The sequence below is a fragment of the Phocoena sinus genome, chromosome 5 (assembly GCF_008692025.1).
Source record: "Phocoena sinus isolate mPhoSin1 chromosome 5, mPhoSin1.pri, whole genome shotgun sequence".
NCBI lineage: Eukaryota > Metazoa > Chordata > Mammalia > Artiodactyla > Phocoenidae > Phocoena > Phocoena sinus.
Window position 1 is genome coordinate 139,467,642 of NC_045767.1, and position 60,948 is coordinate 139,528,589.

General features: G+C 42.5%; 1 protein-coding gene across 2 annotated transcripts; it reads right to left on the reverse strand.

Moving 5' to 3' along the window:
• Positions 1–8,095: 8,095 nt before the first annotated feature.
• Positions 8,096–55,852, reverse strand: GUCY1B1 (guanylate cyclase 1 soluble subunit beta 1). Of its 2 annotated transcripts, XM_032633562.1 has the most exons (14): positions 55,782–55,852; positions 55,147–55,220; positions 42,126–42,226; positions 40,476–40,594; positions 27,059–27,256; positions 23,904–24,134; positions 22,538–22,654; positions 21,439–21,572; positions 16,651–16,848; positions 13,412–13,649; positions 12,295–12,435; positions 10,748–10,902; positions 10,323–10,449; positions 8,096–9,364 (listed from the first exon to the last, which is right to left on the reverse strand). In XM_032633562.1, exons 1-14 carry the CDS (start codon positions 55,782–55,784, stop codon positions 9,341–9,343), a joined length of 1,860 nt encoding a protein of 619 aa, XP_032489453.1. In that variant the 5' UTR covers positions 55,785–55,852; the 3' UTR covers positions 8,096–9,340. The 2 variants fall into 2 exon arrangements, with proteins under 2 accessions (XP_032489453.1, XP_032489454.1); XM_032633563.1 differs by lacking the exons at positions 40,476–40,594; positions 55,782–55,852 and having other exon boundaries at positions 55,147–55,219.
• Between the last annotated feature and the right edge of the window lie 5,096 nt (positions 55,853–60,948).

The following is a 60,948-nucleotide window of genomic DNA, read 5'->3' on the forward strand; positions in this document are numbered from 1 at the left end:
AAGCACGGGCTCTGGATCTGGTTACCGTGTATAATTACTGGTTCTTCACTCACTCTTGTCTGACCTTAGGTGAGGAACCCAAACTTTCTGTGCCCCAGTTTCCTTCTAAGTAAAATGGAGGTGATAATAAGGATATTGACTCAATGGCTTGCTACAAGGATTCAACACACACAAGATGTTCCAAACAATGTTGGGGACAAGGGCATTCTGTAGTGACTGTAGTATTGCCCCCTGATTGCCACCTGGTGGTGTAGGCTTTGTCCTAAGCTTCAGGGACAGCAGGGGATCTGATCACCCCTTAGCTTGTTCTTGTCTTCGAAGTTCAATTAGTAGTTTCAATACAGACAACACTTAAAGAAATGCACATTTTAAAAAGGAGTTTGTAACTTTTATTATAGTGTTAACACTATTTTTACAAGAACTCTTTTTAAAAGGGATTTACCTGTTAAGGAATGCAAAGAGCTGTATTTAAAGAGTTATGAATCTCAAAAATACATATATCAGGAGCAACTTTTTGGTAAAATCACATAGAAGAGACTGTGGTCAGTGTGGTAGGGACATTTGCTCCCACTAAAGTCTGAAGAGTCCCTAAAGTTCTGGGACATTTTGTTGAGCACAAGCAAAGTAAAAACTGTTCGTGCATATACATGTGCAAAACTTCTAGCAGCTGCCTTTTGCATGATTAATTTTTAGTTAATACCTGGGTAATATTCCTGTCAAGTGCAAAAATAGCAGGTTGGGTCGACAGGGAAAGAACAATCTTTAACAGGAATACAAATGAACAAGACAATGGAGTGTGGGTGGTACCTGAGTGATGAACTAAATCTTTATAAAGAGTCTTAGCTTTGTCAAAAGATAACAGTGCTTCATAATTGCTTCTTATGCAAAAACATTGCAAAAGAATCGTCACGTGAAAATGGAAGGTCCTTTATCATCTGAAAACGCTAAGTTGCTAAACGTCAGCAACTTATAAAAAGGTCCAATTTCTTTTTCCTTAAATATTTTTCTAAAAATCTCAGATAGAACTCATTTTTCTTTATTACACTTCTTATCACCATTTCTACTGTGTCATAGTACCTAGAGTGTTTACGTTCAAAAGAAATGCTCTATTCAAAACTGCATATGATAAATGAAAAAGTACAAACATGCATATACTTTTTTCTTTACTTAATGACCACTTTCAACTATTCATCTACTTTTCTTGTTTTGTTTTTATAAATAACAAGGTATGACTCAATGTACTGACAAGGAGCAAACAATCAAGTATCTAAAAGGATTATTTGCTTTTCATAGAAGATCTGAGCACATGCAACAACACCCTGTGGATCTGAGCTGAGCTGTTCAGTGATGACCACCAGCTTCACATGATCTGTGAGCACTTGAATAGTGGCTGGGTTAAATTAATTAACAGGAGGCTGTTAGACAGAGGTGGCTCTAACGCCCTGGCGGCGGACATGAACAATCCAAAACCCGAGCCTGTAAGTGTAACAAGGTTATAAAATTGAAACCTAAGAGCAACTAGTCAGTCAGTCAACAAAGCTTTAAACTATAGCAAATCAGGAATTCCATTACTCTGCTCCTGCCTTTTCTCCATGAAAGTGAAACCAAGAAGGACCCTGTGAGGCCCTCCCAGGTATAGGCCCTTTCCATGTTCCCTGTTTCCTGTTTGTTGGAAATAGGGTTTCTAAGCCTCCTGGACCTTCCCTGAGTACCAAACAGTTGCTAATCAGGGAAGTGAGGGAATGCAGAAACAAGGGAGGAGCAGTTAAGAAACAATGGTGCATTCATAGCAGCACTATTTACAATGGCCAAGACATGGAAACAACCTAACTGTCCATTGACAGGTGAATGGGTAAAGAAGATGTGGTACATATATACAATGGAATACTACTCAGCCATAAACAAGAATGAAATAATACCATTTGCAGCAACACAGATGGACCTAGAGATTATGATACTAAGTGAAGTAAGTCAGACAGAGAAAGACAAATACCACATGATATAATATATGTGGAATCTAAAAAATGTTACAAATGAACCTATCTATGAAACAAAATCAAGGACATAGAGAATAGACTGGTGGTTGCCAAGGGGGAGGAAGATGGGGGAGGGATGGATTGGGAGTTTGGGATTAGCAGATGCAGACTAGTATATATAGAATGGATAAACAACAAGGCCCTACTACATAGCACAGGGAACTATATTCAACATCCTGTGATAAACCATTATGGAAAGAAATTTGAAAAAGAATGTGTATATATATATATATATATATATATATATATATATGTATAACTGAGTCACCTTGCTGTACAGCAGAGATTAACACAACATGGCAATTTAACTATACTTCAGTAAAAAATAAATTTAAAAAAAGAAACAATGGTGCAACCTTGGGGCAGGGTCCTGGTCCCTCCTGAAGAGATACACATAACAGTAACTTTGAGCTCTTCTGCAGGAACTGAGGCCCCCACCCAGGTGGAGGGTGGTGATTTCAGGCTGAGCACAGATTCCTGGAGCCCCGCCCTGTTACCTGACTACCAAGCACTCAGAAGAAATTCACACACCCTGCAGCCCTCACCCCAGAAGTTGCCTTTAAAAATTCTTCCCTGAAAGCCATCAGGGAGTTTGGGTGTTTTGAGCACGAGCCACCTGTTCTCCTCGCTGGGCCCTGCAATAAACCCTTCTCTGCTCCAAACTCCAACATTTCGGTTTGTTTGGCCTCACCGTGCATCAAGCACACGAACGTGCATTCAGTAACAAAAGTCTCTCCCAGCATCTCTAGTGGAGCTCTCCTAGCCAATTCCACTATAGTGCTGCCTGACCGGATGGGGTTTTGCTCAGATAAACCTTAACATTTCCAGTATGCCTCGGTTTATCTTTCAACGCTGGTCTGCACTGAGATGTGCACCCAGGGTTACAAAGTCTTAGGAGGAAACAAGGAATGTAAAATGTTTCAGTAATAATTTCTGGTATGGACTACGTGCTGAAATGATAATATTTTGGATATATTGGGTTAAATAAAACATATTATTAAGATCAATTTCACCTGTTTCTATTTTTTAAAGTGTGGCTACTAGACACTTCTGAATTTAACACTTCACATCGGATGTGACTCGCATTACGACTGACATTATATCCCTATCCGACCCTGCTGAGAGAGAGCGCCCTTGTCGTTTCCTAATCAGACGTAAAAAATATTGTGCTTTGGAGGAAAAAAATATCTATATTAATACACAAGGAACAGCCACCCCATTATTTAAATCTTCTTCTACACTTCAAATTGAGGCTATAAAACCATTAAACAGATGTGTTCCAAAAACATCATTGCACAGGAACTGGGCACCTGCAAAGGCCTCGGGCTCAGACACCTTTCACTCCCAGATCTGTCCTGCCTCTAACCCTCCAAGCCGCTGGCTTCTTCAAACAGGCTGCTAGACTTTCTTGGCAGATCCTAAATTTGAGTTCTGCATACTTCAGGACAGTGATGTTTTCCTCAGGCCCTGCCTCCACCGTGTCTGATTCCAGGACACAAACCCCTCACTCCTACGGGCCAGCCCGCCCACCCCCATCCGAGTGCCAATTGCCCAAGAGCAGAGGACCCAGCTGGCCCAGCCTGTGGCTTCACCATGATGATTTTTACACAAAAATAACTGAAATCCCTTTGGGGATGTTATTTGTACTAATACATTAAAAGCCATGTGTAATCACTATGCCAGGTTTCGGTGCTGTGGTTGCCCAGAGCTTTACGATTTTATTGTAACCATGGGTATATAAAAATTATGTGGAAGTGTATTCATGTCATGCAGAAAACCACAAAAAGGAAAGTATTTATGGATTTTTATTTATTTTTTGCAGTACGCGGGCCTCTCACTGTTGTGGCCTCTCCCGTTGCGGAGCACAGGCTCCGGACGCGCAGGCTCAGCGGCCATGGCTCACGGGCCCAGCCACTCCGCGACATGTGGGATTTTCCCGGACCGGGGCACGACCCTGCGTCCCCTGCATCGGCAGGTGGACTCTCAACCACTGCACCACCAGTGAAGCCCCTAAATTTATTTTTTAAGTTGGTAAAACCATTTTTTCTCAGCTTTACTGAGGTATCAATGACATAAAAACTGCATATGTTTAAGGTGTACCTTGTGATGTTTTGATATTTGTATACATTGTGAAATGATCACCACGATCAAGCTAATTAACATAATACATAGTCACCGTGTGTGTGTGTGTGTGTGTGTGTGTGTGTGTGTGTGTGTATGTGTGGTGAGAACACTTCAGATCTACCCTCTTAGCAAATTTCTCGTGTACAAATGATAGGAATCAAATAGGAGAGTTACACAGGGAGTTTTAGAAATCCCACCAGGGGATTATAGAGAGGGAAATTTGGGAGACCACTGTGAGTCCATGACCGCTCAGGAAAGCTATCAGAACATTGTGGAAGGAAGCAGGCTTGCTTAACTATAAATTCATAAATAAAAGCACGAGATATGCCCCAGGCCACTGAGCGAAAAAATGAGGCCTGCATCCTGCTGGTCGAGTCCAGCAAGATAATGATCCTTAGGACCAAGGATAGGAATATAAGGGAAAGGTGACATTCCGAAGTAGGAGACCCTCATTAGACGAAACCTGAGATGACTTGACATGTTTCAGTCTCTGTCACCACCCTTCTGCTGGTTTGAATGAGCACTATGTCTGTCCTAGTTTGACCTCATAGGGTCAACCGGTCTCCCGCCCAATACGAAGGAGGATCTAGTGATGGCAACTCCAGGAACAAGAAAGAAGACGGTCTTTTCCCCTCCCCACTTCCCTTTGCTTATAAGAATGTAGCCCGCTTGATTCTCAGGGCAGAGCCCCCTCGCCTGCCCGCTTGTATCCCTCACAAGCATCCTCTTGCCTATCTCTTTGCCTCTCGCTGAATTCCTCCTGCACTGAGACACAAAGAACCCGAGGCTCAGGAAGTCCTGACACCAGGAGAGTGATCCTCATTAAAAGCCCGTGGGTTCGAGTCCCAACCTGGGGCGCACGGTGTCACAATGCGTCACGAGCCAGAGGCACCCTGCTGTCCACTAGGTCTCCAGAGCTTAGTCATCTCGAAACTGAAAGCTTGTACACATGGACCAACAATCCCCACTTCTTCCAACTCCCATCCCCTGGAACCACCCTTCTAGTCTGCTTCTATGAGTTCGCCCTCCTTAGATTCCACACATAAGCGAGATCATGCCGTATTTCTCTTTCTGTGTCTGGCTTGATCTCACTTAACATAATGTCCTCAAGGTTCATCCATGTTGTTGCAAACGGCAGGATTTCCTTCTTTTTAAAAACTGGACAATATTCTACCGTATATATGGACCACATTTTCTTTATCCATGTACCCACTGATGGATATTTAAGTGGTTTCCACCTCTGGGCTACAGATTTCTTTTTTCAACAGGAAATATTTTGCAAGTTAATACAAAATGGGCAATACATTTTATTGGTAATAAGTTTTTAAAAAAACTATATGTACCACTCACTGACACTTCCTGTCTTTAATTTTTAAGAGGTTATCTTCTACTCAAAAAGATTACTGCTTGAAACGGAGGTACATTTTCTCCCCTTATTTTTAGAGAATCAAAAGCCCAGCTCTTTACTAAAGAATTTGAACTTAACATCATTAGGGAAATATTATAGGGCCAGTTTTTAATGCTTTATTTAATACTTGTATACACTAATATGACCTAGTCATTCTGATTTTTAGCTTGGAGTCAAAAGTCTTCAGCAGGTGTTTGCCGGAGAGTTGTTTATTTCTTAGAAATTAGCTTTAAAATCACCCAGTGCATCTGCTCATCGTTACTTGACTTAAAAAGAGTTAAGACTGGATTGTCTTTCTAAGAATTCCCCAGAGGGCCAGGCCAAAGTCACAGCATCCCTGCCCTGAAATTTTCACCACAGAAACGTTGGAATTTTGGAGCAAGAATTAACTGTAGACACCATCTTGTCCAGCTCCTTTCACAGATTAGGAATCTAAGATGCCAAGACCACAGGGTTGGCCTTGCCAGAACTGGACTCAGGTTCTTGACTCTCCGGACTGTGGTTTTTGCTTTTGTTTGGTTTTTTACATCTACCCTATACTATTTCCTCTCTCCAATATGGTAGAAGCAAGAGAGAATCATTTAAATGCATTTGTTAACGCAAAATAAGGGGTTTTCCAATTTTCTCCTTGTCAATAAACAATACTTTTATTTGTATTTGATAGATTTTAACATGGGCTACATGCAACTCAGCTTGCCTATAATGATTCTGGACGAAATTATAGCTTCTAGTACAAATGGCCTGTTGACACGTTTACACACCTTCCTACAGAATCAGCAGGAAAAATGTGGGTGAAATTTCTGAACATGGTGCATGGGAGTAGATTGCCCGCTACACAAACGGTCAGAATGGTGTAAAAATAATTACTTTCATGACGTTCCTTTGACCGTAGGGGACAGTGGGAGGGATAAACTCCAGATTGCACGCAGGGAGCGGCCTTCGGTCCGGAGCCGAGACACGCCAGCGGCGCTTCCTACTACGAGAGCCCCGTGTCCTTCTCCTCCCCGCTCCGCCCGCACCCCCTTCGATTCTGCACTGCCCCCTCTCCTGCCCCCTAGCGGTCCTAACAGCCGGCAGCGAGGCTGCAAAGAGAAACCTACTTAATGGTGAGCAGAGACGTGACTCTTCTTCCCCTGTAAGAATATGCACCCATTTACAGTGTGGGGTGTTTTCCCCACCACAGAGCAACTCTCAGGACTCCGGCCGGGTGTCCTCCAATGCAGCTCAGTTCTGACACCATCTACGCCAATATCGCCTCTGATTCCTCAAGTTCAGGGCTCAGCCCTACAATACGCACCCACTTGGAGACCAAAGCAAGGCCAGGTGGTCACCCGCGCTTGCGACCAACCGGCTGCAGACCCAAGGTTCCCTGCTAGAAACACAAACCGAGGGACCCATTTTACTTACTAGCTGCCTTGTAATTACTAGAGGATGTGACTCAGAACAGCCAGATGTGAGACACGCAGAGCTTCAGGCCCACCCCTGCCTCGCCCCGTGTCCACCAACCCGGAAGCTCTTCGACCTTTGGGCTTTTCTGGAGGCGTCATCACACAGGCCCACTTGATGAGATCACTGGCTGCTGGCAAGCATTTAACCTCCAAGCCCTCTCCCTTCCCAGGAGACGCGGGTCAGGGTGGGACTAAAAGTTCCCACCCTCTGAACTCCAGGTCGGTTCACCTGGCAACAAGCTCCCCGCAACCCAGTGCAGGCCCCGAGTCACGTCACTAACATGATGAAAGACACCTTTGTCATTTTCATCACTTAGGAAATTCCTGGAGTTGTAGGAGCTCCGAGCCAGAAGGGGACGGGGGCTAAGACCAAACGTATACACCTCTTATCACAAACCACAACGTCACACCTTCCATGACGAAGAGGCAGAACATGTCATCTGGTGAGTCAATCAAGATTTAAGTAAAATGAGATAACGAACTGGTTCTGAAATATATTTGTGCATGGGTATAAACTGCTATTCTTCTGTGAAATTTAAAAACATGTACGTATTACCCTCAAATCAAGCTGAGAAACTCTTACCTTTCCGTAACATTCGGTTCTATTGGTGCTACCCAGAAGGGCTGAACAGATGGGACCCAGAGGCACTGAGAGCAGGCTTCTCCAAGGGGCGCATTAATTTACCTTCAGACAAAACCATCACAAAACCCAGCTGGTCTCCCGCCGCCTTCTTCCCACCCCACTTCCGTCCTCTTGTTTCTCACGCTCTGAGTATTCTTTCTGTGTCTTGAACATGTTTCATTGCTACGAATATCAGACGGTTTGGCTATTTGTACATGTCTTTCACCCCTAAAATGCCGGGAGCTCGTCAGTGTCACTTCACACATATCTGTGCATATATCCCCCCGACCCCTGCCAAGGCTGGTCTTGCCACTGTCATTGGAGAAAAATACCATCTGGGAATGGGCCTGATGAAGAGGGACCATTCAGCTTTATCCTAACAGCAGGGAATCAAAATGAAAGCCTGTAACAGGCAAAGTGACAAGATGTATTCCAAAAATGGCACTAGTCAATCAAATGACCGACAAGACTATTCATTTCATTTTTATTGAATTAAAAACTGTCTAGAGACAAGTGGAAAAAATAACTTATTGCAGGATCTCTTACACATGAACACGGAACATTTTACACAAATATCAATGTGCTGATAGGAAATGCTAAATTTAAAGACAAACATTTTTACACAAAACTAACTGTACTATATTTTATAAAGATAGATGTTAATAAATTATCAGAGATACTGAAGGATGACAGGCTAACGAGTCCAACAGGAATGCGTTCTATGTTGGAATTAAAGTAGGTCTTCTGAACACGATGCCCTGGGTATAGTGACATTCTTGTAAGCTAAGAAAAAGGAGCTAATTTCTGGGAATAAAGGGCCAGCAGGGGCTCTGACGAACAGGAACACCCCAGCCATGCTTCCAGCTTTTTCCTTGGATGTGGTCAGAGCCCCTAATGTTTACCCCAAACTAACGCAATAGCTCATTGTGAAACAGTGCCGCTTTAACAGCTGCATGGGAGTAGTGAGACTTACAATTACACAAGGGGCACAACGCAAACGACAGCATTTTAGAGGAATTATAATTGCCACGTGATCTGAATGAATAACCCAATAGTTTAATGACAGAAATGTGCGTTCTCTATTTCTGAAGGAAAGTTAGCATAATTCAAAACGGTGAGTATTTTCTTAGCACGATATATTAATTCTTATTTGGGGAGTCTAAAAGTAAATTGCATTTTTTCCCTAAAATTCTGAATTCACTCCTTTAGAAAATGATTTCTATAATGATATACACCAACATGACAAAACTTTTTTATATGTTATAGTCATTAAAATATACATATACATATAGAGAGAGAGAGCACTGAACAGATTTGGAAAACCATGGGGTGTGTGTGTATATAGATAGAGATATAGATATAGACACATGGCCAGATACTGTTCTGTTTCATTTAATTAAATTCAACAAATATTTATTGGGTGTCTACTACTTGCAAGTCACCATGTTAGGTGATGCTTGTAGTAGATTTTAAGACATGTGAAGCTCACATCACCCACACGAAGCCAAACTTCAGATAATATACTAAACCTTGAAAATACTCACAAGCAGAGCTAAAGCTGAATAATGAATAAGGAAAGAGATAACCAGGAGAAAGGCTTGGGGAAATGGAAAAGGACCAAGGGAATGACTGCTCCCAGGCTTGGCAGGAGTCAGGGGAAGACTGGACCTCACCCCATCCTCTTCACCTCAAGGTCCAAGATTCAGTTGTCATCCTGTTTTGTTTCCTTTACAAAGTGGAAAAAATAGGGTATTAATTTTCAGTGATAATAAAGCTTGTAGGACTCCCAAAAGATTTTCGTCCTCTTTTGAAATAAAATTTGATCTGCATTCGTATCTACAGTTTTTCTCAGTCATTCCCAGCATCACGCTGGATGAGACAGAAGCACCCAAGTCAAATGAGCGATGCTGGCGGGAAGCTAATTTATCAGAACATCGGGAAGCAAGCTAGCACCAGAGATGAAAACAGTGAAGAGAAGATGAAGAGAAGTATTTTAGAACGTGGCATTCCATTCCTTTTAGAACTTCTACTCTAAACGTATTTATAACGAATGTGTACATCCAGGAAAAGACATATAGTCAAGGAGTCTCCCCCCGCCTAAAGAACCAGCGCATCAGCGGGGAACAAAGCATCAGACTTGTTCCTGATGCAACCCACTGGGAGGGGGCAAGGCTGGCAGGACCTCGGTGTCACGAGCCACCCTGGGTCACAGGACCACCGAGCGAACCCCAGAGTTCTGAGGCCCCCGAGGTGACAGCGTGGCCCTTACAAGGAGCCAGAGCGTCATGGTTAGGAAACCTCCCGTGAAGGCGGCCCTGTCTTGGCCCTGGTGGTGCCCTCACAACAGCTGAGGGCGCTGGGGAGGGCCCGGGGGCGCCCCTCACCGCCCACTCCCCAGCTGGGTCTGAGCCAGATTGTGGAGGAACAACCAAAACCAGGTCTCCTCCGTCTACTGCTTCAGTTTTAATCTCATTAGAGGACAACATCAGCCACCGTAAAGTCCCCGTTAAGAAGTCTGTATTGCTCTAACCGGCTCACTAACGGTTCAGTATCTCTGCTGCTCCACTGAAGAGTTCACGTAAGCAAGAATTCTTTGCAAATGAAACGTGTTTTCAGTGATTATGATTTAGCTCCCATGTTTATAGTCTGTCTTAAAAAAGGAATTACACTCTGATGAGTCATACCTCTGTTCCCGTAATTTTTCTGGATAGAAACCAAACTTGCATTGGCTCTTTTTTGCCCTTCATGGACACTGGGCCTCTGTGCTCCAAATGGAATTGTGGGTCTGAATTTTCTGGTGTCATGAGACATCTGAAGGGGACAGGGAACAGGGAGAGAAGCGTGGAGTACGGCTGCACAGAGAAAATGACACACACCAAAGCTATTTAAAGGTACCTTGAGGTTTTAGTAACAATGATCATGGGAGAAACTCCCAAGATGGTGAAGAATCACTTAAATTGGAAATAATGACACCATCTTCTCAAATAAATAATAAATAATCTTAAGAGCAGAGGTGATAAATGTTAAAGGTAATAAAAGCACCCAGGGAATTAAAACACATGCAAAGAGACATTTTTCAAATCAGTAAATACCTAGATGTGTCTCTTACCTGTATGTATATTCAGACACATTTATTTTTCCTTTTTGTCCAGTGGTTTCTGTTCGGCTTGTGAGGTTGACAGTATTTCCAAAAAGACAATAGCGAGGCATCCTCTGTCCTATGACACCGGTGACTACCTCCCCTGTGTGAACCCCTATTGTTATCTGCAGAAATCAAAGCTCTGCCTTAATAAATTCAATACTATGAATGATTGCTTACTCTATATTAAAGAATAATGCAGTCATCATATAAAAATCGTAAGAATTCTCTAGAACTCCAAGCATATTACAGACAAAAACCCTCACAGAAATCTTTCAAGAGAAACATTCTTTTTGTCAAGTTTGAAGCTTTCAAAGATGTGAATCTGGCAACTTACATGAGACACAGGAAAAAGATTTTAAAAAATAAACCCGAAGGGACAGGGGTTTTTAATTCATCCTCATGACTTTCAGTACATGGAATAAAGAAGATTTCACACAGGTGGACAGGTTTCCCATTTCTATGGAAGAATGTAATACAATGGGTTCAATACAATATGAGTCTTTGTTTATACAGATGGCCAAAAGGCACAAGAAAAGATGCTCAACATCGCTAATTACTAGAGAAATGCAACTCAAGATTGCAACGAGGTATCACCTCACTCCAGTCAGAACAGCCATCATTAAAAAGTCTACAAATAACAAATGCTGGAGAGGGTGTGAAGAAAAGGGAACCCTCCTGCACTGGTGGTGGGAATGTAAACGGGTGCAGCCACCATGGAGAACAGTACGGAGGTTCCTTAAAAAAACTAAAAGTAGAGCTGTCATATCCAGCAACCCCACTCCTGGGCATATACCTGGAGAAAACTATAATTTGAAAAGATACATGCACCCCAGTGTTCACTGCAGCACTATTCACAATAGCCAAGACATGGAAGCAACCTAAGTGTCCACTGAAGGATGGATAAAGAAGATATGGTGCATATATGCAATGGAATATTACTCAGCCATAAAAAAGAATGAAATAATACCATCTGCAGCAACATGGATGAACCCAGACATTATCATACTCAGTGAAGGAAGTCAGACAAAGACAGATATCGTGATATCACCTATATGTGGAATCTAAAATACGACACAGATGAACATATGTACAAAACACAAACAGATTCACAGACACAGAGAACAGATATATGGTTACCAAAGAGAAAAGGGAGAGGGAGGATAAATCAGGAGGAGTTTGGGATTAACATACACACACAACTCTATATAAAATAAATAACCAACAAGGATCTATAGTATGGCACAGGGAACTATATTCAATATCCTGTATTAAACCATAATGGAAAAGAACATGAAAAAGAATACACGTTATATATGTGTAACTGAACCACTTTTCTGTACAGTAGAAACACAACATTGTAAATTATACTTCAATTAAAAACACATTAAAAATCTTAGTCTTTGTTGTCAGGATGTTATTCCTTGTACATAATTAATGATTAGCTGGTCAAGAATATGAATCGGTTGTCCAAAAGGTCTATTACTACCATTATAATATCTGTTTTATCTACTCACCTGAACAGATTCGCCATCTACCTGGACCTGGCCAGCAATTTCCATCATGTCCAAAGCCAGGTGGCAAATGGAACGTGCATGGTGGATGCAGGGCTCTGGTAAGCCACTCACCGTCATGTACTTATCGCCGACCGTTTCCACCTGGCAGGGCACAGATGGGTCAGTACAAACACGACTGTTTCACTTGCTACCCTTACACAAAACATGTTCTTCCAATTGCTATCAATAACTTTCAACTTTCCTCCCCTGAATCTCTTAAAATTCTGATACCTTCAACTCCAACGAGAAGGAACATCATTATTTGAAATGTACACATCTGGCACTTGGAGTCTGATTACAGGCATTATTTTTCCTCTAGTTAAGTCCCGGTTTCTCAGCTCAGATATGCTTACTACCCAGTAGAACAATTTACTACCCTGTTTCCCCTTAAAACGCTGATGGTTGGATGGGCCAAAGCTCCACTGCCCCCAGTTCAGTGATTTACCCTGGTCATTAACCACTGATTTTTATGATGTGCTCACCAAGTGTTACACTGTTCCTCGGAAAAAGACTAAAAAATAAATAGTCCTTGTGGCACTTCTATGACTCCAGATGCCTGGGGGTGGTTTAGTTCACATTCTTGCCCTTACGAAGCAATATTCCACTGACTTCATTTTTCCAATATTATATTTGTTACTAACTGAAACCAAGGGCAGAAATGCCTTATAAACCTTTCCCTTCAAGCTGATGTTATCTAGAAGCAGGTCTGAGTCCCCTTCTATGCTCCATGGCTTCTTTACTGTGCAAATCACTTTTACCTTTCAGTAAAAATGTCGCTTGCAGACCAATGACACGAATGCCATGTTTATATTACGTGTGATAAACCACCTGCACGGATTTAACATTTTATTTTAACTAGGGAATCGTCTGTTCCATTCATTTGGGTTACAAGGAAGAGAATGTTTTAGAACGAGAGGTAATTATTTAAGAAAATGGTAAATAATGAAGGCATGAGAGCTGCCCGCACCAAGCGTGCAGGGCTACAGTCAGGGAATGGTGACTGCAGTGCCTCTGGAAGCCACGGCTTGAAAATTCAGAATCATGAATGGCACTGCATTAGGACAGGACCTGGACTTGCCTTATAAACAAATGGATTTTTCCGGGAATCTGTCAGAGTGTCGAATCTGGTATACAGGTCGTTGAGGAGGTTGACAATCTTCATGGCCCCTTCCCCAGACGCATGCTTGCTGCAGAAGGCGTTGAAGCCCACGATGCCGCTGAAGAGGATGGTCACGTTGTCGTACCTCTTCGCGGGCACCGGACGCTTGTGCCTCAGCTCGTTGGCCACGGACGGAGGAAGGACAGAGTACAGCAACCTGCCCAGAGGGGTGAGGACAAAGCCACAGTGAGAGATGCTGAGAGCAGCTTCAGTGCCTCTCCGGCCCACTTCGTAGACTTCAATGCCATGTGCGCTGTGCAGGCTTGGGTTCTGACAGGACACCCGCTATTAGCCATCTTTGTAAGTCAAGTCGAGAAAATATAAATAATTGGTTTGTTTTAATCCCATAGAACATCCCCAAATCCAACCCAATTCAAAGCAAATCAAAATAAGCCAAACAAAACAGACAGACAAAACAGAGGACTGACACCGGGAAGTCGAAGTTGTCTTGCGTGGTCTTGTGTGTCGACGCTCCTGCTGGGATAGTCACAGGATGAAAGAAGCCATTCAAGCACTCAGCACTGTTTGGATCCCACAAAACCAGGGATACGTTCACCTCTCAGGGATAAGCCATCTGCCTCAACGTTTGTCATCTGACGTGAAAAGCAGATTTCCCCAACAAGGACCTACTGTACAGCTCAGGGAACTCTACTCAATATCCTGTAAAAACCTCTAACAAAAAAGAATCTGAAAAAGAATATGTATATATAACGGATTCACTTTGCTGTGCACCTGAAACTAACACAACATTATAAATCAACTATACTTCAATGAAAGAAAGAAAGGAAGGAAGGAAGAAAGGGCAGATTTTTCTGTTTCATTCCTGCCTCACTCCTTCATGGAAGAAACGGATAAAGCAGGTAGAAATTGGCCTAGGCAAGAAAAGATCCTACTTCCGTTGACAATTCTGAGACCACGCCGACGGGACCAGGGGCCCTGGGGAGCAAGGAGAGTGGTGAGCACACGGGAGGGGGGAGAGCTGAGCAGAGAGGCGGAAGCACGAAGACCTGCGGTTCCTTGACGTGACGGCGCACGGGAGGAGCCACCACCTCCGAGCCGCTTCCTCCCCAAGCCAGACGGCACCGGGGCCAAGGTTAAGGCGCAGAGGTGTCATTTTTTCGCTGCCTTTAGTGGAATTTATTCAGTGTTTCACTTTTCACTTTCAAACAGAGAACATTTTATACAACATTTTAAAGCTGTATTTGAATATTAAATGTGACCAGTACAACTACTTCATTTCAACAAAAATTCCTAGTAAATGTTTATAATTAAATCACCTTGAAAACCAAACACCAACGAAGATGGAAACCTTGGTGGTTTTCTAATATAACAGCCAGAGCAGGGTCCGAGTAACTCAGACTTACAAAGGCAGGTGACTGTGAGCCTTGGTGCTAAGTGCTATCTCACAAGCTCCATAAAATGTGTTACCTTTCATGGTGGAAGCTGTACCACAGATGATAAATACACATTTTGAGTTGTTTCTCGAGCAGCAGGAGGAATTTGACTGGCCCACCTCATCCCACATACTTTCGGAAATTTGCCAAATACCTGGAACGCTTAAGGGGTTCCCCTCAGGGCCGTGAGGAAAGTAAAGTGGTGTCGAAGAAACTAGTTTTCAGCTTCATTATACAAAGTAGGAGAAGGGCAGGAAGAAGCTAGGGATGACGACAGACATTTACGTGGATTCTCTGTCCATCTAAGCTGCCAATAAACAGTTAATTGATGTGTTTACCTGTGGGCACAGCATCCAACCATAGGCAACACACACACACATCAATGCAAGAAAAGGACAGGAAGTGGTGCTGTTACCAACCCTATGGTGTCAAGTAGAGTGACACAGTTCTTACACGAAGGAAGATGAGGTCAATTCTCCAAGACAGCTTCCTATTATACAAACGTTAAAAATGAACACGCAAGACCACCGGAAAAATTATCTTACGAAAGTCAGTGATTGCATGCTTTGGATTGATTTTAATTAATATACTCAAGCAAGGCCAAGCAGTATGCACGATGTGTATTTGTTTAAATGAATTACTTGAAAACAAAATATTATCTTAAATGTTACTTGCCCAGTAGTTCATAATTTAATCCACCATTCGTAGAAAAATAACAGTTTTGTGTTTTGATACCTTTGTTCATGTATCAAATTACAGATGCAACTGCTGTCATCACAGATGACACTACAGTCTGTCAGACTCACACCTGCCGAACTCAAAAATAATTTGGAGTCCAAGAACAGAAGGCTTTTAAAATATAATGGCCAAATCTAAGTTCAGTGTTCTGTGTCCCCCAGCACCTGGGCAGCCCTGGCACCTAGAGGAGGCTCGGTACACCTCTTGTGTGAAGAAGCGGATGAACGGGTAGCTGGACTTGAAATATGCACTTGAATTCTTCTTCTAATGATTTCCAGAGACGTGCTTTAGCGTACATTTTTCCAGCGCGGTTTGTAAAATCACTATCAGGACTGACTGATTTCTGTGTGCATAACTTCTGTTGAAGTGATGTGTTAGAGTTTTACCTAGGACTCCAGACCTACGGCAGGTCCCACGCCTCGGAGTCTTGTTATAGGGAAGAACCTCTGTGTTCTATGACAAGCTAATCGCTAACGGCGTGTTGCTTATCAGATTAAATTGTACACGATGGCCCATCTCTGGGAACCCTGCTCCCCAGGTCATGAGCCTTAAGCTAAATACCTTTGTTTAGCTCCCAGGAAACAGCCTAACCAGCTTCACCAGGGAGCGGCCGCAGGAAGGAAGACATTCACACCTCCCAGCCCCAGACGCCGCCAGGAACCAGGAAGTGCTTAGCTTTAGCCCCGCCCCTTTGGCGGCTCCCACCCGCCTTTGGCTTTAGCCCCGCCCCTTTGGCTGGTCCCACCCCCTTCGGCTGGTCCTGCCCCTTTTAGTACAAAAGGAGCGCGCGAATTCTAACTAAGGCCAGATGGTCGTTTGGGACACGAGCCCGCCATCTTCTGGGTCTGCCGTCTTTCCGACTACGATCGCTGTTCGTTGCCCCAGCAACCTGTGTCTGGATTTACGGGCCTGCTGCGCAGCGAGCAGCCTGACGGTCAGTCTTAACTACGGCAGGGCCACCGGCTACCACGCAGGCCAGCCCTGCCAGCCCTGCCCGCCCTCTTTAAGCACAGGGCACGTGCTTACGTGTCTGTCTTCTTCTTTTCATCCTCCAGGGCACGCAGTGTGAGCTGCAGCCTGTCCGTGAGGATTTCCAGCTCCTGGGTCAGCTTGTACTCCTCTCGGAACTGCTCCCCCAGCAGCACGAGGTCCCGCGTGGCGTCGTGCAGGGGGATGTCGCTCAGGTACAGCCCTCGCCGGGTCAGGTCGTCCAGGTTCATGACACTGTCACAGGGAGAAGGAGGCACTGTCAGTCCCCAGGGTCCCCATGGTAACACTGCCCTGGCTCCTGTCCAGGAGTCTAATCCCGCCGCCTGCCATTCAGCAGGTCAGGCGGAAGAAAATTTGGAGAAATGCGAGAGGAATGTGCTTCATTCTTCTCAATACTTAAACATCTATCAAAAGAGCAGTGAACTTGACATGCAGTTTTGCCAAATGGCACTTTCTAACGCCATCAGCCTAAATTAAAAGATAATGTGAAAAACTGCCCTACGAAACCCGCTCAGGTTTTGAACACAAGTCTGTTACTTATTATTGCCACAGTTTTCCCTCACTATGAAGAGATGAAGAAAAAGTTATCTTTCCTCTCTTTAACAAGGATAACAGTGTTTCTTCTGAGAAGCTAGTTCATTGTTGCCTTAGGGGTTCTATGACGTAACCAGGTATCTTCTCTTTCACAGACAATGATGAAAGGTTTACAACCTGATTTATGACCCATCTTCAACATGACTTCTCTGTACTCTTGACTTTCTAACATGCACTTTCTATTCTACTCTTACTTCTGGCACTAATTTCTTCTACTATTATTTTCTTTGACAAATTTTCTCATTTATTTGAAACAGTATTTGCTCTTGCTGAATTTGATGCATCTTCGTAACTTAAGTCATTCTTAGAACAACGTGATATTTACTGATTCGGTGAAGATCTACCAGTAAAAAGTTGACTTTTAAAAAAATTTAGTATTTGGTTAAAATGTCTGAAGGTTACATTCTTGGTTTGAATTCTTTAAATGCAAAGTAATTATTTCTAGTTGTGCATAATAATTTCTCTAAAATGACATAACTGTGTTGAGACTTTACTAAAGAAATTGGGATTAATAAAATGTTTCCCTGTGATATATTCTCAGCAGAAATGTCCATAAATCAAAGCAAAAATTAGCATGCTAATAAAGAAAAATAAAATGATCAGTTTACTATTGACACACACCCTTCAGGAAAGAGGCCAGATCATCCACCAAATGGTTTACAAGACCTGCCAGTGAGCAGAGGAAATATGACTATAACTGTAAAATGAAAATGAAGGGTTAAAATGCTCATACTGAGTGAGAAAACTTAATTTATGTCTCATTGTTCTCAAAACATATTTATTATTATTTTAATGAGCTATTTTTTTTCCTGTTTTTTTCTTAACATCTTTATGGGAATATAATTGTTTTACAATGGTGTGTTAGTTTCTGCTGTATAACAAAGGGAATCAGTTATATGTATACTTATATCCCCATATCCCCTCCCTCTTACATCTCCCTCCCACCCTCTCTACCCCACCCCTCTATGTAGACCTCTAGGTGGTCACAAAGCACCGAGCTGATCTCCCTGTGCTATGTGGCTGCTTCCCACTAGCTATCTATTTTACATTTGGTAGTGTATGTATGCCCATGCCACTCTCTCACTTCGTCCCAGCTTACCTTCCCCCTCCCTGTGTCCTCAAGTCCATTCTCTACATCTGCGTCTTTATTCCTGTCCTGCCCCTGGGTTCTTCAGAACCATTTTGTTTTTTTTTTAGATTCCATATATATGTGTTTTCATACGGTATTTGTTTTTCTCTTTCTGACTTACTTCACTCTGTATGACAGACTCTAGGTCCATCCACCTCACTACAAATAACTCAATTTCATTTCTTTTTATGGCTGAGTAATATTCCATTGTATGTACGTGCCACATCTTCTTTATCCATCTGTTTGTTGATGGACATTTAAGTTGCTTCCATGTCCTGGCTATTGTAAATAGAGCTGCAATGAACACTGTTGTACATGACTCTTGGAATTATGGTTTTCTCAGGGTATATGCCCAGCAGTGGAATTGCTGGGTCATATGGTAGTTCTATTTTTAGTTTCTTAAGGAACCTCAATACTGTTCTCCATAGTGGCTGTATCAATTTACACTCCCACTAACAGTGCAGGAGGGTTCCCTTTTCTCCATACCCTCTCCAGCATTTGTTTGTACATTTTTTGATGATGGCCGTTCTGACTGGTGTGAGGTTATATACCTCACTGTAGTTTTGATTTGCATTTCTCTAATGATTAGTGATGTTGAGCATCCTCTCATGTGTTTGTTGGCGATCTGTATCTTCTTTGGAGAAATGTCTATTTAGGTCTCTGCCCATTTTTGGATCGGGTTGTTTGTTTTTTTGATATTGAGCTGCATGAGCTGCTTGTAAATTTTGGAGGTTAATCCCTTGTCAGTTGCTTCGTTTGCAAATATTTTCTCCCATTCTGAGGGGCTGTCTTCTAGTCTTGTTTATGGTTTCCTTTGCTATGCAAATGCTTTTAAGTTTCATTAGGTCCCATTTGTTTATTTTTGTCTCCATTTCCATTTCTCTAGGATCAAAAAGGATCTTGCTGTGATTTATGTCATAGAGTGTTCTGCATATGTTTTCCTCTCAGAGTTTTATACTGTCTGGTCCTACATTTAGGTCTCTAATCCATTTGGAGTTTACTTTTGTGTATGGTGTTAGGAAGTGTTCTCATTTCATTCTTTTACATGTAGCTGTCCAGGTTTCCCAGCACCACTTATTGAAGAGGCTATTTTTTCTCCACTGTATACTCCTGCCCCCTTTATCAATGATAAGGTGACCATATGTGCGTGGGTTTATCTCTGGGCTTTCTATCTTGTTCCATTGATCTATATTTCTGTTTTTGTGCCAGTAACTGTTTTCCTCTTGGGGTTATTTATTTTGTAAGTAAAACTGCTTTCAGTTGATCTCATTTCGTGTGAGTACTGGTTTCTCTATACACATGAGCAGGTCCCATATGACAACGGGTGAGTGTGTCACTATGTAGCCAATTTCTACATATGGTGATTAGCAAGTAGACTCTAAATTTCCTGCTTCTATTTCCAAAGAAACCTTTCTCTCCATGAGTAGAAACTGTCCTTATTGAGAAGCTGTCATTCTACTGATGCTCAACTTGGAAAGAGGCAGAAGGAAGAACACTTATTTATAGCAGTTGAAGATATATAGTTAGATCAATGGAGTTTATTAATAAAAAATATAAAGAGTTTATATTCCCTAATTTTGTCTCTTTTATTTTCGTAATATATATTCTCAGGGGAAAAACCTATCATTAGTCTTATAGAGTCTTTAATACCATATTAATAATTTCCAAGGAAGGTGTTACAAAATTCATTTGATTTTTCAGAAATTTTAAGACAGTATCTTTAAATGAAAAGTGATCAACTGGACTTTAAACTCAATTTTTAATCAACAGCCCACCAAAACATCCTTTCTTTTTTTTTTTTTTTTTTTTTGCAGTATGCGGGCCTCTCACTGTTGTGGCCTCTCCCGTTGCGGAGCACAGGCTCCGGACACGCAGGCCCAGCAGCCATGGCTCACGGTCCTAGCCGCTCCGCGGCATGTGGGATCTTCCTGGAACGGGGCACGAACCCATGTCCCCTGCATCGGCAGGCGGACTCTCAACCACTGCACCACCAGGGAAGCCCAAAACATCCTTTCTTGAGTGTTACTAAATAATGTGCATACATTTTGCCTGCACAAAGTTATAAATACACAAAATATCACCTAACAACAAGTTCTATAGTTATCTATGTCTCCTGCTCTCAAGTAAATTTATATATGTGTTTCTTATTCTGAATTCCCACGCATCTTCTAGTAGAATGCTTGTCGCGATGGGAAAATACCAACCTACAGTTTTACTTCCCTCTAATGTTTATTATATCTATTTATTAAATTAATTAATTAATTGTTTTTGGCTGCGTTGGGTCTTCGTTGCTGTGCGTGGGCTTTCTCTAGTTGTGGCGAGCAGGGGCTGCTCTTCGTTGCAGTGCGCGGGCTTCTCATTGCGGTGGCTTCTCTTGTTGTGGAGCATGGGCTCTAGGCGCGTGGACTTCAGTAGTTGTGGCACGTGGGCTCAGTAGCTGTGGCTCACAGGCTCTAGAGCACAGGCTCAGCAGTAGTGGCTCACGTGCTTAGCTGCTCTGCAGCATGTGGGATCTTCCCGGACCAGGGCTCGAACCCATGTCCCCTGCATTGGCAGGCAGATTCTTAACCACTGCGCCACCAGGGAAGTCCTGATGTTTATTATAAATAACGTTATTTACATAAATGTCAACTTAAAACTATATTTTGAATAGTATATCTCAGTTAAAGTAGTGAAATAGTTTTAATATAAAATAGCTTACATCCAGAAATCATTAGAAAAGTAATTTCTTGGTGCCAAATATAACCATGTATTTCTGCCATCGCATTACATGCTTTATAGGTTTGCTTATGGACATATGATGTGTCTTTGGAAGGTACAAAGCTACAGAGTTAGCTACCTTCAGATTAGGTATCCCCTGATCTAATGGCATAAACACTCAGCAAATTGACTAAGATACGGCAAACAAAACAGAAGACATGACTTCTTCCGAGTTTATTGCAAATGTTCAATGAAGTTATCCTTGTTATAGAGAGGCGTATAAGAAGAGTTGTGAAGTCTAAGCATACTTTGTAGAAACAACTGAATAGAAAGATATTGGACTCCTTCATTAGCGTCAGATGGGTACTTCTATCTATTATAATTCACCTCGAAGTGATTACCTTGGTGAGCACAGGAAAAGTATGCTGTCTGCTTCAGGTAAGTAGATCATCTGGCCCTTGAGCCGTAAGCAGCTGATCTCAGTGCCCGTCAGTTCATCCTCACACTCTGATTTCTCTACATCCAACAACCCTTCCTGGAAAAGGCAAGACACAACCGTCCACTCATGCCTTTGTCTCTACCTAACGACTCAGCCGAGAAGGACACGGAGACCTCATTCCCACCAAACCGTAAGGGAGAACATCGGCCCAGGTAGAACAGGAGAGGCGTTTCACCAGAGTCCGCCAGGTAACAAGCAGACAGCCTTACATCACTGCAGAAAAGCCAACTGACTGTTTCCTTCGAACCCAGAAAGACAGTAGCTGTGCTACTTTCACATCTTTATGGAAAGCTGCAGTGAGTCTTGTTTCTGATTTTCCACCATGGCCACAGCACGTAATCCCAGGCTCTAGCAAAGACCAGACCCAGTGTCCCCGTGCCCACCCCTACATGCACAGAGCAGCTGGAAGCAGCTGCTTCCAAATACAGGATGTAGGTGCGGGGAAGACCTCTGTAGGTGGAGGGTGGAAGGGAGGATGAGCTTTGTCCTCTGGAACACTCTGGCTACACCAGCCCCAAGAACAGAAACTACGAGATCTGGGTACCACTAACTATGAACTGGATGAAAATGTTATCACTTGTATTTCCCCACAAAAATGCCCTGAAGAATAACAGACAATTCAGGGAACAACAAACCAGCGGCTTTGGGTGAAGTTTAAAAAATCTTTATTAGTTCCTCAGATTTCTAAAATAGGAGTCTGTAGCTGTATATTGAGTAAAAGGTGTTGGTTTCATGGTGTGCACCCGGGCAGCCTGGGCGAGGCCTTCTCCAAACTCTCACGCGTTTATTCTAACCAGAGGAGAGGGTCCCACTTCCCTACGGGCAACCCCCATATCAGCACCGTTGCCTTTGAAATGGGACTCCCTTTGGGCTCTGGTGTTTCTCTCTCTACACCTTCTGCATCTCACAGAATCTTTTTGCAGCTAATTATCCCTGTGGAACACTTCTAATCTGTAACAGACCTTACTTCCTCACATGTACTGAAATAATATCTCAATTACCTTGCTTCTCAATACGAAGACCGTATTGATGTGTGAGAGGATCCCATGGAAACTGATGTCAATATGAGGACGGACCAGGGAGAAGACAGACAGGAGGCTGCAGGTCCCAGGCTGGAGCTAAAATGCAGATGAAAAGAAAAGGATACTTAGTCAATAATTCTTATGACCTGATAGTAGTTATTAGATCAGACCAGCTCAACAGCACTTAAACATAGAAAATCGTAATTATTTTGTAGGAAAGTGACCTCAACTGTGGACTCACACCATCATCTAAGCAGCTTGGCAACTAAAGGAACATCCAGTAGTTGCCTGAACGTGAAACCTAACGTGCAATCAGGGGACGAATATTCAAATATAAGCTAATCTAAACAAGAGGAGAATTTTTGAAGAAAAAAGAATGGAACTTAGCTTTTAAATTGTAGCATGAGGTGTTAGATGTCCGCGGCCTAAAATGAAATTTAAATAGCAAAACCACCCACGACACTCATAGTTTATCGGGAGACGGCTAATTACCAATAAAAGGGAAAGTGGGTGACTGCTTACACTAAGTGTAGCCTCACAGTACAACAAGGGGAAAGCAGGCCAAGTGGGACGTGACACGGTCAAGGTCATCAATGGAGGAGAGGCAGAGGCAGCGTAACAGCCCGGTCCACACATGGTTCTGCCTCCAGATTTACGGGTTCATGCCAGATCCCATGGGAGTTCATCCTGAATTAAGAGTCCTTAATTACAGGCAAAAAGTATCTCCAGACACATGTCATGTGCAATTCCAAAAGTCAGAAACGGAGAGAAAAGAAAAAGTAGGAAGAGAGGACTTGACAACAGGTCTGAATAAGAAGATAATATAACAATAATAATAATACAAGTCAAACGTACATTCCTGGCATCACCCAACTGCTGTCCTTTGATGCTTTTTCTACTAAACCCCACGGTAACCTCTATCGCTTTCCTCTTTGGTGTATTTTAAATTCCTTCCTTTTCCCTGCAAATGTCAGTGGTTGATTTTGAAAGTTATTTTCAGACAGTAGATATTCAGTGACTGTTTGCTCCATGTTGAATAAATTAAGTGAAAACTGATTGTTACTGGAAAGTTACTCACTTCCTCATTAAAACAAGTACACTATTCCCACAGAATTCTCCCACTGCCCTTGTGATTAAAACCGAAAAAAATAAGTAGCTGTCCCAGGCAAAGCTGCAGTATGCTGAAACATACTTAGTGTGTAGTTACGGAACTTCTGTGACGTACAGTGTGCTCCACGTTACCTGATACATAAGCAAAGGGTTAAAGGTACAAATGGTCACCTGTAACGATAGTGTCTTTGTGGCCTTTTGTCTCAGGCCCCAAGGGAGTGTGATGTACTCTTACCTGGGGAAGGACTCTGTAGATGGCATTGCCACACTGAGTGACCACGAGATCCCGGTTGAATATGATGTGAAAGGGAAAAGCTTTGCAGAAGGTATATGGGCTGATGCGTGATTCCTGGGTACCATTTTCTTCAAATCTGTCAAGATCTTCATAAAAATCCTCTTCTTTTGACTCTTTTTCTTCAATCAAAAATTGAGTATGATCACATTCTTCGTTTCTTTGCTGAATAACCTGGATGCCAAAAGGGGAAATGGTGTTAATTGTCTGCATTTAGTTACAATACCTAAATACCTAAGAAACTGGTGATGAGAACTTCACTTAGCAGGCTAATTTTAAAAATTCAATATATGCAAACACTATACACGCCTAACATAGAAAACTACTGCTGGACATTGATTTATGAAATCTGAAGACTAAGTAAATTCACAGAAAGATAGCACATCTGGTACGAGTACCCTAGTGGTCCATGCAGCCTCTTTGGTAGAATTTGGGGGAAAGCACCCCCTTGTCCTGGTGGGCTCAGCACCCCTCAGCCAGGCACACGTACAGCAGACGCCCTACACATCATACAGAGTGGTATGTTTAATATGATCAAAAATGACACACACAAACAGGGAAATGAAACGACAGAAATATGTATTTAATATGCCATGTCATTTTTTTATCCATCAATCGGCAAGTATATAAAAATTACAGTACCAAATGAGGTAGGATACAGAAGAAGAGTCATTTCACATGCCACTAATGGGGGTATTTTGACTAATCTTTCTGAAGAACAGATCGACAAAATGCATAAAAATCCCCCCTCCCCAAATTACCTTTTTTGATTTAATTCCAAATCTAGGACTTTATTCTATGGGAGTAATCATGATCACGAGCGAAGCTCTCTAAAGAATAACTACGTTTCTAAATATTATTCACAGGCAAACAAATGATTAAGCTTTAAAAAAGATTTTTCCTTTCGAGTTTAAGAAACTTCAACCAACACATCCTCTTATAAAGGGAAAAAACCATATCTCAAATTGCGGCCAGATCAAAATGGGAAACAGCTGAATGAATATTTCTTCAGTTGCAGCTAAATGAAGGCAAAACATTGCTCTTTTTCACTTTCTTCCTTAGTTCACTGCAGCCAACTCTGACACTTAAGAACAAATCTCAATTAATATGGACGTTATTGTGTATGTTTTCCCAAATGTAGTTTCACGGTGAAATCAGGATATTACTACTAAAACTGTCACACTAACCTACTACACTGCTGAAAGATTAGCATTCTTATTTATGATTGGAAAATTCTGCCCCATGAAGATTAATTTCCCTAAAGTCTCATAAAGAAAACAAAACAATCTTAAAATTTGGATGTTCTGCTGTGTTTCCATTTCAGCTAGAAGAACTGACTTATATGCAACCTAAATTTACTAATGAATTCCTCAATTATACCCTTTTGCCTTGGTTAAATCAGCGAAATGAACAGCTTTTCTGATCATGTTTTTAACCTCTCCTTCGTATATCACCTTCATGACATGGTCTAATATTCCTGAAGTAGTTAAATTGTCTGGTAGCTCTGGACCTATTAAACTTAGGGATTCAACATAAGAATACCTCAGGAAATTAAAACAGTACCTTTGAAAAACATTAAATATACCAAATATAATTACCAAATGCAAATATTTCAGACATCTATATTGGAATACTTGAATAACTGAAGGTCACAAGACAACCCACACTGTGTAAGTGGGATGTATAAAGTGAACCCCATAATTATACAGAGCGCTACTGCTGTCAACCTCCCATACCAAAGGCTCTAATAACCATGGCAACTGCAGTTTCCAAGGGTGCCCAGTTTATGCTGCTTTCCTGACGTTTCTATGCCCTTACTTCTTGCTCAGCTTGGCTACGTAATGAACAAACCAAGAGCAGACCCAGTGTTTACAACCCCCGTGATACAGGCTCAGGTACTATAAGTGAAGTGTTAGTTCGGTGTCGGGATCCAGAGCTGGAAATGAAAGGCGTATACAATTTTAATTGAATTCCAGTGAGATTCCTAATCACGGGTGAATTTCAATCCTTGACCCAAGTTTTTAAATGTCTCTGGATCTGATAATGTTACGCTATCCATACTCCCACTTTCTAGTTGTAGAGAAACTAAGGATGCACCTGGGGATCACGTAAAAAATGACACCAACTCTTGAAAGTAAAAACACCCGTGAAATCTCATGTGACATTACTAGATTAAATATACGGCATACTTTTCTAAATTAATCAATTTAAATGTTACAATTTCTATTTGTGTAATACTGTGGGCTTCCCATACATGTTAGAATGTAACTATAGATCTAAGAAAGCACTGCCTATTAGATTTTCCATAAAGAAAGCAAACCGAAATAGGGTACCCTCGGCCCACTTTTCTCAAACCTAGGGCCACTGAAGAATGTCTCCTGGGGCTGAGCACACAAAACACAGCTCCCTGGGAGCGACTCTCTGAATTAGACATAAGGAAAAATGATGGCTCCCTGGGAGCGACTCTGGAATAGAAATAAGGAAAAATGATGGCTCCCTTCATTGCACAGCTATTGTATCAATACCTTGAAATTATCACTCAAAACTGAGAGTGTGAATTCTCAACAGCAACACATTTTTTAAAGTCTGAGACCAGTTTCTTTTACCAAGTGATCTAATTTAAAAAAAAAAAAAAAAAAGCAAAGGTTTTAGCCCACAAAAATGAAATATTCAAACCACATTTCAGGGACAGACCAAAAAATCCACACACACACACAAACCCAGTAAAATAATACTTCATCTCATATTATTTTAGAACGTGTCCATGTTACAGGGTTTTTTTTTTGTATTCTGAAGGCCACAGCTCAGCCAGACAAAGGTCCTCCTGCTTCCCAGCTAGTGTGAGCTCACAGGAAATGCAAATTAAATTTCCCGTTGCCTTGAGCAATATATATAATTAGAAAGAAAAATCTGTTCCCACAAGGAAAAACTACCCTGTGTATGCATTCCAAGCCAAATATAGAAGACTGCCAGTGTTACGGCTGGTACTACCCCTGCTGAGCGCCAGTAGCAGCGCTGACCAGGGGCACGTTCGGAGCACCTTTCTAACACCCCGCATGTCACGTGTGCCCAGAAGAGCCCCAGGTACTGACCATTACCTTCATGTCTATTTCAGTGTCGTGGATCTGCTGAGCTACCGTCTTAATGATCCCGATGACAATGTCCTGCAGGCCTTCCCTCTCTGAGTAGTAGTGCAGGATAAGCCCTTTGCCCTTCTCTGCATCGGTGCACCTAAAGGAAGGTGCCCGCATACCCGGGTAGATGGTAGCAAGGTGGTCGTGCAGGGCATCGAGGTTCTGCAAGGAAGAGGACAGAGTGATGAGTAGGTCCTGCTCCCATGCGGCAGCTGCCCTCGGGAGAGAAGGCTGAGGAAGCAGACTCAGGTCTGAGCTCAGGTGCCCACGGGCCATGCGAACTTGCACAGGGCACAGCCTTCCCTGCTGCATCCAGATGTCGGTAAGGCAAGAACCACGGAGAACTTGAAACTAAGGTGATGAAATTAAGAACATCTGTGTGAATGGATAAAGAAGATGTGGTGTACACACACACACACACACACACACACACACACACACACACGTCACCTATATATATATGATGGAATACTACTCAGACATAAAAGAGCATGAAATAATGCCATTTGCAGCAACATGGATGGACCTAGAGATGATCACACAAAATGAAGTACATCAAAGACAAATACCATATGACATCACTTATATGTGGAATTTAAAATATGACACAAAAGAACATATCTATGAAAGAGAAACAGGCTTACAGACATAAAGAACAGACTTGTGGTTGCCAAGGCGGGGCAGGGGGGAATGCACTGGGAGTTCGGGGTCAGCAGATGCAAACTACTGTGTATAGGACAGATAAACAACAAGGTCCTACTGTAGAGCACAGGGAACTGTATTCAATATCCTGTAATAAACCATAGTGGAAAAGAATATGAGGACTTCCCTGGTGGCGCAGTGGTTAAGAATCCGCCTGCCACTGCAGGGGACACGGGTTGGAGCCCTGGTCCAGGAAGATCCCACATGCCGTGGAGCAACTAAGCCCGTGTGCCACAACTACTAAAGCCTGCGTGCCTAGAGCCCGTGCTCTGCAACAAGAGAAGCCACCGCAATGAGAAGCCCGTGCACCGCAACGAAGAGCAGCCCCCGCTCGCCGCAACCAGAGAAAGCCCGCATGCAGCAATGAAGACCCAACGCAGCCAAAAATAAACAAAATTTAAATAAATAAACCTTTGCATTAAAAAAAGAATATGAAAAAGAATGTGTATATATATGATAACTGAATCACTTTGCTGTACAGCAGAAATTTAATTTCCATAAATTAAATTTAAATTTAATTTAAATTTAATTTATTTCCATAAATTAAAAAAAAAGAAAAACATCTGTGACTGCTACCAGTGGAAATATTTTAAAGAAGGTAAACAAACAAGGGGGTGTAAAACGGATACCTGAAGCAGAAAAAAGAAACACAGTTATGAGCTAAGACAAAGGTATGCATATTTACAAGAGTCTGGGGCAGTTGTATATTTGTTATGATAACCAGCATGGAATGCCCGAAGTGATCACGTGTTACACTTTGTTTCCACTACAATCCTAAAACTTGACTATTAATTCAAAAACTACATCAGAGTTGTAAGCATATGAAAATATAAGCATACTCTTTGTGAAATAATATTTTAGTAATTAAAATTATTTTAGAAATTATATCAGTATAATTTCTTCATGTTCATTTATAGTCTCTAAGCAAGGTAGAGCCTCATAGCTAACCTGTGAAATTGAACCTTTTGGAACTGAAGTCTTGGAAAACTAATAAATTTGCGAATAAATATTTTCTGTTCTGATAGCCTTGTGATTAATTTTTTTTGATTCATTTAGAATGTACCAAATTCCCCACTTTCTTGTATTACTCTCTAATATTAAAAAAAAAAGTTTGTTTAAAGATCACCAGAAGAAATGGTACAAACGATACTCCTGACTGGGTGCAACATGGCTTTCCAACACTTAATTCATAATGCGTGTTGTGTGTGTGTGTGTGTGTGTGTTGCACAAATATAAGAACGCACACACATAGCAGAGCATGGTACAGGAGTTAAGAGCAAGGTGGCTTTAGAAGGAATAAAGACAGAGACGTAGAGAAGGGACTTGAAGACACGGCGGGTATGGGGAAGCTTGGACCAAGTGAGAGAGTGGCATGGACATATATACACTACCAAATGTAAACTAGAAGCTAGGGGGAAGCAGCCTTACAGCACAGGGAGATCAGCTCGGTGCTTTGTGACCACTAGAGGGGTGGGATTGGGAGGGTGGGAGGGAGGGAGACGCAAGAGGGAGGAGATATGGGAACATATGTATATGTATAACTGATTCACTTTGTTATAAAACAGAAACTAACACACCATTGTAAAGCAGTTATACTCCAATAAAGATGTTTTTAAAAAACCCAAATATAAAATTAATCACTTATTATAAAAAAAAATCAAGCTGACTTTGGGAATTTGCTGGTGGTCCAGTGGTTAGTGGTTAGGACTCTGTGCTTTCACTGCTGAGGGTCCAGGTTAGATCCCTGGTTGGGGAACTAAGATCCCGCAAGCTGAATGGTGTGGCCAAAAAAAAAGAAAAATGAAAAAAAATTCAACTATTTAAAAAATAACTAAATAATAATAATAAAAATAATCAAGCAGACTTGGATTTAAATCATGACACTGTCATTTCATGATAATGTAGCCAACCTACCCAACCTTTCTAAGGCTTGATTTCTTCTGATAAAATGGAAATAACTAAAGTGATGTATACAAAGCATGAGCCCGCCCCAGATGTAGTAGGCAAAATAATGGTGTCCCCAAGATCCCAGACCTCGTCCCTTTGAACACGTTACCTCACGTGGCAAGAGAGATTTTGCAAATGGCACTAAGGTTATGGACCTTGCTTGGGAAGATTATGGTTGGGCCCCAGCCTAACCCCATGAGCGACTGAGTCCTTAGGTGCCAAGAACCTTTCCTGGTTGCAGGGAGGGATGTGGGAACTGAGGAGGAAACAGGGTCTGAGGAACAGGACACCGTATGCAGGGCCTGGGGAGAAAGCCCCCCCCCCACCGCCCCCTTATGGCCGGTAAGGAAACTGGTCCACAGCCCTACGTCTGGCCCCGGGGGCTGAATTCTGCCTACACCCGAACGAGCGAGGAAATCTTCCCCATCCCCCATCCCCATCCGCAGCCCTGCTGGCCCCTGACCATGGTCCAGGGAGACCCCTATGGCCTCCCAACCTACGCAAATGCAGGATAATAATGTGTGTTGTTTTAAGCACTTAGGTTGTGGGCATTTGTCATGGTAGCAGTAAAACAGCTAATTCACCAAATAGGAACCTGTCAATAACTGGTGATTATTACTAAAGAGATTGGGAAAAGCAAAACGATCTCGGGATGCCCTGAGCCTCAAGGAGCACATCTGAAAAGGAGGTGTGGAAAGGGGCCAAAACGGAAGGACGGTCCTCGTTCCAGATGTCTCAGAGAGGCCAGTTTAGGGAAACAAGGATCCAGTAAGACGTCAGTTAGGACGCGGCACGAGTATGGCAGGAGGTGGCTCCCTGAGGGCACGTGCGGCCCTGCGTCGCCAAACACTGATCCGTGCGCTGTCTGTGCAGCGTATAAAGCATGTGCGCTGCGCGTGAGTCACGCAGGTTGTGCGCTGCAGCTGGGGGCGGGGGGCAGGGCCGGCCCAGGTCTGCACCACACGGGCCCGGACTGTAAGCGGTTCATGGTTTAGATCACAAACCAATGTGCAGAGTGGCTTTGGGTGCCTACGAGGGTTAGGGTTAGACTAAAGGACGGGGTCCAAGGACGCAGAGTGCAGGTAAGAGCTGAGGTCACGAAGGCTGACATTCTGATTGGGATACATGGCTCAAGTCCCCTCAACGGGTGGAGCTGGCTTCTTTTTGAAATGCCTTCAGGCCTAGGGCTAAAATTTGGTTTTCTGCCCCCCAGTTCCACCTGTTATAATCAAGTCAGGCCAGTTCTTAACTCAAATACCAATTGGTCCTGATTGCTCCACAGGCTGCCGTTGCCAGGTAAAAGGAACCCAACACGGCAGATGCTAAGGGCGGACAGTCTACAGAAACCTCGAGCAGCGGAAGGCCTGAGACGACTTCACTTGCTAAGTAACACGGAGGGTTTTCCTATGACGAGGTCTTCCCACGGGAATCCTTTCCTGGGAAGGGAGACACGAAAACTGCCCCTCATAACCCTGCCAGACCCCTTACACGTCTGCTGATGCTGCAAAAACGCTGTCACAGAAAAGCTGGTGAGAAAAAAGGCCATCAAGAGAGTTTCGTATGTGTTTCCCGCAAAGTCAAAATTCAGCCTGTTGCTGCTAACTTAAATTTCTGTCCTTGTTCCTAAAATAATTTCCTAACGTAGTCAGGCCCGGGTACTGTGCTGCGGCTCATTTTCAGGAAAATATTTAAAAATGAGCCAAACGGTAACTTGAAATATGTAGTTTATTTTTTTTCAATTTCTTTTCTATAAAATGTTCACATACAGTACATCTTAAGTCAATATGCCTAGATTACTTTCACACTCACCTGTTTTCATCTTGTGTCACATTATATGAGCACATTTCTACACGCAGGTAAGCAGATGGCAGGAGGCGGTACCGATGGTACCATTCACCTTCTCTGCATCACTGATGCTAAAGAAAGCGAGAGATGGGCCAGGAGTCACACAGGGACATGCACTGCTCCCTAAATGTGGGGACATTTTAATTTAAGTAATTCAATTAAATAATGCCATTTTAATTTAATATTTGCCTTAAAGGTATTGTTAATGCTAAAGTATTAATAATAAAATGTTGCTTAAATTTATCAATTCAAAGCAAGTGGGAAATCAAGACACGAGGTCATGTCAATCTTTTAATAAGTCTCTGTGGTAACCAACTCTCCAGGGATTGACTGTTTTGTCGAGTTTGCTATTAATTAGACAACTAAAGTGCTTTCCTGGAGCATAAAAGATTTAACACTACTTAATGTAATATTGATTTTCTTTAGGTAGTATCTAACCATAAAAAGTACTCCTGGGATTTCTTTAGTTACAGTTTCCCTTACTGGGTCTTACTCTCTCAAAATTGAAGTGATTACCACTGCCTATTATGAGAAATGGAATTCATGATTATATATTAAATTATTTTCAACTGAGTACATCTGTACTGCTAAAAATGTACTTTCTTCACAGACTATAATTGTTTGCAGGAACCTCAAAGGCCACAACGAAGATACTCAAAATAGCCAAGAGAAAAACCTTGTCTGTCTACATTTTATAACACCATCTATACAAAGCTAATTATTCGTCCACATGGTTGTAGCAATATATTTTGGAAAATGAGTTTCAATTAAAACTGGTTTTGTTTTATTTCTAAATATACCCATGGAGGTGGCTACACAAAGAAAAGAGCTGAATGGCTAGTTACAAAGAAGTACACAAATAAGAGAAAGAAAAAAATATAAATGCATGTATTTCAGCACAAGTAGATTCCCAGGAAACAGTAAAGCAAACCTCAAATACGCTTTCATGTCATTCTCCTTAGCTTTATGATGCTAGGAAACAGGAAAGGAACAGAGAGCAGGTTCATTCATCTACTTTGCCTCAAGATGCAAAAGGTTGGTCTGAGGTTTCCATTTCATTTCTCTGAATGTCCTGGTATCATTTTACTGCTTTTTCTACAAGCAAGATGAATGTACTGTTTCTCAGGAATTCTGCTACTGCTAAGTCCTCCAGCCTTTATCATTTACAGAAGAAAAAACTAGTGCTGGCGTCCTGGGATTTAGTACACCCCACAGATTTAGGACCAAGAGAATTTATTAATCCTCTGAGAAATATTACTTTGAAGTTCCATATTTTTAAAGATCTTGGAATGCTTCAAATTAAATGCAAAATTTCTCTTTGTAATATGCATGGCACAAATAAAGCTTATACATACTTACAGAGGCAAAGTTTTCCGGGAATTAACTACCTCATTCCCCTGTTTCCAGGGCATCTAATTAAAAATTCCTAAATGATGCACATAAATGGGTGTAGTAAGACCCTGCCTTGAAAGTGTTGAGAGAGAGAGAGAGAGATTTTTCAGCATTCAAGAATCCTTATTCTAGGGAGGTCCCTGGCGGCCTGGTAGTTAGGATTCCGGGCTTTCACTGCCGTGGCCTGGGTTCAATCCGTGGTCGGGGAGCTGAGACCCCGCAAACACAGAGCCAGAGTAGCATGGCCAAAAAAATCAATTGACTAATTAAAAGAAAAAAAGAGTCCTTATTCTAGGGGATGGGGAGAAGGGAGCTGTCTGTGTTACTTGAGAGCATTACTGCAGTCTAGAGCTGGAAAGAATCTTAAAACTCAGTCACTGCAAACCTCCCTGTTTTTAAGGAAAGAGGATGAGGGACAGCATTTCCTTTCTTTCTATTCCTCACACTTCTGAAAAGCAAGACCAATATTTACTTGTGAGAGTCGTGCAATTTGAAAAGCATTTTAAGTTTCAGAAGAAAGATGTTATGTTAGAATCTGAATGTGAAAAACGGAAACGTGCAAGACGCAGATGAAGTGGGAAAGTCCTACATACCGGGAAGCGGTAGGTCCGGAAGTGGAAAAGTCACCCCTACATACCGGGAAGCGGCAGGTCCGGGCGTGAGTAGCGTAAAAGTCACCCCTACATACCAGGAAGCGGTAAGTCCGGACGTGAGTAGCAGAAAAGTCACCCCTACATACCGGGAAGCGGCAGGTCCGGGCGTGAGTAGCACGAGCTCACAGCAAGTAAGGGTCAACGTTTAATGATACTTTTGTGCCTTTTCTACTTAAAGCTGCTCCTTGAGAAACAGCCTTCCAACCGAAAAGCTACAGGGAGTCTTTTTTAAAAGAAATAATGTAAGGCCTTATTTAAAAAGAAATTGTACCAGAGTCACTAAAAATATTTAAATGGTGATATTTTTAAAACTTATAGTTATCATTACCATCCTCTCAAGAGAAAATTTAATTTAAAAAAAAAAGGCAAAGTCATAGAATTACGTGTGTAAGCTATTTCACTTATTATAATACTGCCTTTAAATTCATGTTTAAAAAAATCTCGTTCATATACAACTTCTGACAATCAATACCTTGTAAAATTGTGAAAATATATACGAGTTATTCAAAGAAAAAATTCTTAGAATTCTAAAATATTATCTTCCTTCAAGAGTTCTAGCATGTCAACTTTAAAACTGCAGATGCCAACTAAGGGATGTCACTCCTCGCCTGGTTCTACAAGAATTTAGTCGTTGAGCCCCTGCAGTTGCTGACCTTCAATACACCCAGGAAAGAATTCAGAGTGAAGATCAGGGATGAAAAAAATGTCAGAACAGGCTCTCAGGTAGTTAGGAAATTCTGAGGAGCCTGGATTCTTGCATCTTCCACCACTCAGAAGAGCACTAAAGCCATTAACTAAGATCCCTGCTCCTGGTGGCCAGCAGACGCCTGGTACCGAGACGTGCGCCTGACTACACATACCCCTTCACCAACACCACATACACACTGACCTGCCCCTTCCATCTGTGCCACGGTTTCTCAGAGTCACCCGAGAGGCTGTGTCCCTGGCTACAGTCCTCAGCAAGACACCAAATCAACTCAACTCATGGCTCTTACATTGTGCGTTTTTTTTTTTTTTTTTTTCAGGTAGACACAGGTTATAGAAATTGGTGTTTGGGACTTTGAGAAAAGCTCTTCTTGAAATTCAAAAGTTAAAAATAAAATGAACGGTGCATTTTTTTCTAAGAAACATTATAAATAATTTAGGGAAATATTAGAATTTCACAGCTGTTCAGGAAAAATCCCATTTCCCGAAATAACACTTTGCACAAACATGTAAGACTTTCAGATCAGCCATCAACCCCAGATGGCTCCTGGCGGGCTGGCCAAATTACAGTGTAGTCTTTTAGAAGCCAAACCCTGGAGCCGACACAGATTGAAGAAGATCCCGTTGCAGGCTGAACAAAGGCCCTGGCAGAAGACTCTTAGGTCTATGAACCGGGAAAGTAAGTGAAAACGCCACCAAACCCAAAGTAGTGGAAGAAGCCAGCGTTTCCAGTGAACAATGACAGAATATTTGTTTGCTTATTCCACTGAGATTCCTATGCATATTTAAGCAGGCTCATAATTTAAATCCTGACTGGTCTCTAAGACTGCAAATTGCTCCTTTATTTTTCAATAGTCAGCTTCCCACGCTCATTTAGGTTTCATTTTACCTCTGTAAAATTACTGGGGAAGTAAAAAATATATAACATAATAAATAACAAGACACCACCGGAAATGAATCAGTAGCCCTGCTGTGTGGACTGACTTGGGTTACAGACCCAGAGGTCGTATACCATCTCATCTCTTCAAACATGGACAACTCAAAGCTCTATTCATCCATCCGTAAATACAGGTACACATGTACACACACACTAACAGACACAAAACATAAAAGGAAAAACAACACACAGAGTGCTGTCCCAATTATCCACCGCTGCGTATCAAAGCACCCCAAACTTATTGGCTTAACACGCTAATAATATTTCTCATGGTTTTGTGGGCTGTCTGGACTCAGGTGGGAAGTCCTCGGGTTGGAGTGAGACAGAGGCTGGGACGGACTCATCGTAACAGCTGAGAGCGCAGCCAGCAGCGCTGTCCGAGGGCCTGCACAGGCCCCTCCTGTGGCTTGGGCGTCTCGTGTCACGGGCTGGGTTCCTACAGGGAACCTTCCAAGAGCAAATGCTCCCAGATACTCAGATGGGAGCTTCAAGAGTTCTTATGAACTAGCCTAGGAAGTAAGTATCAGAATGTTACTTCTGCCATATTCTACTGGCCAAATAATCACTAAAGCCAACCCAGACCCATGGGAAGGGGACTCCACCCTCTCATGGGGGAGAGGCACAACCACACTGCAGGAGAGGATGTGAGATGGGAGACAGTAGTGTGGCTAGTTGGGGAAGAGACAATCTGCAGCAACGCAACAGGGCATCAGAAAGTAAAGGGGAGCGTGGCTCAGGCTGGGAATACCATCGGACTGGACATTCCTTACCAGCTGTGTGTTTCATGGAGCTTTCAAATCCCATCTGTTCTCTGCATTCTTTTAATCAATACACTAGAAGCTTCCGATAGAAATTTACTACAGCAGCAGCATGAAACCACACTTTATTCCTAAGTTGAGAATAAGGAAGTGGCAGAATAGAGAAAAGGTTCTTGCTGAAATATAGTCTTGCCTTTAAGACAATAAATCCAGATAAAATGTGTAAAATCCAAAAATCTAAATCAAAATGTCTTCCTATTCTTGTTTATCTTTTTTTCTTCTCTACTTATTATTTTATTTTATTTTATTGGCCACACCACATGTGGGATCTTAGTTCCCTGACCAGGGATCGAACCCCCTGTACCCCCGGCATTGGGAGCACAAAGTCTTAACCACTGGACCGCCAGGGAAGTCCCTTGTTTAACTGTTTTTGATAAATCATGTTTTCGGTTGCTAAATCAGCAAAAGGATAATAATTAATTGCAAGGGCTATCTACTTTTATCAATAGTCCACAAACTGATGGTTTCATAGGACATTTAACAAAAATCAATTCCAAATTGTGTGATAAAAGTTTCCTCTAAAACCTGTATTTTATTACATTATCCATTTAAGATGTGTAGCTCTTTCTGTGAAAGTCTTGAGGTAGACTAAAAATAGGCATGATGTAAAAATTCTTAAAATGACTTTGAAAATGCAAGGGAGAGTGTGTAAGCAGAGCCGGGAATTTGCTATTGGCAGCCAAGCCTTTCAAAGGAGAACGGCCCATTATTCAAGCTGGTAAATTGTTAAAGTTCACTAATCAAAGGAAATGACAAAATCCATGAGAGAAACAAACATTTTTCCGGAACTAAACTACAGATACTATCTATACAGCATCTCCTTGAGTATAAAATGTGCATAAAGGAACAGAGGTATTATCTGGACAATACAGCCTGGGCCAAATAAAAAGTATACACAAAGAACTCAGAATTAACTAATTCTACCATTTGAAGACTCTTTATTGATTGCCTGTTATATGCTGTGCCTGGTACTCAGAAAACTTAAAAATTATTTCAAGAAAAGCAAAAATATGTATATTTAATAGGGAGTTGCTGTTAATAATGTATCCCACTGAGAGGCCGGGAGAGACACCCCCCAAGGAAGCCCTCCTCAGAAGGATGGGAGTGGATGAAGGAACCCAGCCTGACGCATGGCCAGTGGTCTACCGTGGTACAATCTCAGTAGCTAGTTTCTTGTTGCCTGAGAGCCTCAGATGGAAATGTTAGGACAAACATTTTAAAAGTTTCAATAGATACAAGTAATGTCACTTGTATGTTAATGAATAAACAGTAATATGCCACGCCCGCATGAAGAAGAAATCGGTCTAGACTATATTTCAATCTATAATCGATCTCTAAACAAAGTTATATAGCCTCACTCAAAATGGATTTTTATTATTCTTAATAAAAAATTAATCTTGAGCTATTGGGGTATTTGCTTCCTATTTTTGTATAAACATCAAATATTCATTTTAAAAAATGCTCTTTCATTCCCAGATAAAGTCTGTGATGATACCATCATTAAGAGACTACACATGACCTCTGGCCTCATGGCATTTACATTCCAGCCCCAAACAGGAAATGATCTACGGTGCGAGACCTCCTATGGGTGAGGAAATAGATGTACTGTGAAAACGTGAGAAATGTCAGTTCCCTGATTCAAACAGGGTAGAGCCAGGAGAGAGGAGGGGAGCCTTCCTGGAAGAAGTAATTTGACCAGCAGGATGAAGAGGACAGGTCCAGCTGAAAAGGAGCAGGAACAGTGTTGCAGACAAAGGGAAGAGCAAGTGCAAACGCGCAGAGGACAGAGAGAGCAAGTTTAAAAAAAAAACAAAAAAACAAAAAACGTTCTGGAAGAAGTCCTGTTTGGCTGGGCTGGGGGAGCGTAAGAGGAGAGATAGACGGGGATGTGAGTAGTTTCAATTATTTTAGTTGCTTTTTACACTTCCAGTGAGCAATTGGGAATCACTGAAGGGTTTAAGCAAGTAACTGATGGGAGGAGGTTTATGTGCATTTCAGAAAAGTCACTAGTTACAGAATGGAGAGGAGCTGGAGGGGTCATGCAGAGAGATGGGGAAACCGATCCGTCACTGTAGATAATGGCAGACTGTCCCACGGAAGGGTAGGGAAATGAAGAAAAGTGGTAGGATTCTGAAAATTCAGTACTTACGACGTAGAGTCTAAGGATTTAGTGACTGTGTAAAGTCAGGTGGTGAAGGACAAAAATAATCTTTTAACGATCCTTAGAATAAGGCCCAGTTTATCTAACTCTTTAAAGTCTACCATGAAGAACGTTTTATTATTTTATGTAATGAAAAACGTCAATTTTTAAATGCAAGCTAGGATCTTAAAACAATTTAAGAAAATCAGTTGCTTTATTTCATAGTCAGTCTTACAGAAAAATGGTCCATTTAATTTGTTTGTAATTAACCTACTCATAACACAAATATCTACTTTTAAGGAAAGCAGTATGTTAATGTAGCCAATTTGCCATTAAGATATTAATTTCAAAACCAGGAAAAAAAAACAATTCAATCAAAAATAGATAATACTGATGAAAACTTTACAGTACTCTAACTTTCCAGTTTCCTCATTGTTCACACTGGCACTGAAAGAAAAAAATAAAATAAAATCGTGTGTAGTTTAAAGGTATATTAACTAAAATGCCTATTGACTTTGAGGAAAACAGACTCAGGACTATTTAAAATAATGCTGCCCAGGGAAAGTAAAAGGCATTAACAGCCATTAAGGCAAGTCACAAATATTAGTCTTCAGGTCATGTTAAATTTTCTAGTGGCCATGTTTAAAAAAGGAAAAAGAGCTGCGTGAAATAAACGTCAATGATACATTTTTATATAACTCAGCATTTCCAGTATTTTACCATTTCACCATGTAATCAACATCAACTAGGTAGGAGCTATTTGCATTCTTTTCGAAGCCTGGTGTGTGTTTTACCCAGAGCATGTTTCACAGGCTGAGCGTTCACGTGGAGACCATCCTGCCGGGCAGGGCAGCTCTAGAACAGGAGAAACCTCCGGAGCTGCCCATCCTCTGCTGTCCCACTACACACCTAGCAGTCGGTCACAATGAGTAAAGGGTAAAAAAAAAAAAAAAAAAAAGTAAACCATTTGTTGACACAGATGTGGCCACTGACAATGTTAAAATTAAGGGAGAGGAACTGCAACTGAAACTTAGCTGAGGTGACGGCAGTCAACAGAAGTATTAAAAATGGAAATGTATTCAAAACCCCCAAATGCCAAAATACTTGTACATCTCAAACTTTAATCCATGTAAAGTAATCCATTTAGATACAACCTGTTAAAGGTTCATTTAAGTATCTCCTGGCAGCTACTTCCTTTGGAAGTGGCAGCTTTTTCGGACACCAGTAGTTTCGTAAATCCATGGCAGGGACCACAAACCAGTTTCCATCTTGATTTAAGGCTGTTTTTAGTTTATAAGAAAAATGTCACTATGTAAACCACCAACATTTTGATTAAACACTACAGTTCTTATTTTGGCTGTTAAATCAATAATGCAGCTGGACTGCAAGTGGTTTACATTCCCCCAAGACTGGGCTCCGGTTCAGCTAGTATTGCACTGACATCATTTTCCAGCAAGACCTGGCTGCTTTCAGCGGCCAGTTTAGAAATACCCTTTACAAACAACCACATAACATTCAATGTTAACACATTTCAAGAAGAGGGTCTCACAAATGCCTGCGCTTAAAATAGGACAGTCAGTCCCAAAATAGTCTCCCACCTAATGTGTCATTTGCTAGTATAATAATAAAAAAAAAAATAAGGTAATTTTAACCAGAAGACAAAGGCCTTTGACGTCATTATTTACCTTTGACTTCACCTGAGACTGCCTTTGGACAGTTTCCTATTTTCCTCTCCAGAGGAGATTCACTAATATGTAACCGGCAGCAATGATTCTCAAATCTGTTTTGGCGGCAGGTGCATTCTCCGAAGCAGCGAGCTTCAGGTAGAACATCACAGATACTGATACACTCTTTAATTACGCTATGCAAACTCGGAGTGCCTTGCAAGTAGAAAGTAAGCCCACGTTATGTACATAAAACCACAGCTCCTAGCACAAAGAACTCTTTTTAAAGAGGCAGCTGCAAAGATCACAACATGTTGAGTCTTTCAGAGACCACTACTTTACAACTTGAGTATTCAGCATCAGTACCAAAAATTAAAGAAAAAATATGAAGGAAAGATGCTAAAATGTATTCAAGACCATCCAATAATTATTATTTTACGGGAATTAGGGAAAATGTCACTATGATTCCATTTCAGCAGTTAGACACTCATCCAGCTGGCTGAATAAAAGGATTCTAGAGACTACATTGGAAAATCAAAACCTCAGAACTTTTAGCTCCAGGACCTCAAACTGCTCACCTGCAGAAATTCTCTGACATTAGATCCCAGCACACGCAGGATTGTGTCATAACCAGATTCTTGACAAAAGACGAAAAACATCTTCCCAAACATTTGGAGGATTTCTCCAGCATTGAGATCTAGTTTGTAGATTTGAGAGGCAACAGAAAGAAAATATATTAGAGATGGAAAATTGTTAGTGGGAGGAATGAAGACAAGTGCATAATAAAAAATGTTAAATATCCTCAATTTCTGTGCAGAGTGAACAGATCACAGGAAAAACATCTGGCCAGGAAAATACAATGAAATCTGAGAAGACGGCGTATTGACGTGTTAACAGGGTAAGTTTGTACTTAAAGCAAAGCAGTTTCTCAGCTTGCGTGACAAAATTTTGAGCTTTTTTAAACTTATACTTAAGGTATAACCTACTTTTTTCCAAAAACTACAGAAGGATCTTGAAAATCATCAAGAATGCACATGATAATATCGTGGTGCAAAATTATTTTTCTTTATATAAATATCCATATTTAATAACTCGGTTGCATACAGTATGTACCCTAAGACCCTGTGTTTTTCTTAATATCCAATTATTAATATTTCCTAAAATTTAAAATTTTTTCTTAATATCAATTTTAGTCACTATTTTATCCAACACAGATATGCAACAATTTATTTCACCAATGCCTGCTTGTTCAAAATGTAGGCTTTTCCAATTTTTGATAATGTAAGTAACTCTGAAATGAAAACACCCATAAATCTTAATGTTAATAAATCTAATCATTTCTTTAAGAAAAATTGCTAAAGGATTTGAACGTTTTTTAAAAGATTTTGACTGATGATGCAAAATTATTCTCGGAAAAAACTCTTATCTTACCAACAGATTTTAAATGTGCACCATTTCCTCTTTAACTCTACCCTTGACTACACTAGATATTTTTTTTAATTGCTGAATTTGTATAAAAACGATTTCACATTTGTGTCAATTTTGATTACCAATAAGGCAAGGTATTTTTCTTATTATTATTAACAATTTACCATACTTTTTTTTTTGGTAATTCTTGTATCCTGCAAAAGGTATAGCACTTGCTCTTCTAGCTGTATTTGACAAAGCCAAAACCCATCCATCTAGTCTATCCAACCTGTAGCCTAGCTGTAAATTAAGTGCCATGAGAATGCGAGACACTACTCTGAGAACATTTTTCCCATGAAGTTTTTTTTTTTGGACTTTGCCTTCCTTGCATGAGTTTTGCCTGATGCAGACCTCAGTTTCTTGTTTCTTTTACCAATACCTAACAAAACCTGTGATTACAAAAGAGATCTGGAGATAATATTTTCTTTATTCTACACTTTTGAAATTACTGTGCTGTTGACATGGCAACATTAAATTATTATCATGTTATTAACTTATTACATTAAGTATCAATACTTTTTTTCCTTCCTCAACACATGGCTTTTTGTGGGGAGGGGCAGAGAGCTCCTCTCTTCTCTAAAGAGTCTGTAAAAAGAGCAGTGGGACTCAGTGTGGCCTGAGGCTAACATTACACGTGACTGTGCCCCAGCGGGGCTGGGCAGCACGCGTCCTGCGCAGCTCACACCGCGACCTTGGGCCACGCATGCCTTTGGACGTCTATGGTGGCTTTAGCCAAAGAAGGAGAGTCACATGTAACTTACTGAGGACTTTGCTTGCGGCAGCAACCAGATCATATGTTTTAGAATCTTCGTATATTATTCGGACAAGAAACTGCCCTTCTTCATCTAACTGTGCCTCTCTTCTAGAAAACAAAAAGAAGACAGACAAATAAAAGAACAGCTACAATGATCATATAAGAAATGGCTGCATATCTGGAACAGAATTTACTTTTGGCAAATTTGGTTAAATCAGTGAGAGGTACCTAAAAGTCTCGTGATTGCAAAGATCTTACTTCACATCCCCCTCCCCAAATTAAAAATGATATATTTAAGTATGTTTTAACAAGGTTAACATTTGTACAGTACTCTAATGCCCAATACCATACCTGATATTAAATATGCTCACGAAATAACTTTTGGTGAAATTAATAGGCAACAAATATGTGTTGAGTCCCTCTATGTGCCAGGCACAGTTAGAGGCACTAGGGATACAGCCTTTAGTAGGAGAGAGTACCAACCTCTTGAAACAAATGTATTCTAGGAGGGGAGACAGAAGGGCATAAAACTAAGATAGAACTAAGATATACATACACACATACACACACACACACACACACACACACACACACACACACACACACATAATAATGGCAAGTAGTTTGGAGAAAAGTAAAGCTGGGCAAGGGGGTAAGGGACTCAAGTACGACAGCCGGAAGCATCACTGAGAAGCTGGCAATGGAGTCAAATGCGAAGCATCTCTGCAGGGAGCCCTGAGCAGCCTGGGAGCCCCGGACAGGGGAAGAGTAGGTGAGAGCGCTGGCAGGGGCAGCCCAGGGCCTTGGAGGAGGAGCAGAAGCTTCAGTGAGGGGACGGATCCTGGGGCTGCACTGAGCATGGATGGAAGGCATATAGGATGGAGCAAGGTCACAGCAAGGTGACAGCAAGGTCAGAGCAAGGACAAAGACAGAAAGGTCATAGCAAGGTCACAGCAAGGACAGAGCAACATCAGAGCAAGGACAAGGAGAGGACACAGCAAAGGCATAGCAAGGTCATAGCAATGCCACAGCAAGGACAAAGAGAGGACACAGCAGGGACAGAGCAATGTCACAGCAAGGTCAGAGCAAAGACAGAGCAAGGCCACAGCAAAGCAAGGCCACAGCAAGGAGACCAGGTTAGAGGCCACTGGGACATTCAGGCGAGAAAGGCCCGTGACCTGAGTCGGGGTGAAAGCAGTGGAGGGAGGGAAGTGGCCCAGATCCCGGTGTACAAGAAGGTTCCACGTGGCTCGCTGATGAAACGGACGCAGGACGTGAGAGAAGGGAAGGACACAAGGATGACACTGAAGTTTTGGCCGGAGCAGCCGTAAGGATGTTGCCACCAGAGGCTCAACTGGGACAGACGGCTGGCCGTGGACCAAGGGGTAAGGCCCGGAGCTCTGTATTAAACACGTGAAGTTTGAGGTGCCCAGTGGACAGGTAGCATCGTCCACCACATCCTCAGCGTGTTAAGTGCAGTAACTCAAAATACATGCAGGATTAGTGACAGGAAATCACAGTTGCCAGTTAAATAGTGGTCATGGTTATATATTCATTTTGATGGGATTTAGCTTGTTTTTCTCAAACTAGTGTCTAAACGGGAGGAGAAATCCATCGTTCAAAACACTGCCTGCCCTGGAAGAGCACAGCCGAGGTCCCAGACACCCTGTCCACATGAGATGCACAAAAACGGGCGGCTCGGGGAGAACGTAACTGGGTGACGTTTCACCACATCGCGGCGGGGGGGGGGGTCCTCCGCACCGCCTGGCAGCCTCCCGCCTTCTGCCCCTCAAAAGTGGGGCTGCCACAGCGGCCACCCGTGGCTGTGACACCAGTGTCTTCTCCAAATGGTAGCACAGCTTGGGTCCAGGGAGGACGGACATTTCTTCAAACACCCCGCGTTCTTCCGAGCAGTCCAATTATTTGCCTGCGGTTACGCGCAACAGTGCACGTGGGGGGGAAGCATGATTTTGGTGGGCACGAAGACGTGAATTTCAGAGCCCAGGATTTCCTAGTCGAATGAACCTGGACAAATCACATAAAGCATGTGAGCATTAAAACCCCTCTCTCGGCGGAAAGAAGGATTGAGAGTTTGGGGTTAGCAGATGTAAACTATTATATAGAGAATGAATAAACAACAAGGTCCTGCTGTAGAGCACAGGGAACTATACTCAATATCCTGTGATCAACCGTAATGGAAAATAATAGGAAAAAGAATGTATGTATGTGTATAACTGAATCTCTGCTGTACAGCAGAAATTAACATTGTAAATCAACTATATATACTTCAATAATTTTTTTTTCTAAAACCCTCTCTTCTACAATGGGAGCAATAATATAACCCACCTTCCACAGCTGTAGTGAGATGAAGAGTGCAAAAGCGTGTTAAGCCACTGAAGCATTTTATGTATATAACTGATATACATAACTGATGACCGCAGTGCTTGCCATGTCTAAAATCAAAGAGCTACATACAAGCTGTGAAACTCTCCCTTTGGCTGAACATACGCTGCTGTTAAGTGAAAGGAACACATCTTCAAAACTGCAAGTCTTTTTAATACCAAAAGTCAGTGAAACATCCCCAAATTATGAAAATAGAATGTAAAAACACTTATCTTTTGATAAATGCTATTGTGTAACTTACACATTCTGGTTTCTAACTGTATAAAAATATAAAGTATATGAAATGAAAAACTTAGAACAATCCTCCACTACCCTGAGACAACCATCGCTGGTATTACATTCAGGTTGCTTACGCTTGAAAATAATTGCGTATATAACACACACCAGATCATAATGCTTTAAAACCTCCTTTAGTGACTTAACTGTTTGATGGACGTCTTTTCATGACAATACATATACCTTTCTATACCTTAACTACATAAAATTGCATTGCTTAGACACATTGAGGTTTTAGTAGATATTAAATTCCTTTTATTTTTTCACAAGTCCAAACAAAATGTTGTGATGAATATCTTTGTAGCATTATTTATACTTGTATGTAAAAATTCTAGATGTAGAATTAAATTAAATTCTAATTTATTCTAGAATAAATTCCTAGAAAAGAAATTACTGATTTGCAGGATATGGAGAGTCTAATTTTTCTCATTTTGTCACTAACATTTTATTATGAAACAGCATTGGTCTACAGATTGGAATTTTGAAGCCTCTGATTTAGGGCATTCTAATAAAATATAAATAAATTTTAATTAAATATGTAATAAAGGGCTTCCCTGGTGGCGCAGTGGTTGAGAGTCCGCCTGCCGATGCGGGGGACACGGGTTCGTGCCCCGGTCTGGGAAGATCCCACATGCCGCGGAGCGGCTGGGCCCGTGAGCCATGGCCGCTGAGCCTGCGCGTCCGGAGCCTGTCCTCCGCAACGGGAGAGGCCACAACAGTGAGAGGCCCGCGTAACGCATAAAAAAAAAAAAAAAAAAAAAAAAAAAAAAAAAAAATATGTAATAAAGGACAAATTAACTCATGCTCTCACTATGCCCTATTCTTTTTCTTCCAACTGAGATAAATCAGATGACATAAGTTTTTGTAATGAACTCAGTTTCTCAGAAACAGTCACCAGTTCATAACCGTTAAACAGAATACAAAGTTCTTCTGCACAAAATAGAGAAATGGCCATTTCCCTAGAAATCCCCTAACCATGAGTCAATGCATTCCCTCTTTTCTTTCTCTTGCTTTAATAAAACAAGCGCCCGTATCTTTTAAGCTTTACTTCCTGGAATAATCAGCCCAACATGCTCCCAGGAGGGAGGCTGAGATATAAATTAAACAGCAGTACATGAAAGGAAATAATCGTCTTCTCAAAAATCTCACACTGAATTCCAATAAATTATTCAAAATGATTAGAATTCCTTATTTACATTTGTCTTAGAAATCTTTGGGAACTCTGGGTCGCCCTTTGGGTCCTTTTCCCCCTGGGGGACGAGTCTTGCCACAAATAACTGAGCACCTATTATGCTCCAAGCCCTTTCTGAGCACTTTTAATATATGAATGAACGAAACAGATGAAGATTCCTTGCCTTCAAAGAGCTTTACATTTCAGCAGATGGAAACAAACAACAAGCATGTATCATTATATTCATGTATTATCATATTTATATATTATGTTTACATAATATATATGCACATTTTATAATTTATTACGAGGTGATAAATGCTACAAAAGAAAGGAGATCAGGATAAACGGGTGAGGGGAGGGCAGCGGAGGAGGGGCAGTATGCAAGGTTAAGCAGTGACAAGAGGCTTCCTGAAGCTACCTCTCAGCAAAGGGTCCAGAGGCAACACTTTTACCTCTGGGACCTTGTCTCTCTGGACCCAACGCACGTCTTTCTGCAGCCCATTCTTCAGATTCTTCCCTTTTCGGGGTAAAAGCTAATTGGAGATACTGCAAACACTTACGGACAACTGGTCTGCTCCATTACGCTGAACAGGAGAATTTACAGAGCCAAAGCTGCCATACCCCAAGAATTAATTTCTGGCAATATGGCCATTGAAGCCAGTAGACATTCTGAGTGAGTGTCTCTCAATTCTCAGCACTGCTTTTCTTCTAACTTTGAGGTAAACTTAGGTTCGTTCAGACTCTTTGTTGTCAAATGTTTCGGCCTCCAGAGAGCACAGTCGTGATAACAATAATCTCTCGGTTGTACCTGTTCTTTGAGGGAAGAAAATGTTTTTTCACCAGCTACCTGAAATCACAGAGGGTGACCAACAAATGAAAGAAAGGTTGGGAAGTAAGCTACTATTCAGATTACACAAACACCGTACGTAATTCAGGTAACATCACCTTATACTTCTCTATCCCTCATTTTGTCATCCCATAACTTTCAAGTTTTTTTTTTCCTCCTTAAAAGCAAAGTAAAGGATGACTCAAATATACGCATACAACATTTCTAACAATATTTGATTTATTTTATTGATATGTAGAATTCCTTTTGTGCTTAAATTATCCAAATTCAGCCATGCACACTGACCAAATTCTCTAGACTCATTCATTACTCAGAGTATATTTTTGGGGTAGCAATTTTGTTTAGAATGTTGCATTACACAAGACAATTATATCATTCCCCGTTCTTTAAATTACATGCGGTTTACATGTGAGGAAAACACAGGCTTCTCTGAGAAACATGATTGAAAATTTTCCCCAAAATGAAACACTTTGGACATGTTTTTTTTTTTTCCCCAATAATTTTTAGCTGACAAAAAAGACCATAAGCAAGCCATAGGCAAACTGGATTAAAATGTATTCAACGCTGTTCGTCTATCAAATGGCAACCGATGAAACACTATCACCAAATATCTTGCTGTGTGTGTGATTACACTCTGTTGTTTCCCATTATGACTGTAACAATCCCCCGGATAAACCCAGGCGACCACAGCCTCCCACTGTTTCCAAATAGCGTGACTGACCGTAGTCTGTGTTATCTTTCCCTGGACACTGAATAACCGTGTTTGGTGGTTAAGCATTAGATCTTTCTACTTGGCGCATCACCCCCTGAAAGAGGTCAGCAGACAATAATAAATATTTAGAGAAGGCTTAGTTTTAAGCTTGCCTAGGTGAGGTGGGGTGAGGTAAAAAGGCGCTTTCTTTGACCACCAAGTAAACCCAGATGGAAAGAAGCTCAAGTGCTTTCAACCCAGGTCACAGTCTCGCCTTGCACACGCCGGAGAGGAAGGACCCCACACGCATCGCCCCGAGGATGGGCGCGCTCGCCTCTCACAGGCAGAACCGCGCCACCTGGGGCCATGCTGGTGGCAGAAGAATCTAGGGAGAAGGCCTCCCACATTCAATGTCCCGAACATCTAACTGACGGCAGTCAGCAGCTGAAGACGACGAAGGCGGGAGGACGAGGAAACGGCGAGTGGAAGAAGCGGGGACAGCGCGGGGAGAGGTTTCCACTCAGCATCCGAGCAGTTAAGCTAAAGTTGCACTTAGTGTGCCGCTTAGCTGATAGGATTTATTACCTCAGAGAGCCAAACCCAAACAGGCGCCAGCTCTCCCAAGAGCTTTGAAAACAAAGTTCTAACCTGCACCTGGAAACAAAACAAGAAATAACTCTATTCTATATATGTGTAGCCATACGAAGTATTTCAAAATTGAGTCTGTATACGTGAAAAAACTGTTCCCACCAGCAGTTCATTTCCTACTTACTTTCAGAGGTGGCTGTTCGTTGGAATTTGAACTGATCATTTATTTACACAAATTACCTGTCCCCAAAAGGGTCACAGCTATTTTTATCACGGTGGGGGTTTTATGGTTTTGTTTTTTTAATCACTGGTGCCTAACCCAGATACCTGGATTAGAGCACGCACTCTGTGAATGTGTGCGTGTTCGTAAAGAACGACTCCATACCTAAGGAGATATTCCTTATCTTCAAAATGTGAATGTACAAAACTGAATTCATATTCTGACACCGAGCTCCTGCTGTTAGACACCTTTCCAGGAAGTTTAGGGTACTACAGAGACTGCTGGCTAGTAGGTAAAGAAGCTTCCCAGCGAGGTATGAAAACGGGAATTCTTAGATGGGACAGGCTGAACACAGGAGTCTCAAAATAAGGTCTGGTCTCAGGCAGAAAAGATCAACACACGCCAAACAATCGACCTGACCAACGACAGCTCCCAGGGGTGCATATTCCTGTAAAAACCATTATCCCAGCACATGCGGTATTAAAGACAGTAGGCAGATATCGTCCTGACGATAAATCCTAGGACGGTCCATTTTAGTGAGAGGTAAGAACGTTCAAGGCTGGGTTGTGTCCACCTGGTATTAAAATTAAAACCTCCCACCACAAAACAAGGCAATTACGATGCGTGACACCTGAAAATTAAAATACCTCTCCATTTTCAACAGCACAGTCTGCCAATTCCCAAAGTCTGCATCCCCAGAGGAGAGACTAGTTTAGGGGGTTTGGAGGAGAGAGGCCCCCTGCTCGGACCCCCTTCCAGTGGTGAAGGTCAGTCCTCTCAAATCAGTGTCTTCACTCATCCAAGCCCTATAAACGGTGGCGGTCACATTCTCACAAGTGACACGGATTTAGACAAAGTGCCACTCTGGAGACATGATGGTATTTGTTTTCTGACTGTGTCCAGCTTGCCATGAGACAGCCTCATAAGTAAACTGCCCCAGTTCTGGAAGCACAATCGCAAACATTTCAAAGGAGCTCTCGGCAGCAGCTTCATCAAACAAATGAGTCCCTCAGCCCTGTGTGTCCTTTACCCTGAGCACAGAGGCCCAGAGCGCTTCCAAAACTACATAAACTGCTCAGAATTTCTGAGGCTCTGATTTTCTTTAGTAGAGGTCCTGTTCCTGAATAAAACCGCCTGTAAAAACGTTAACAGCCACAAGCACCTGGCAAGCACGTGAAAACAAAAACAAAGACGGTGGTAGTAACACACATATATGTTGCCCATTTCCATGCTAAATTGTCTTTGGAAAATCGGAAAGGAGAAGCTCGTTAAGTCCTTGTCTGGGGAAAAGCACATAATATGATCATTACAAGCCTATCTGGGTCCAAGTCTCTGCTCTGATGATTAACAAATGAGTGGCTTGAGGCAGGCGTTTAACGTCTTGAAGACTCAGTTCCCTTATTTATGAAATAAGAATAATGAACAAATCTATCTTCTATGGTGGATGTGAGGATTAGGTGAGTTAACAAGTACAAAGCTTTTAGGACCACTACTGCGGAACATATGGTAAGTGTCCAACACGTATGAGCTGTTACATTCAACACTGAAGGTCCTGGTAAGCATTCTCGTCTGGTTTTTAAATTTAATTTCAGCATCACAAACGTCTACTTACAGTCTATGATACTGACTTTAAACAGCACCTTTGAGACACTTGCTAAAGGATTCAATCTTGCGCTGAATCCAACCCAATAGTGTCTTGGGGTTTATGAAATCGGTAATCCAACAGCAGTGCTCTTAATCCTTTTATTATATCCATGTGTGAACGCTGACCCTCCCAAAGAGACGTTATAGTTTACTGCTACATCTTCCGCCTTTGTTAGTATCAGAAATGCCCATCTCAACGGAGCTTATATTTTACTAAACAGTAGTTGAAGATGTCACCATTCTGACATAATAAATCCTGGTTACAGAAAAAAAAATATTGTGATGAACATACACGTGCTCTATTCTCTGGAAATTAAAAAATGAAAGATAATTCATATATATATTATAGATCGATAGATACAGAGAGAAAGAAGGCTTCTGCTAGTTATAGATGCTAGACTTTAGTGAGATAAGACAGCTGTTCATCAAATGATACTACAAATAAGTAATTATAAACTTGTGCATGTTCTAGGAAGGAAAAGTACATCTGTGGAGGAGAAAAGTCTTCCCTTAAGAAGTAAGATTTGTCTTGCCATCGCAAAGCTGGCAAGTATTTCCATTTGCAGGACAGAGTGGGGCATGCGGAGAGAGACCCTACTGAGCACAGGTGTCCTCCCTGCTGGACGGGAAAGGCCAGCCTGGCTGAGGAACTGACCCCCGGCCCACAAGGGTGCTGAGAGTAAGCGGGCCGTGTGGGCTGCAAGGTCCCACGTTTGGGTGATCTGAACACTGACCACAAAGACTTTCAATAGAGGAACAGATCATTCTGCAATTTACAAGTACATCTAATCCATACATCGCACACCTTAAACTTACACAATGTTATGGGCCAATTACATCTCAATAAAGCTGGAAAAAAAATTGAGGTAGAAAGGCCTTTCTTATTTCAAATGGGTACTGTAGCACTCATGTGAAATTAAAGAGGAAAGGACTTTGGAAATTTTAAACAGCTTTTATAATAAAAAGTACTGTTAATATTTTAAGACCTACTCGAGCAAGAATATAGGAAAGTATAGAAATTGAATTATATCGCCTCAGGAATAGGAAAATCTGATTAAAACATGGCGAAATGTGGTCCACTATTTGGTTTTAATTTGTTTTGACAAAATGATTAAGAGCATATGGAAGCAACCTAAGTGTCCATTAACAGAGGAATGGATAAAGAAGATACAGTAGATATACACCATGGAATATTACTCAGCCATGAAAAAGGACGGAATAATGCCATTTGCAACAACATGGATGGACCTGGCGGGTATTACGCTTAGTGAAATAATTCACTACAGAGAATGAAAGACAAATACTGTATGTTACCACTTATATATGGGATCTAAAAAATGAAACAAACTAATTACTGATTTTTTAAAAGAGCATATGCTGCATCTTCAAATAACAGCACACTTAGAGGGGTGTGGCATGTGGATTCAATGGATTACTCTTATGTAGGCGGAGCTGGGGAAGGGACGAGTTGAAAAACTCTGGATCTAGAGTGAAAATCGTTAACAGCTACCACTTATGAAACAGTTATTTATCGAGAACTGTGTTCAGCGCTTTACAGGCATCATTCAACGTATGACAACCCTATGAAGCAGTTATCATCTGTCTCCTTATAGAGTTGAGTCTTGGAAAGTTTAGGCAACTGGGAAAGTCGCATAACCAGCTTACAGCCACACATTTGCTTATATGAACTATAATGATTAATTCGTGATTAGCAAATTCAAGTAGATGCATTCATTTCAAAACTGGAAGATCAGGATATGCTATCCAACAGCCAAATGTTTCCACGTTTGACTTACAGGCAGAAAAATCAAGCTATAATAAGATTAGAAATATCCTGATATCTCTAGACTCGATTTGAAAGCAAGGATTATGTCAAACATTGTTCCATCCTCACTGCCCGAACACTAGACCGTGCTCCTTAAAACCAAGCTTAACTAGAGAATGAAAGCAGGTTTGAGTCACTGAATGAAAAAGCACGCTGCCCTGCTACAGATAAACCTCACAACACATACCAAACACGTCTGTGTTCTTCACACAGGGAAGTAATCACCTTCCTGGCGGCCTTCTAAAGGACATACCCCAATATTTATCAACTAACAGTATCATTACTCCGCTTCCAAATCACACACCAAGATTCTGGACCCAGTAATTTGATGCAGTGTGAGTGCAGCCAGGGCCGACGGCAGGGGGACAGAGATGGTCATTAAATCAAGTATTTAGGTGCTTTTCTAACACGTATGTCCTGACTTGATGCTTTTCCTGAAATGGTGATTGGTATTTCTCATCCCTTAGGACCCATGGCTCCCAGAAAGGGCCACCTCAAAACTGAAAGGACGCCAACAAAACAAGATCTGAGGTAGATCCAGAGGTCTCTTTGACTTTTTTTACATATATTTATGGTCTAGATCAGAGGCGCAAACCACAGTCTTTGGGTCAAATCTCAACCAACACTGGTTTCTGCTCTTTGGGGATCTAAGAGTGGCTTTAACATTTTTAAAGTGGTTACACTTCAATGGTTACACAGGTACGCATGATATCATCAATATTGACTCGTGGCCTGCAGCACCTAAAACATTTACTATTCTGCCCTTTAAGGGAAAGTTTGCTGACCCTCAGTCTTGACAATTTTTCATTTCCTTACAAAGAGGAATTTAAAACTGTTGTGAAATGGTTATATTGTTGGTAACAGTGTAAGTGGATACGGAGTTTACAGTGAAGCATTTCTGGCTCTATCCCACTTAGAATTTTCTGTCTGGAATCTGTTACTTAGGATTTCACTTGTCCTTAAATGTTTGGCATACTTTCTGAAGAAGGATGGATGGCCACTTCCTCCTAAACCAAAACAGTATTCTATGAAATTTTATAAACGTCAAATTAGACAGTTTCTCACAGAGCAAAACGGAAGCTTGAGGAGACTGGAATTTACTGAGACAAAAACGTTTTCTTTCATATATTCAGTTTCCATAAAAAGGTAAACCTGAAAGTATCTTGGACCAGTGACTGCAGCAACCCTCCCTGGAGCAGATGGTGAGGTCAGAGGAGGACTCAGCATCTCCAGGAAGCATTTTAAACTTAAACCCTGCCAACCTCTCCTGTCCTGCCCCCAGGCAGTGAGAATCTCTAAATACTCCTCCAGGAAGCACACGGTGATCCCTCAGGGGTCCTGACAGTGAGCTGTTCTGAGGTCCTCCATGCAGAGAGCTCAGCAAGGTTCTCTGGTCCAGATACTAAAGCATATCCAAGACGAGATGGGCTCCCCCAAGATGGATGCTGAGACAAAAGAGGAGCCAACTTAACACCTGGATTGCCAACACTAGTATAACTAATGGCATTTCTCTTGCAGGGGCACACGATCCTTGAGGTCATTTTGTAGGAAAAAGATCCATGATTTGCTTCACTTTACCAGAAAACAAAAAATGTTTTGTACGATTTAAATGATTAGCACTTAAACAGATGAAGGATACTGCTTGATGCTACTTAAAACTAAATTCATGAGTTAGACGATATTGATGTTTAATTCAAAATTAATACATTTTTTAAAGGAAAATGAAACAACATTCTTAGCGTGATTTGGTAGAGTTAAGTTCTCACATCGAGGGGATTTGTAAATTTTTAGATATTTTTTGACCTTCTCTGTGGAAAATACGGCCAACATAAATCACTCGATACTTTAATTTTTAAATTTCCGACACATTTCCCTATGAGGTCTTATTTTCCATTTCTGTATTTGACAGTGATTGAAACTGATAATGGGTAAGACACACGTTCTAAATCCAATAAACATACATAAGACTGTTTCACCACAATAGCCATCCTGTGCTCTCAAAATTCTAAACATATTCATTGCCATCGCACATCCACCGGGAAATTTGGGGACTTCTAGCTTACGGATGAGACATTACCACGTGGGAGATATATATGGTGCTTTCATACCTTCACAGAGAAAGCGGCTTAAAAACAATCCTACACTGAGGTTACATCTGCTTAACATCTTCTCTTGATGCCTGCTTTCTCTATAACTCTGTCTACGAAGAAACATAAAAATTATGAAGGTATTTATTAATAAGGTGGATAGAAAGTTCAAATCCCAAAGTAAGCTTTAGTGCCTAGATTCTCATTTGATTGAACCACATAACTCTCAAATCCCCACTTCTCTTTATAATAAGTAGATGTGCTCCGTGGGCAACATAAGTGGCTTATGGAACCTGAAACAATGCTCAAGGGTACAGACCCCAGGGGAGGAAAAGTTGCATTCTACTGCTTAATATTTAATCCTGGGCATTTCCTCGGAAACAGATCTGTAGAAAAAATCACTATCGCGGAACTGCATGGTAGAGCCTGTTGGCATTCACTGCCACTAACTGTAATATTAGGAGCAAACAGCATAAAGCATCACCTACTTGACGTAACAGAAGGAAATCCGTGAGCACAGGCAAAGAGAGTGAGTAACAGTAAGGTGTTCTCTGCCCACAGGGGAAAACACCCTCTCTCCCTCTGGTTGCCTGTGGCAGTCGCACTGCTGTCCCAGGATGCAAATCCAGATAGTACTGAGTGTCGGTGTGGCGACTTGGCTGCGGTCATCCATACACGTCACACGCAAATTTCACCAGAGTGAGAGGGAGAAAAGGAGAGAGCGCTGCTGGACTGCAACGCTCAGGGGTCCACAGGGACGATGCCCCGGTCGCTGCAGCAGGTCTAAACTCCCAGTGGCTGCGGTATTTCCGCGCACGTGCAGAGCACTGGGCTCACAGCTCTGGACAGAAACTAGGGTGCCCTCCTACCGCTGACAGCCTTCCCACAGCAGAAACCAGACGTAAAAGACGGGGGGGCGGGGACGGGAGGGGCGGGGTGCGGGAGAGGTGTCCCTTCGTTTCAGGGGGAAAAACGCGCTCGGCTCACAGCTGCTCAGAAGGGAGTGTCCGCAGCCCCGAAAAGCGTCCCTGCCGCGCGTGCCTGCGAGGTGTGCAAAGGGCCCGCGAGCCGGTCTCGGTCCGCTTGCGAGGCCCCGCCATCCCCAGGGCCCCTCCACTTGGGAGCCGACGGGGCGCGGGCAGCGCGTTCCCACGCCCGCCGGGGCGGAGGCCGCGCGACCCCGGGCTCCTTCCCGCCCGCCCCTCCCGGCCGGCTCCGAGCGTGGGAGCGCGGCGGCCCCGGGCAGGAAGAGGGGCGGCGGGCGCGCACTTACTTGATGTCCTCCCACACCTCCGGGCCGTAGTTGCGGATCACCAGCAGCTCCAAAGCGTGATTCACGAACCCGTACTGCGGAGCCAAGGAGAGCCGAGCGTCAGGGACCGGCTGCGGGGCAAGGCGCCTGGGGGCCCGGCGGCCGCCGCCGCCGCGCCCGCTACCCCGCCCCCAGTTTCTGCCTCCCCCGCGGACGCCCGGCCGGGGGGCGCGGGAGCGGGGGAGGGGCGGCCCCGGCGCCGGCCGCGCGCAGAGCCCTTCGGTCACCGTGCTCCCCACCCCCAGGCCGCCGAGAAGCGCTGGGCCTCCGGAGGGGACGCGAGGCCGCCCCCTTCCCGGCCGCCGGCCGCCTGAGACGGGCGCCCCCCCGCCTCGGCCGCGCGCCCCCTGCCCGAGCTCGGGAGGCCGCGCGCACCCTGCCCGAGCTCGGGAGGCCGCGCGCGGTGCGGACTCCGGGAAGCCGGGCACCGGTCGCCCCCGCCGCGACCCCGGCCGTTCCGGTCTGCCGGCTCCGGACGCCGGCGAGGCGCCAGGCTGCTCCGGGCCCCCGCGCGTCCGCGGCGCTCGGCCGGTCCCCTCGGCGGCCAGGCCCCACCGGCCGGCGGGACGCGCGGCCCGGGCGCCGAGAGCACTCACCATGGTGTCCGCGCCCGCTCGGCCGAGCGACCCAAGCGGCGGCGGCGCCCGGCCCGGCGCGCCCCGACGCCCCCCCCCCCCCCCGCAGCGCCCGCGCGCCGAGCCCCCGGCTGCCGCCGCCCCCCGCCTCCCGACCAATCCGCGGCCGCGCAGCGCAGGGAATTCGGTGGCTGCGGTGCTGCCCCTCCCGCTGACGAGCTTTCGTTTGAGGCCGCGGCAGGGACGGCGGAGCAGCCGCAGCGGCTCCGCGCACCAATTCTGGGGCGGGGAGATGCAGCTGCTGGCGTCCTCCCACCAAACGTGTTCTTATGCAGAGGTCTGCCCCGGGGGGGAGCACCTACTAATAAGGAGGGATGTGTGTGTGTGTGCGTGTGCGTGTGTGTGCAGACTAAGGAGGGTGTGCGTGTGTGCGCAGACTGAGGGTGGGCGTGTGCGTGTGCGTGTGTGTGTGTGTGTGTGTGTGTGTCTATCTTGCAGCGCACACGCCTTGCAAGGAATACGCCCTCGTGGCCAGCATCGTCCTGTTTAGCGTAGTGCTGCAGATAAACGCTTCCTCTGTGGCTTGTGCCCTCAACATCGTTTACAGCAAACTGAAAGCTAGTAAGACTGCGCTCATCACGTGTCACTTTTCGTCAATGAGACTAGTTGAGAGAGCTAAAATTTTCAGTAACATAGTTTGGATGAGCATCGTGTCAAACACATCTGCCCGTTACTCAACTGCCCTGCCAGGTCCAGGGGGCGCTGGACTCCCTCCGGGTGGGACACCTGACCCCGCACCACAGCCAGGAGCCACGACTCCAGGGAGTCCGCAGCTGGCCACAATTTGGCCTCTGTTGCACTTTCTCCGAGGGAACTGCTGAACTGGAAAAGGCTGACTGGAAAAGGCCGGGTACCAAACGAGCAGACTTTTAATTAATCTACTTCCGGTCTCCGTTCTACCAGGCACTTAGGTTAGATACTGCCCCGAGTTCCACCGCGGGGAGAAGATGACCGAGCAGGAACTGTCTGCTGGTTAACACTCTGTGCCCGAGATGCATGGACACGGTTGACTAGTGTTAGGTCAAGAGTGAGGAAGGAAAGGCAAGCCGTGCTTCCAGGCACCAGTCTCACTGGAGCCAAGAAGCCAGGATGAGATTCTATGAGGAGAATAGAGAAAAATGTCAAAGCAATAAAAATTGTACTGGCTTCTGAACCCAGAGACGGATGTTGAAACGTAATTGACACAGAAATGCTATATAGCAGACAAATAAGACAACCTATAAAAGTACTAATTTCTATCACTAATGGTGGATTTTTAAAATAAGTTAGAGGCTTTCATACCTTATATAATTATTAAAATATTAAACTGTTATTTAATATTAACTACAAATTTTTAACCATTAAAATAGCCCATTACTCTATGCAATCATAAAAAAGCTAGATACATAATGACACAGAAAGATGCATTTTTGAATAAACACGTGGCACGTGTGTTCAATTTTTTTATATATAAAATCATTGTACAGAGTAAGATGCTATTTGGATAATAAGAACACGCACATTGCTATAAACATAACCTTCTGGGAAGATGCCTAGGAAAGCTTTGAGATGACTATTGTCTGTAATTTGAACCAGTGGCTGGAGGAACCAAGATTTTTACTTTTTGTATCATGACCTCTGTACCTTTTTATTTTTTTCTATGCAGATATAATATTTTATTTAAAAAAATTTTTTTGGAGTATAGTTGATTTACAGTGTTCTGTTAGTTTCAGGTGTACAGCAAAAGGAATCAGTTATACGTATACATATATCCACTCTATTTTAGATTCTTTTCCCATACAGGCCATTACAGGGTATTGAGTAGAGTTCCCTGTGCTACACAGTAGGTTCTTGTTAGTTATCTGTTTTATATATAGTAGTGTGTATATGTCAATCCTAATCTCCCAATTTATTCCTCCCCTTCCCTTACCCCCGGTACCCATAAGTTTATTTTCTACATCTGTAGCTCTCTTTCCGTTTCGTAGATAAGTTCATTTGTACCCATTTTCTAGATTCCACATATAAGTGATATCATGTGATATTTGTCTTTCTCCGTCTGACTTACTTCACTCAGTATGACAATCTCTAGGTCCATCCATGTTGCTGCAAATGGCATTATTTCGTTCTTTTTTATGGCTGGGTAATATTTCACTGTATATATGTACCACATCTTCTTTATCCATTCCTCTGCTGATGGACATTTAGGTTGCTTCCATGTCCTGGCTATGGTCAATAGTGCTGCAGTGAGCATTGGGGTGCATGTGTCTTTTTGAATTATGAGAAAAGACAGTCTCTTCAATAATGGTGCTGGGAAAACTGGACAGCTAATGTAAAAGAATGAAATTAGAACACTCCCTAACACCATACACAAAAATAAACCCAAAATGGATTAACGACCTAAATGTAAGGCTAGATACATTAAAACTGTTGAGGAAAACATAGGCAGAACACTCTCTGACATAAATCACAGCAACATCTTTTTTGATCCACCTCCTAGAGTAAAGAAAATTAAAACAAAAATAAACAAATGAGACCCAATTAAACTTAAAAACCTTTTGCAGAGCAAAAGAAACCATAAACAAAACGAAGAGACAACTCTCAGAATTGGAGAAAATATTTGCAAACGTAGCAACCGACAAGGGATTAATCTCCAAAATATACAAACAGCTCACGCAGCTCAATACCAGAAAAACAAACAGCCCCATCAAAAAACGGGTGGAAGATCTAGATAGACATTTCACCAAAGAAGACGTACAGATGGACAACAGGCCTGTGAAAAGATGCTCAACATCGCTAATTATTAGAGAAATGCAAATCAAAACTACAATGAGGTATCACCTCACACCAGTCAGAATGGCCGTCATCGAAGTATGCAGATGTAATATTTTTGTAACGCGTTAAAAAGCCCTGTTGTTATATCTCAACCTGTCTTCCTCTGAACAGCAGTTGTGTCGTGTCTCAGTCCAGAGCAGGCTGCAGTGTCCTGCACCTTAGACTCTGCAAGTAAAAGGGAGAGCACATTGCTCTGTCGTGGTGGAAAATGAGGAAAGTTCACCCGGAGAGAGATGGGAGAGGAAGTGAGGGATGAGCATCGCTGCCAACTGTTTTCCCTCTCTGAAGTTCACACTTCCGCCCACATGGACCTTTTTGTCCAACAGCCATTTGCATTTGTCAGTATATAATACTGTCTGCTTTTCTAATTATCTCATAGTCACCTGAGTGTAAAGGAAACTTTGCCGATGTTCCTTTGGCCCACGGATACTACAGAGGATGTGACATTTAGGGAGAGAAGGGAACCTGCCAGCCATGAGAGCCCCAAAGCGGGTCGCTAGGCTTCTGCCAGCACCCTACCCACTGTCACCACTGCTGCCATAGGAGCGGAGCAACCAGGTCACAAGTAGATTGTGCTGTGTTCTCGGAAACAATGTTACTGGGCTCCCTTCTGGACGGCCAAACTGAGGAGAACCAGCTACAGAGGAAAAGGAGGTGCTTGGGGAACAGCTTAGCCTGCCCCCGCCCCCCGCCCCAGAGTCAATGCAAACTACTTGAAGATCAGTCTAATGCACGAAAAATAAATAAGTAAAAAGGCAGTACGTGGCCTTCCAAAATGTCAGCTGAAATGACTCACATTTTCAGCTGATAAAAATAAATGCGTTGGGTAAGTTAAATATTAAGAGTATTGTAAGCATTGTTCTCAAGGCTTTTCCAGTGATGGGAAGATAACGAACCTTAGGTTGGGGATAAAGAGGAAACCTCCGGGGGCTGTTTTCGGGTCTGTGCGTTGTTTTTCAATGCTTTGGTGTTTTTCCAGAGTTTTTCCTACCAGGGAGTTAGGGCTTCTATTTTCGGATCATGTCCTAGAGCATCGTGCACTTTAATTTCAACGATTCCTTATACAATGTTTCGCTTGATACTCACATGCTTCTTTCATCTGGATGGCTCAGAGCCCGATTATTTTTTTTTTTTCCTCCGAAAAGCTTCTGCTGCTTAGTGCTGGGTAAGCACAGAGTAATCACCCCTCCTGTGATTTTCACTAATACAGCCACTTCAGTACTTCCAGCAGAGAATTCAGAATGCTTACGAGCAAAGAGAAAAGTAAGTTCTGGATGGCATGTTATGTGATGGGGTTCCGGACCAACAGAAGAGAGGAGATTCAATCATTCAGATTCCTAAAGAGGTGGCGTTCAGACTGCCTTTTAATTTGCAAATTAACTGTACGTTTAGTCATGTGAAAAGGGTATTATTGAATATTAAAAGAAGCACTTTCTGAAGTTACTCTTCTGTACCAAATTCCTTTCAATGTTTATAGTGCCATCAGAATTTATAAACAAACAAAAAAATGCAGCCACACACATATACATATATATGTTCATGTATATGTATATATATACGTGAGTATATATATATACACATAAAATGCTCGAACTCTGTAAATAAATGGAAAGAGATTTAAAGAGAATTTAAAATGATGCTTCGTATTGATGTTGTAATAATTAGAAGCTTAAAGGTAAGTCAACTCATCACCTATATTTATACTGAAATATACGTAATTAAATAAAATATATTTTATTTCTGAGAAAAGCTTATGAAAACCAGATTCAGCTCTCATATGCTTCTACAGTCAAATTGATTAAAATAAAAACTCACTGAGCTTACCTTGGCCACAGTCCATACTTACAGAGTTTTTTAAATAAAAATAGATCTACCACGAACACGTCGAAGATTCATCTGCTTTGAGCTCGGAAAGTTATTTTAAAGGCCATTTAGTAAAAACCTTCTTTCTCTATATCGGGAAAGCTCTATGCACTTTGCTTTGTCAGGGAACAATGAAAATTTTAAATGTCAGCCATTTATTTAAGAAGTGATAATTAGCAAAGTAATGAATTATTGTCCTCAGAAGCCCTGGCGGATTTTAAGATTCCCATGAAGCCAGAGCTAAATATACTTTCCTCTTTTCTCATCCACTAGTGGTTGGAATCTAGCACTTAAGCTCTGTGTGTCTTTTTCAAAACGGTCCACAGCATTAAGAAGCCTCTAGATACCGCATTAAACTTTCTAGTCCGTGTTCAGTTACAACTGAGCATTACTGATACAAAAGGAAATAGGGGAGAATGAGAGCCACACATTCAACTGTTTGAATACCTTACTT

Bases quoted from the DNA above. Each gene is read 5' to 3' on its own strand.
- GUCY1B1 (XM_032633562.1), bottom strand. The intron at 24,135-27,058 runs GTAATGGTCAGT...TTTGGCATCCAG, and splicing joins ACACTGAAATAGACATGAAG to GTTATTCAGCAAAGAAACGA. The intron at 10,450-10,747 runs GTAAGAGACACA...TGTCCCCTTCAG, and splicing joins GTGTCTGAATATACATACAG to ATGTCTCATGACACCAGAAA.